Raw genomic sequence first — 72,089 nt, 5'->3', positions numbered from 1 at the left:
GGAGCACTGGGAGGACCAGCTGACCAGCTGATCAGCTCACGCCCTCAAGGCCAGCAACGACTGGTGGACAGGGCTCGCCGGGCAGCCAAGGCCTAAGGATTCCTGGACTAAGGAGGCCTCCCACAACGGAACTCTTACAGCTAAATAAATGTTTATTCATCCTCCCTCCGCAGGAGTGACCGCCTTAGAACAGTGCATGACACCAAAGGCGAGCCAGGAGGCTACTTCGCTTGCGTGGCTGCATAACTAGACTTAAGTAGTTTCCCTCCCTTTCCTTTCCCTGCAAGACATCCCAATCTGCATAAATTTCTTCCTTCCTTCCTTCCTGTTTTTGCGCTTGCTGTTTGCATTGAAGTTAACACAATCAATCAATCAATCAATCAATCAATCAATCAATCAATCAATCAATCAATCAATCAATCAATAAATAAATAAATAAATAAATAAATAAGTAAATAAATAAATAAATAAACCAATCAATGACTCGACACAATCATCACTCAACACAATCAAGTGAAACCCAACAAACCTATGCATAGACAAGGGAGTGCCTGCCTTCCTTTCGTACAGTTGTCCTCGCGTGATCTGTTACAGCCCTTTTTACAACGAAGCTGTGTAAGGCTGCTCCCAAATGGTTCACGGTGACCGCCGAAACGCTCTACGGCAAAGCTAACTTTCTCGCTAATGCTCTGTAGCTCTCGATCTAATATAGATGGCTCGGAAAACGTCGTACTGCAACTGGCTGCTAAAACGACTCTACCATCACGTGAAGTTTTATTAACTTGTTCTAATTAATTCATAGTGGAGTTACGAATTGCCGTAACGGATTTCTGTCTGCTGTCAACACACTTACTTCAATGGGAGGAGTATGGTACAGAAAAATGCTGAAAGCCGTGCTTTATAGGAGCTATTTTTAAAGAAATTAAATGACACTGAACTGCTTGAACGACTACATATACGTGCGAACTCAGCCGGCGTCCTGGATCGGTAATTGTAAGTCACAGTTTTAATATTGCTGTGAAAAAGCCATTTGCGAATACCTGTGATGATCATGTAGAAAGGTGCAACCTTTCTACGAAAAGCAATATCTTGAGAAACAAATGAGCACTCCTAGCAGCCTAATGATCTGGCCACTCTGGTAGAGTATTCCTCGCAATCCCCCTAAGAACCGAGGACTGAAGTCATGGATCTGAATCCGCAGCAGATGTGGAGACAGAGAGTGAGGTGGCGGCTATAGGTTAAAGTAACAGCATACGTCGCTGAGAAACACTTGGTCCGGGCCGCTTGCCCTGCAATCGAAACCTGGCCACGTTTAACGGTAGTAAATGTCATCATCTTGTGTAATGGAGTATAAAGCATGCTGAAGGTTTTGTTGGGGGAAAAAACAGGTTGCCTTCTAAATGGAAGTGCTCGTCCCGCCTCCGTGGCGCAATCGGCTAGCGCGTTCGGCTGTTAACCGAAAGGTTGGAGGTTCGAGCCCTCCCGGGGGCGGTGCGTGCTTTTCTTTTTTTTCCCGCTCTTTTTAATCGGAGCTAATTACTCCACGTACCAACCAAGGAAACGCCTTCTACCGGCCCTCTGACCTTCAAGCAAGCACACGTGCGGTTCTCCGCGATGACGGAAGCATCACCGACCCTGTTTCGGCCTCCGACCGAAGCAATTAGCGGAGGCGACGGCTTCTCCAGTTAAATCGTCTGCCATGCATTGCTACAAACAAAAAATTAGTTTGACCAGGAAATATGGAGAATTTTGTACTTTTCACTGCTCCACTGTCATTTATCATACCGCATAGATTCATGGGGTTGGACATACACCACATACCTTGAGCCATTACGGAAATTACACAAGCGGTCGATAAGAATAATAACACACTCTTGCCATGATCACCCGAGTGCACCGTTGTTTCACAAACTTCAGATTTTACCCATTGACAGTTTGCGTCTGTAGAAAACAGCCATTGCGATGAGTAATGTAATAAGGTATAATCGCCCGGTTAATGCATCCATACTGTGTTCCTCATCCCGCCCCACCAGAAATGCCCTAGCCTGTAAATACAACCTACCCCCGACCAATAATGTATATGGAGAACGTCGACTACAGTTCATCGGTGCTAAAATATGGAATAATTTGCCCCATGAAATAAAATCGGCTTTCAATTTTCCCCATCAAAGTAAAAAACATTTTTTCTCTCTTCTTAATGAACCTCCGTAACCGGTAAAAGCTCTAGAATATAGGATCTGCACTTGGTAATCCTTTATATCGTGGTTAACAGGTCTTGGGAAATACTATTTACCAGTTGTTATTCTTCTGTACATTTCAAACTGCTTGTGTATCACAGTTGCATATTCACTGTTGTATTCTTACATGTGTATAAGTATGCAAGTGTATTAATCTGAGATCACACGTGATCGCACATATCCATAAATATATGCGTATACTATAGTGGGCAATCTAATATGCCAGTGTAATGCCCTAATTTTTTTTGTACACAGTGTTCTTTACCACATTTATTTTGTGCTTATATTTTGTTTGAATGACCTGCACTCTTAATTTACCACTTTTCTTTTGTGCTTTGATTTTGTTTTAGCGCCTTGTACTCCTAGATTGGACCCTATACTTGCCTCTGGTTGCGGGTCCAAGCAGTTTTTTGGCTGTCATGTATGAACTCTAAATAAAGTGCGAAATGAAAAAAAAAAAATATAGGTAAGCGGCAGAAGCGCAAAGACTCACGGGTATGTCGTCTGCTCCCGCCACTAACTGTTCGAGAGCTCTCCTGGCCTCCCATCCACCTTTCACGTGCATGTGTGTGTGTGTTGCTTGTTTGTTTCCACAGAAACAAAACGCTCAAGCATCGCGCCTACAACGAATAACAACGGTGGATGCAACAAGGGGCTTCTCTGCTCCTTCTATATAAAGGACAGTTTGTTAAGAAGAATTAGACGGGAAATTTGATGGCGTGCCAACAGAGATGAGAGGGCAAGGCTACATTTCATGGCAGTAATTTCAGGTTAGATTTCATGGGCGCATTAGGGGGAGTAGGTTAGATTTCATGGGAGCGCGATGGAGCCTCATAAAAATCACAACGTAAGTAACCTGACATGCGGTTTGCGTTGCTGATTACATATTCCGTGTGAAGGTTCCAGGTTAAGTTAGTGGTAATGTGAAAGCCAAGGTATTTATAAGCTGCAACTGATTCCAATTCGACACTGCTAAGGTAAAAGGGTGGTGGGACAGCCTTAGTACGGGAAATACGCATAACATTACATTGCTAAGTGTTGAGTTCCATTAATCATGCGTTGGACAAGTTAGCAACAGCATTAAGGTCAGACTGTAATACGGTAGTGTCATTATCACTATTTTTTTCACAAAAAACGACACAGTCGTCTGCAAATAAGAGAAAATTTGATTTTAAAAAGGAGCCTAGTCGATGATATAAATAAGTAGCAATAGCTACCCGAGAACCGATCCCTGTGCAACACCCGAGGCAACGTGACTAAAAACAGAACAACATAGCAACAACAAACTTAGAACAATTAGTAAGAAAGAATTCTATTTATTTTAACACTGTATTGTCCAAATTTATTTTTTTTTTAGTTTATGAAACAATACTCTGTGGGAAACCTTGTCAAATGGTATTGAAAAATCTTAGAAGATGCAAACGGCATGAGATGACCGATCTAAGATTTGGTGCCATTTGTGAGTAAAACATATTAGTTTTATTTCGCACGAGTATGACTTACGGAACCCATGTTGAGCTGCGGAAAAGAACGAGTTAGATTCAAGAAAGTTAATCAAGTTACAGTAGATGATGTGTTCTAATATTTTGCAACAGTTCCTGGCGAGCGAAATGGGGCGATAATTAAAAGGAGAGATTTTACTGCCTTATTTAACGAATGGAATCACCTTCCCTATTTTTCACGGCTTAGGAAGCGTACCCATGTCCAAAGATTGTTAGAATATTTTTGTTAATATAACTAAACAATACGCATAGTGTTTTTCAGAAATTTGGGATTAATACCATCAAAACCAAGAGATGATCAGTTGTTCTACCCGTCGATATGCTTAGCGACCCAGATAAATATATTCGTACTGGAGCCGCAGACGCATAATTCAACCCTTCTGTTTGGGCACTTCATTTCAAGAACAAGAGGAGAAATTGCTGATAAACATTTCATTGAGAAATGCCGCACAGAAATTGCTGGGGACGGGTTTGTCAGAATAATCATGCAAGGCAATAGTGTCATGAGAGGAGGGTTAATGGTCCGCCAAAATTTTTTTACGTTTCAAGCAAGCATCGACGGAAGGACGTTGGATAAAAAATGTTGCCTGGCCGTTTTGTTAGCTGCAAGATATGCTCCAGTTGCAGTGGTGCACGCATTCCAACGTAAGCTGTAAGGTGAACGTTTAGCGGCGCGATAGAGACGTCTCTTCTTGTTCTATACCCGTTTGATATGAACGCTATACCATGGCGCGTGAGAATGCGGGGTAATGACTCGCTATAGAATGTATTTTTCGATTAGTTCATGCACTTTGTTGTTGAATGTGTCCTAGTTTGATTGTAATGAATTATTGTCGAAGTTACTCAAGAAGACGTCTGTAAATGTGTCGGGTTCAGTATTTATTGCGTCAAACTTCGCTCTGTTGTAAAATACAGTTTTGCACTTTTTGGAGCGTTCGGGCACGGTATTTTTTATATGAGAGTTAAGCAGTAGCTGGTCACTAATTCCAGGAAAGCAAGTTACAGCAGAGAGAACATCAAGGGTAGTTTTTGAACTAGGTCTAGTGTGTTCGATGCAGTAGGGGATAGCCTGGTGGGCTAGGAAACAATCTGGGTGCGCATGTGTAAACTCACCCAGATTGTTTCCGAGCCAAGCAGGCTCTCCCCTAAGGACACCTAGTTTCTGCACTAACGAAAACAAATGTTACGGCCCCCAGGACGCCTGTAGTTTCTCCGCTGATCCATGGTGTGGTGCGCGCCGGCGGACACACCTTAGGCGTCACTACTTCTCACATTTAAATAGCTTTTGCATTGATATCGGGAGTTCGATGTGTAATAAATGTCACCAAGGAAATATAAAAAGAGGTGCGACCGAGTGGCTATGATCCCGGCTTCTCAGCCACCTCCGTTCGGCCCTATAACGAACGCGGCCTATATTTTTCAAATCTCCTAAAGGGCTCCACGGACGGAAGCTAGGAAATTTTACGAAGGATTCGAAAATTAAAAGCCGTAGGGGTTTTGAGAGGGGACCAGTTAAATGCTTAGGCTGGGGAGTAAAGACCATGGCAAGCACGAATGTATGGAAGGTTCATTAATTTTGGTGTTCGCGTTCTACTACCCTCCCTCTTTTTCCGCTTTTACAAGAAAACTGGGCCGGTTGGATTGCGCCCCCGGCGGCCAGTCTGCGAGGTTGCATGGTATGCCCGCGGAAAGCCGTGTATACAAGTGCTAGCCCCATCGCGAACACCAATAAAGCGCCCACCTTCTCTTGGCTCGGAGAGGCGTCGCCGCCCCGACGCAGGCACGGATGCTGCTTGTTCGACACGGTAATGGGCTTCTTTGTCGCTCGATCCCTGCCACAAAGGCTGAACGATACACAATAGCTTAGAGCCTGGGGGAGGGAACGCCGTGATGTTGGGCTCTCCTAATCGTGCGTGTACTGTCGTTAAACCAAAGCACGAGTAAAACTGGCTTTCTTTTGCCATTTTGCTTCGTATTATTATTATTGTCACGTGAACGGATGGTGAGGTTGTCTTGACCACCTCCGAGAGATGGACGCAGGTACGCCGTTGACTTGTTTAACACAACACACATTTAATGCACACGAAAGAAACCCTCAAATCAACCACTTAATAAATCAATTGCACGCAACCAATAAACACTCAAACTCCTAACCAAAAATCCCCAAATACAATTCAAATCAAAATTCAAAAGACTCTACAATAAAGTTCTACAAAATTAGTTCATATACACTCCTTACATCGAGTCCTGGTTAATGTCTTCCCTACCACAACTCCTTAGTTGTGTCCTACAACTATGTCCCGAATGGACTGGCCTACCCCACTGTCGTCGGTGCTGACGTGTCGCACCCGTTGCGTGGCAGCGGCCCGGTGGTAGCCGTCCTCGTCTTGCTTCGGTGCCGGCGTTCGATGCGCTCGGTCGTTCCTTGGACGGCGGGGGCTCCGCGCGTCCTTAAGTTTCCTCGGTGGCTACCCCTTAGTAGACTGCTGCAGCTGGAGGTCCCAGGTAGTATCGGCACGAACGTAGCCTTACGGGGTCGTCAAAGCGAAAGTCGTGAACGTTGGACGCAGGAGGCCGACCACCGCCGCTGGGGCCACGAAGACACAGGTTCATGGTGCGCCTAGGATGCCGCAGCCGATGCGAAGCAAGCTTGGTAGGCATAGTCGTGAGCCTGGCCACGTCCCCCTAGTTCGTCCTTGAAGCTCACGTGCTCCTGCCGCGTCCTGGTTTCTTGCCTCTCCTCTTCTCTTTGGGCGCCCGGCTTTTAAACCCTCTGGGCTTGATCGCGACGCACCCTCATTGACTCCTTGCCTTTTCATGTCCATATATGGTCGTCACGCCACTGGTCTCCTGCGAGGCGTCCTCTGATTGGCCGTGCAGTGCACTGCCATATTTGACCATGGTGCATCGGGGTTTAGGCGCTGGCGTTCGCACATTGGTGCGCTCCTGGCACGCGCGTTCAAGTTGCCGTTTCTTTGTTCTTTTTTTGTTGTTGTTGTTTTCTTTCGGGGGTTTGATGCAACCCCTCTCAGGGGGCGCCCTTGACACATGACAATTATTATTATTATTATTATTATTATTATTTTTTTCGCCGCGTGATGGCGCCCAGTAAGGACAAGTGCCTCCTCTGCTGCCTCGCTTTCTTCGGCAGGCAGGAGTTTTTTCGATGTTCTGCGTGTAAACGCCGTGCGCACGGAAAGTGCATTGTTCTTCCGGACGAGGAACTGCAGCGTTTGACCTCCGGTGAGCAGCCGTTCGTCTGCAATCTGTGTGTGGCCGCGGCGTCACCCGCTAGGCCTAGCGACCCCGGTGACCAAACCAGTGAAGACGGTGAGCCAGCGAACATCCCGGCCAAACGAGTGGCGTCCCCTGTCGGAGCATGCTTCAACCCTTCGGCGGACCTACGCGCAGAGGTAGCTGCTTTGAAGAATCTCCTGTCCGAAGCCTGCGACAGCCTCTCTTTTCTTGGGGATGTTGTCACCGAGCTGCGGGAGGAGAACCGGCTTCTGCGGCGGGATAATGTGGCAGGGCTTGCCCATCAGGCTGCAATCGTCGCGTCCCTGCGTGAGGAGGTTCGCTGCCTGCGAGGGGAGCTCGCCCGTCCGCCGCCTTCCCCGAAGCCTGCTAGCCGTTCCACGCTACCGGTGACGTCACCCCACTCCGGTCTCCCCATGAGGTCGTCGTTCGCCGCAGCTGCCGCCGGTGCAGCGGGCGAAGGCGGCCCCCTCCTGTCCTCGACGAAAGCTTCGGCATTCTTAGAACGCTCCAGCGGTCAACCAGGTGCGGTGCTGAGTGATTTGAGTTCCCCATCGGACTGCCCCTTGCCTCCGCCTCTACAGTCCGACACTGCGAGTAATGGCCCGCCGGTGAACTTAGTGAAGAAAAGAAGCCCTCCTCGCGTTGGTGCATCGGAAGCTTCTGAGTTGGTTGTGGTGCGCCGACCGCCGAGCTCCAGGGCCATGTTTGTTTCGAAGTTGTCGGCTAACACGACATCTAGGCAACTGTTGGCCCACTTGTCGAATGTGCAAGTAACGCCATTGTCGTGCAAACGCCTTAAAACCAAGCATGACTCCTATTCCTCTTTTTGTGTAACTGTTGACGCAGAGTGTTTCAGGCGCCTGTGCGACCCGTCTATGTGGCCAAAGGGCTGCCTCTTCAAGCCGTTCCAAGGCAAGCTCCACCCTGGCATGGTGCACAGCTGTGAAACTTCTGAGAATGGCCAGTAAGAACGACACTCTCGACATCTATTATCAAAATGCTCGGGGTCTACGTACTAAGTCCTCCGAATTTCTTAGAAATGTTGTGTGCTCCAAATTTTCTACTATTGTTATTACTGAAACTTGGCTTTGCGATGATATCTCATCTTCCGACTATTTTCCTCCGACCTATGAAATTTTTAGAAGTGACAGAAAGTTAACTGGGCCTAAGCAAAAGGGTGGCGGTGTTCTCATTGCCATCGATCGCTCAGTGCAATGCGTGCGGCGTGCAGACCTCGAGACTGAGGAATCAGTCTGGCTTGAGGTAGGCCTCAAGAGGGGCGAGAAGCTGCTCATCGGTGCATTCTATATAACCCCGGATATCTTACCTGCTGAATATAATCTCAAGCTCACATCTATTGAAAATGTTTCCAATTCACACTCCAACCATAAGCTAATTATACTTGGGGACTTCAACACCCCAGGTATTCACTGGAACAGTCTTTCATTTCAGCATAAAAACCATTATGCAGCGCAGAAATGCACCATGTTATTAGATTTTCAATCATTCACCTCCTTGCAGCAGTTCTGCCACATAGAAAACTTCTGTGGTAATGTCCTAGATGTGTGCTTCTCGAACTTGAAAAACGTACAAGTGTGTGCCTCCGAAATATCTCTTGTACGCCCCGACAAGTTTCACCCCCCTCTTATTGTCTCTATCTCTGTCGCTGCCCAGCATTGCTATGGTGGTGTTGACGATTGTGCAGTCCCGCGATATGCTTTCAAGCGTGGAGATTATGTTGGGCTCTATCACTTTTATTCATCTGCTGAATGGTCTAGTGTTTTCGATGTCAATGATGTTGACGAACAGGTTCGACGTTTTACCGAAATTGTCAGGAGTGGCATGGAAAAGTACATCCCTTTTTATAAGCCTGTTCATTCCAAATTTCCCCACTGGTTCTCTAAAGAACTTCGAAGTTCGCTTAAACTTAAGGACAGTGCCCACAAAAAGGCCAAGCGGTCTGGGCTTGACAAGTGGAAAACAGATTTTAGTCGGTATCGCTCACTTTGTAAAAGCCTCTACCGGCGTGACCACCAGCTCTATATAGAGTCGTTAGAGGCTTCTGCGTCTCAGAAACCGGCTGACTTCTGGAGGTATGTACGCGGCCGTTCTAAGGCGTCTAAAGAACACATTAGTCTGATTAATTCCGATGGGGAACAGGTTGAGGATGTCGCCACGAGCTTTGCTCAGTACTTTCATTCTGTCTTTCAACTGCCAGATGGTCCCGACGAACGCCTATCGTTTAATAATATGTCTAATTTTAGTACACTTATGTTCGATGAAAAACTTGTCAATGGTAGCCTTAAACGGATGAAACCGTCATTTTCCTGTGGTGCAGACGGAATTCCAGCAGCCCTCATGAAGGCTTACGGCAACATTTTTGTGCCTGTCTTAACTTCCATTTATAATAACTGTTTGCTTTTCGGCAAATTTCCTCGTGCATGGAAGATTGCTCGAATTTTTCCAATATTTAAGTCTGGTGATAAGTCAGCCGTTACCAACTATCGCCCAATCTCACTCCTTTGTGTCGCCTCAAAACTCTTTGAGTCAGCTCTGCACAACGTTCTTGCTGCCTGCGTCAAGAACGTTCTGATACCAAATCAGCACGGCTTTTTCTCGGGTCGATCGACGGTTACAAATCTTGCAAGCTTCATGACTCAGGCTTCGGCTGCAGTTTGTGAAAACGGCCAGTTGGATGTAATTTATTTTGACCTCAGTAAGGCGTTTGATGTAGTGAACCATAAATTATTAATTAACAAGCTTACTATGTCCGGTGTTGATGCAAGTCTTGTTGCCTTGTTGTCCAACTATCTCCTTGACCGGTCCTTTTACGTAGATGTAAACTTCAAAAGGTCTAGTGTTTACACTGCAACGAGTGGTGTACCTCAGGGTTCTGTGCTGGGTCCACTATTGTTTTCTATCTTTATCAATGATGTGTCAACAGTGTTAACAAAATCTTCATTTCTTCTCTATGCTGATGATGTCAAACTATTTAGGCACATTAGCAGTTTTCAGGACTGCTGTGCCTTGCAGAGGGATGTGTCGGAATTATCGGTCTGGTGCAGCAAAAACTGTCTAATTTTAAATCCAGCTAAAACAAAGGTTGTCACGTACAGCCGGAAAACCCATCGTCTACTGTTTTCCTACAGTATAGCTGGAGCTCCTTTGCAAAGGGTTGAGGAGATTAGGGACCTCGGGGTTCTTTTCGACAGTACCCTCTCTTTTTCTTCTCATATTAGGCTCATCACCCGGCGAGCGCTCCGAAGTCTTGGAAATGTGTGTCGGATTACAAAGGAATTCTCTTCTCCAGATCCATTTCTAATGCTATACAATGCAATATGTATCCCCCAGTTAGAATATGCTTCTGTTGCCTGGAACGGCATCTCCAAATCTAGTAGTGAATTAATAGAACGTGTGCAGAAGAAGTTTTTATCCATATTTAAGCACCGTCATCACAATCACAGTCCGGGTCCTGATTCTGACTTACCCATAGTTCCTTCCATTCCTTCGTTGACCTGCAGACGTATGCGTGCAGACCTTACATTTCTTCACAAAATTGTTCATGGTGACCTTTCTTGCGCAGACCTGCTTAACTGTTTAGAGTTTAGTGTTCCACAGAGGCCCACCAGGTCGCATCGCCCTTTCTTGACCGCTGCGCGCAACTCCAATCATTCTCCTGTGCGCAGAATACAGAATTGCTACAACCGCTTCTCTGAACGCCTTGACATCTTTCAAGGCTCCTTTACAATTTACCGTACTGCTTTGTTGAACACAGTATGTTAAACATCTATGATATCTCTGTCGTTCGTTTTTCTTTTTTTTATTGCTGAAATTTCGTTTCTCTGTAGTTCTGTTTAACCAATATAGTTGCCTGTTTTTGAAACTGTTTACTTATCATGCTTGTCTTATCATTTGTCTCTATACTTTGTCATTGTTTTTGTCGTCTTACTGTTAAACTTTGTTCTCTGCTTGTTGTGTATTCATTACAATAAGCTGAGCCACAAAGGCATCTTCTTTTTCTTTTTTACCTGTACCCAGGCTCCGCCTGTGCTTTATTTCTGTAATTTTCGCTACTTCAATTTGTGTGTGTGTTGTCGCTTGTTTGTTTCTTTCAATATGTTTCTTGTATTTTGTTTTCATGTAACTATCCGTGCGCCAGCACCCAGGCCTCTGGCTGTTCCTGGGCACGTAAATAAACATGATTGATTGATTGATTGATTGATTGATTATTTGATATCTCTGTCGTTCGTTTTTCTTTTTTTTATTGCTGAAATTTGGTTTCTCTGTGGTTCTGTTTAACCAATATAGTTGCCTGTTTTTGAAACTGTTTACTTATCATGGTTGTCTTATCATTTGTCTCTATACTTTGTCATTGTTCTTGTCGTCTTACTGTTAAACTTTGTTCTCTGCTTGTTGTGTATTCATTACAATAAGCTGAGCCACAAAGGCATCTTCTTTTTCTTTTTTACCTGTACCCAGGCTCCGCCTGTGCTTTATTTCTGTAATTTTCGCTACTTCAATTTGTGTGTGTGTTGTCGCTTGTTTGTTTCTTTCAATATGTTTCTTGTATTTTGTTTTCATGTAACTATCCGTGCGCCAGCACCCAGGCCTCTGGCTGTTCCTGGGCACGTAAATAAACATGATTGATTGATTGATTGATTATTGTTATTATTATTATTATTATTATTATTATTATTATTATTATTATTATTATTATTATTATTATTATTATTATTATTATTATTATTATTATTATTATTATTATTATTATTATTATTATTATTATTATTATTATTGCCGAACAAACTTTTCCGAAGATTTCGAACTTTCAGAACAGATGCTTTAAGTAAACGATGCTCGTCCATCTGCAGAATACAATGTGCATATAATGAATATTCCGATCGCCTTGATATATTCCAGAGCTCTTTGTCTTTGTTCTCTAATGAATTGAAAACTGTTGTAGCTTAAGTGCCTTTATGTCATTTATGTGCCGTATTTCTGTTCCGTATTTATTTTATGCAAATCATCATCTTGCTTGTTTGTTTTTCACTTTTCCTGATTTTGTGTTGCTTGAATTTCTGTCGGTTTAAGTGTCAGTGCTTGTAACGCTGAACTTCGTTTTTCCATTTTGAAACTTCCTAACATTTTGTTACAAAACCTTTGTTTTATGTGTATAACCTATCTCCGTCATGTGCATTGAGTATTTGCTTGTGTATTTTCAATTTTTCACGTGCCTTCAACGTTTTGCTGGCCGGCTGTCATGGCTTCTAACACTAGGCTTCCTTTTTTTTTTGCTGTTTTGCTGTTTTGCTTTCTGGGATCTCTGTAACTATTTTTACCTTATTGTTTCTTTCATATATATGGTGTTCTGTGTTGTGTTGTCTTGATTTTAGTTTGTTTTTATGAATGCTTGTATATGGTGTACCAGTACCAAGACCCTAGGGTTGTTCCTGGGCACCAAAAATAAAGGTTGATTGATTGATTGATTGATTATTATTATTATTATTATTATTATTATTATTATTATTATTATTATTATTATTATTATTATTATTATTATTATTATTATTATTATTATTATTATTATTATTATTACTATCAAAACACTAGAGGTCTACGAACTAAGTCCTCTGAATTTATTAGAAATATTGTATGCTCTAAATTTTCTGCTGTTGTCATTACTGAAACCTGGCTTTCCGATGATATCTCGTCTTCCGACTATTTCCCTTCTAACTATCAAATCTTTAGAAGCGACAGAAAATTAACTGGACCTAAACAAAAAGGTGGCGGGGTTCTCGTTGCCGTTGATCATTCAGTGCATTGCATGCGGCGTGCTGACCTCGAGACCCTAGACGAATCAGTCTGGCTTGAGGTAGGCCTCACGAAGGGCGAGAAGCTACTCATCGGTGCATTCTATATATCCCCGGATGTATTACCTTCTGTATTTAATCGAACACTCACAACCATAGAAAATGTCTCAAATGCACACTCCAACCATAAGCTCATTATACTTGGAGACTTCAACACCCCAGGTATTCGCTGGAACAGTCTTTCCTTTGAGCACAAAAACCATTATGCAGCGCAGAAATGCAGCATGCTATTAGATTTTCAATCGTTCACCTCCATGCAGCAGTTTTGCCGCATAGAAAACTTTTGTGGTAATGTTCTAGATGTGTGCTTCTCAAACTTAAAAAACGTGCAAGTGTGTGCCTCCGAAACATCCCTTGTGCACCCCGACAAGTTTCACCCCCCTCTTATTGTCTCTGTCTCGGTCACGACCCAGCATCGCTCTGGCGGTGTTGACAATTGTGCAGTCCCGCGATATGCTTTCAAGCGTGGAGATTATGCTGGGCTGTATCACTTTTATTCATCTGCTGAATGGTCTAGTGTTTTGGATGTCAATGATGTTGACGAACAGGTTCGACGTTTCACTGAAATCGTCAGAAGGGGCATGGAAAAGTATATCCCTTGTTATAAGCCTGTTCCTTCCAAATTTCCCCACTGGTTTTCTAAATTACTTCGAAGTTCGCTTAAACTTAAGGATAGCGCCCACAAAAAGGCCAAGCGTTCTGGGCTTGACAAGTGGAAAGCGGAGTTTAGTCGGTATCGCTCATTTTGTAAAATCCTCTACAAGCGTGACCACCAGCTCTATATAGAATCGTTAGAGGCTGCTGCGTCTCAGAAACCGGCTGAATTCTGGAGGTATGTACGCGGCCGTTCTAAGGCGTCTAAAGAACACGTTAGCCTGCTTAATTCCGATGGTGAAGAGGTTGAGGATGTTGCCACCAGTTTTGCTCAGTACTTTCATTCTGTCTTTCAACTGCCAGATGGCAACGACGAACGCCTATCGTTTAATAACTCTAATTTTAACACACTTAGGTTCGATGAAAAAATTGTCAATGATAGCCTTCAACGGATGAAACCATCATTTTCCTGTGGTGCAGATGGAATTCCAGCAGCCCTCATGAAGGCTTACGGCAACATTTTTGTGCCTGTCTTAACTTCCATTTATAATAACTGCTTACTTTTAGGTAAATTTCCTTGTGCATGGAAGATGGCTAGAATTTTTCCAATATTTAAATCTGGTGATAAGTCAGCCGTTTCTAACTATCGCCCGATCTCACTCCTTTGTGTCGCCTCAAAACTCTTTGAGTCAGCTCTGCACAAAGTTCTTGCTGCCTGCGTCAAGAACGTTGTGATATCAAATCAGCACGGCTTTTTCTCTGGTCGATCGACGGTCACAAATCTTGCAAGCTTTATGACACAGGCTTCGGCTGCAGTTTGTGAAAACGGCCAGTTGGACGTTATTTATTTTGACCTCAGTAAGGCGTTTGATGTGGTGAACCATCAGTTATTAATTAACAAGCTTGCTAAGTCCGGTGTAGACGCAAGCCTTGTTGCCTTGTTGTCCAACTATCTCCTTGACCGGTCCTTTTATGTAGATGTTAACTACAAAAAGTCTAGTGTTTACCCTGCAACAAGTGGTGTACCCCAGGGTTCCGTGCTGGGTCCATTATTGTTTTCTGTCTTTATCAATGATGTTTCGACAGTGTTAACAAACTCTTCTTTTCTTCTCTATGCTGATGATGTCAAACTATTTAGGCACATTAGCGGTGTTCAGGACTACTGTGCCTTGCAGAGGGATGTGTCGGAATTATCGGTCTGGTGCAGGAAAAACTGCCTAATTTTAAACCCCACTAAAACAAAGGTTGTCACCTACAGCCGGAAAACCCACCGTCTGCTGTTTTCCTACAGTATTGAGGGAGCTCCTCTGCAAAGGGTTGATGAGATTAGGGACCTAGGGGTGCTTTTCGACAGTACCCTCTCTTTTTCTCCTCATATTAGGCTCATCACCCGGCGAGCACTCCGAAGCCTTGGAAATGTGTGTCGGATTACAAAGGAATTCTCTTCTCCAGATCCATTTCTAATGCTATACAATGCAATATGTATACCACAGTTAGAATATGCTTCTGTTGCCTGGAACGGCATCTCCAAATCTAGTAGTGAATTAATAGAACGTGTGCAGAAGAAGTTTTTATCCATATTTAAGCACCGTCATCACAATCAGAGTTTTCATCCCGATTCTGACTTACCCATAGTCCCTTCCATCCTTTCCTTGAACTGCAGACGTATGCGTGCAGACCTTACATTTCTTCACAAAATTGTTCATGGCGACCTTTCTTGCGCAGACCTGCTTAACTGTTTAGATTTTAGTGTACCACAAAAGCCCACCAGGTCGCATCGCCCGTTCTTGACCGCTGCGCGCAACTCCAATCATTCTCCTGTGCGCAGAATACAGAATTGTTACAACCGCTTCTTTGAACGCCTTGACATCTTTCAGAAATCCTTTACAATTTACCGTACAGCGCTGTTGAATACAGTATGTTAAACACCTATGATATGTCTGTCGCTCTTTTTTTTCTGGAATTTGGTTTCTCTGCGGTTGTGTCTATCCAACTGATAGTTGCCTATTTTTGAAACTGTTTACTGTCATTTGTTCATATTATCATTTGTCTCTACACTCCGTTGTTTTTGTTGTATTACTGTCAAACTTTGTTGCTCTGGCTGTCGTGTGGCCTTTACGACAGGCAGAGCAACATAGTCATCTATTTTTTTTTATTTTTTACCTGTACCCAGGCTCCGCCTGTGCTTTATTTCTGTCATTTTCACTACTTCAATTTGTGTGTCTTGTCGCTTGTTTGTTTCTTGCTATATGTTTCTTGTATTTTGTTTTCATGAAACTACCCGTGCGCCAGCACTCAGGCCTCTGGCTGTTCCTGGGCACGTAAATAAACATGATTGATTGATTGATCGATTGATTATTATTATTATTATTATTAATGCTGTTTTGCTTTCTGGGATCTCTGTAACTATTTTTACCTTATTGTTTCTTTCATATATATGGTTTTCTGTGTTGTGTTGTCTTGATTTTAGTTTGTTTTTATGAATGCTTGTATATGGTGTACCAGTACCAAGACCCTAGGGTTGTTCCTGGGCACCAAAAATAAAGGTTGATTGATTGATTGATTGATTATTGATCTCTATTATCTATTCACTCTAAGTTCCCAGCGGACCCGCTCAGACCTTCTTTTCTTGTACAAACTGCTTCATGGTATTATTTCATGCCCGGAACTGCTTGAATCAATCAGTTTTCGTATTCCACAAAAAGCTACAACGCTCGCCCACTCTTTGAAACAGCTGAAGCTCTCAGCGCACATTCTCTTCAAATACTTCAGCGTCTGCATAATTTTCAGTCCGAGAAGCGCGATATTTTTCAGCGTCCCCTTCGGGAGTTTTTGGCCTGGTTGTTAGCTGTGACAGACTAGGTTCATTTTGGCAGCGCTCTTTTTCTTCACTTTTCGTCCTCACGTGTACATTGATTTCATGGAGCTTGTTCTTGGTTATTCGTATATTGTGTTGGTCTGCGACTGTCAGTGTCAGAAACTTTCTTTTCTGTCTTTTTATCATTTTAATTTGCCGTATTCATTGAATGCGTACATTTGAAATTGAGAAGTTACGTTACCCCGATCTTGTAAAGGCTTTCTTCTTTACACTTACCTTTCCTTGTCGCTACGCATTTGTAAGATGAATTTTTGCCATGGATCAGACATTGCAGTTTCTGTTGATTGTGTAATGTTGGTTAAATTACACTATTTTATTTTTATCTCCTCTTCAGTTGTTGTTTCTTACTATTTTTTTGCTCACTGACTGTTTATTTGCCAGCTGTAGATGTATTTCATTGCTGCCTTGTACCCTTCCTGCGCGCCAGCTGGAAGGATTCGGCGCTTCCTGGGCACTATAATAAACATTGATTGATTGATTATTATATTATTGCTATTGTTCTTATTATTTTTATTGTTGTTATTATTTGTACTATTATTTATTAGTAGTACTGGTAGTCATTCCTCTTCCACATAAATTTTCCTACTGATATGCTTATTGCAGGATGTCGTTTTTCAATGTACCAGAACTTAAAGTCTCTGTTAATCGTGTAATGTAGGTTGGATGCTATTTTTTCTTTTTATCTTTGCAGTATTTTTAGCTACTTATAGTTTTTCCCTCCCCCACCTTTTTTACTGGCTGTTTGCGTGCCAGCCGCTGATGCATTTCAGTGGTGGCTTTTTTCTCCTCTCGTGCGCATGCACGAAGGCTTCGGCTGTTCCTGGGAATTTTAATAAAGGTTGATTGATTGATTGATTGATTGATTGATTGATTGATTGATTGATTGATTGATTGATTGATTGATTGATTGATTGATTACAAAGAAGCGTCACATGACTAGGATACAGCTCATTGTCTTCAGCAGCAGACCGAGCGTAAAACAACTATTTTCAGCGCATGAAAAAAATTCATGAATAAAAGTTCGTTATAGGGCATATAACTCCTATCCCTATAGGCCTTATATAGCCCCTGGAAAAGTGCCTTCCCAGAGGTGAAGCCGACCTTGAAAGGATCGGCGTGAGTGGGGCCTTTGTAAGCGGGCTTTCCCACATTGTGAGTTGCGCAATGAAGCATGGCCGTCTGCAGATGGTGTATGGTTACAGCCCGCTTTTTACACCGTCGCCGCCTCTTTCCCGAGTCGTGTATACTCCCATCTCCCCCCTGACATTGCTTGGCGCGCTCTTCGGCGGGGACCTGTGCGGCGCACCAGGGCCTGCGCTGGGCTTATACAATTTCTGCTTTCCCTTAGCAGGAACTGAAAAGCGCGATTTTTAACACGAAAGTATTTTATTCCTGGATACACGAAGATTTCGCTGACGTCCTATCCGTCACGGTCCACGGAACTGACGCCAGTACAACAAAGTAAGCGGCCTGTAAAGGGTGCACCCCTGCACACAGAGTCTTCTTGAGAGGAAGCAACCTTTAGTACTAAGAGTGCGCTTTACTTCGGGTTGTTCGTGTTCGGGCTTTATATTTTAACACGAAAGTGTGTTCTGCCGTGATACACCAAGATTTCACTGACGTCATATCTGTCACGGAAATGACGCCAGTACACCCTTGCCGATGCGACCCGCCAACAGGACGTCGCTCACCAAGCACTCCCACAAGACGGCCGCCGACCCGCAAATCATGCTCAGCTGCATATTTCGCTGCACGTTTCACTTTCGTGTTTTACCAATTCCTATGACAGGAATCAACCACAGTTTTTTCAACAGTTTTTATTCACTTGCACAACAAAAGTAAATGTTTTAAGGCTGACGCTGCTTTGTAACCGTTTTCTTGCTCCTTTAACAGAATATGGTAGAAGTGGCGGCACATCCATTTGCATATGCTAAAGTTGGGCCTCAGTCATATTCTCTCCCTTAATTCAGATTTTTGTCCATATCATGGGTGCTCTATCTTTCTGGGCTCTTCTAACCGTAACGAATATGCGAAAACAAGCACATAGAAAATATTACGAACGCACTCCCAACGCACAACCCCAGTATAAGCATCCCCGGCGCGTTTCCGAAGCGTCCATTTCATGGACAGGGGCGCCATTAGACAGCCCGACCGGCGGAATACATCCGCGTCCTTTCCGGTCCCGTCTCGGTGCGCAGAGGTGGTGGGCGCACATCGCACCTTGTCGGACACGGCTCGACAAGGACGATCGCGGTGGCATTCAAGTGGTGCCAGGGTCCAGATGGGGGTCCCACAAAAGGGGGCCCGGCGCTGACATGCGATCCAGAGACTCAAAGGAAGTCAATAAATTTCAATGAAACGCCTGGAGGGCTCGCCATCGCGCCGATATGCTCTCGAGAGGAGAAGAAACCCAAAGCGGCGCGCGAGGAGACCCCCCTGCTCCATTGAGCCGCGCACCGTGCTCTGCACAAATCAGGCCCGTAAGCGGCCCTTTCTCCTCTTTTATTTCTTCCTCTCCCATCGCGCTCCCTCCTCCGTGCCTCCTTCTCGCCTCCTTCCCCCCGGTGTGGCTGTGTTTGCGCAGTCTCGTTCCATTGAGCCGGCTCGCATGGCTGCGTCGCTTTCCGGGGCTCCTCCTCTCCCGCGCCGAGAGGGCGAGGGATTAAGACCGGGGCGCGGTCGTTTGTCAAGCTAAAAGGCAGAAATGTCATCGAGTATTTCGGCCCATCGGAATATAATGTTGACTCGTTTCAATGGAAGGTGGAGCCTCTGATGGCCGCGCGCTCGCCGCCTCGTCGGCGTTGCCCCATTTAGCGCTCACGGACGCGCCTTTGTTATTTGACTTTGGGCTTTGCCAGAGTGGCCGCTTTGTTAAGTGCGTGTCATTGTACGCCGTGGTGCGCTGCCAATCAACCCGGCACCCGCTTCTTTGGTTCGGTCCCACTAATCGCACCGTCCGGGCCTCGCCGGGCATCGTCTTGCAGTTCCTTTCGCACAGCTGCGTGCCAGTGCCTGTTTTGATGCCTACAGTTACGAAAAATGCAGAAGGAAATAAACGAGCGCGCAAGACACGCTTCCAATAAAGTTCTCGAGACTGTGGCAGAGTTAGACCTGACTTGTGAAATTGGACCCAAATTAGGAGCCATCGATGTATGCATTTGCATGCGTCGATGTATGCAATTATGCACTCGCGATTTTATTGCTGCGTGACTTGAGCCCTCACCTTCAATTATCTACGCACATCTCACCCATTTAGCGTGCCCTGCCGGAAGCGTTGGCTCCGACGAGTCAGTGTCTTCCCAAATAAAGCGTACTCCCTCTCTGTGATATCACAAACAAAACAAATTCCTTTTCACGCAATACAAAAAGCGACAGATGAAAAAAGCAAGCTTAAGAACACCCGTTTTGTTGTGTCGGCGGTGTATTTAAGGAAGCGACGGCACGCCGCGGGTAACACCGCGCTTTTCTCCAAGACGCGGCCGGAGGAGCCCCAGCGCAGCGTGTCCAGATGTCCACGGCGCTGCGCAGCGATCGTGGGCTCGGCCGGTGTGTACAAATTTTGCGGTATTAACTCGAGCAGCCTTTTAAGGGAGAGGCGGCCATATGGACCCAAGCGTGACGCGACAAAGCGGACGGCTACGCCCCGAGCCCTGGGTGAGCCCGGCGGCCCTTTGACGTCCCGGGTCCGCTTGACTCGGCCTTTTCAGCCGGCCGCGTTGACAGGCGTGCGCGGAGGAGCAGTCGTCAACAGCCGATCACCGGCTCCCCTCCGGAGTCAGCCGGGCCGACAATGCGTCCTGCGAAACCACCGGCATCTCTTAATAGGCCTTAAATATAATGGCCCCGGGCGGCGGTCAGCGCGGGCAACAGCGATTAAATCTTTTCAGCCGCTCACAGCGAGGGAAAAGAGCGCGGAGGACAACAATGAGCGCAGCCGGCGACCCCCTTTGAAAGCGACGCGCGGGGAGGCTGGGATGGCGCGTTTTGTTCCGGTAGCGTTTCATGCAGCGACAAAGCGCGCCGGGGAGAGGACTGCCGCAGCGCCGAAGAGGAGGAGGTCGCCGTTTGTAAATGCCGGGAGGAAGCCGGCGAAGATTTATCAGCGGCAAAAGTGCGTGCTCGCCGGTCGCTCTCCTTTGTGGCGCAGGATGTTGATAGGGCAGCGATGAAAAGCCGATCGGCCCGTCGGGACACGCACACGCACTGGAGCTCGAGAGATATTTCGATTATGTGGTCAACCTCCTTTGTGCCCGCCCTGGCACTCAATTTGTTATGCAAGAACCCGTTGGTGGCCGCCACCGGTCGCGCCCCTGCGCCGCCGATCATCGTGCGCGCTTCTCACGAGCGGACGCGACTAACAAAGGCGATCATTCGGTCGCTCCTCGTATTACCCGAATGCTCGAAAAAATGAGGCCCCCAGTGATAACCGATCCCTCGCCGCCCGCCTTCGAGCCGTGTTGCACAGTTCCGGTACGACACGTGTATGCTTTTGCTTGCCGTTGTAGGTACGTGACTGCTGTATGTGTGTGCATGCGTTTGCGCGCAGGGAAGGAGGGGGGAGGTGAGATTCTGACGCAGCAAATTGCATACCCAGCATGGATGCTGCACCTGGTACTACGCACGGAAAGCCGAAAGAGTAACTGCAACAGGAACAGCGGAATCAGAAACAGCTTAATCGAGTCTGTCGCGAGGTTTAACGTTTACATTAGCGTTAGCAACAACAACAAAAAAATCGAACCCTTTTGTCTAACGACAAAAATGGTTCAAACACGAAGCTTTTTCTGCCTCAAACCGAGCCAAATCAAAGTCTAATCTCGTGAGGGATTCGCTCGAGGTCGTCTGCCCATGACGGCAGCCTGTGATTCACTGTCTGGTGGTCGCGATGCAACGACTATGTGCACCTGCGTATAACGCCGAAACGCATTGCGCCAAAGCCAACTTTCCACATGCTCTATTGAAGATGATGACGGTAATGGACTTAAAGTGTTTGGAACGGGCCCACTCCGGCCAGACAAGCCATAAAGTGTTGATGGTGCACCTGTCCTCCTTGATGTGCCTTTGTAGAATAAACCCATAGTGTAAGTTTGATTGATTCATTCCGGCGCTACACAAGCAATGAGGCGCGCTGTAGTGGACGGCTCAGGATTAATTTTGAACACGTGGGGATCTTTAACGTGAGCCGAAACCTCGAATACACGGGAGTTTCCGCTTTTCGCCTCTATCAGAAAAGCGGTTGCCGCGTCCGGGTAGCCCACGTCCCTGGGCTCAGCAGCACAACGCATTATCCACTGAGCCACCACGGCGGGTCCATTGTGTGTGCTTGCTTTCCTGCAGTGAGTTTGGGGCGTAACGATTTAGATTTTGGACTTTGACTTTGGACTTTGAAGACATTGGCTTTTTATCAGGGAAAGCTTCGCATTTCAACCATCTTTCACTTCACTCACGATCATCCCCATCGTCCGATTGATATGGTCGAGAAGTTCTGCAAGTTTCTCGTCAGGCAGGTTGCGGATCATTCCGTATGTAATTTTATCGGGTCCCGGGGCCGTGTTGCTGGGCCGCTCCCCCTGAAAACCTACGGGCAGCCCTGTGGTCCCTCTTGGCTGCCCACATTGAAACTCTTTGTGCACCTCCGCCAAGCCCACCACCGTCGGAGGACCGTGGAACACCCCCTTCCTCCGTGGACTGATAACTCCGCGGCTCGGACTTGAGCTGCCTAATAAAGTTTCATCTGTCTCTCTCTCCATCGTCCGAGAAAGTTGGCTTCCCGGTCGTGCGTTTTGGTGTGGACGGTCACCGCCAGAGAGACAAGAAAAGCTTCGCGTAGATTTAAATAACGGGAACTCGCCGGGACCAGACGGGTTAGGTACTGCGTTCTATAAATTGTTCAAGCAGGATGGGGCGCTTATTTTATATGAAGTTTTCCGTTAGCCGAACTGCAATAGTGTCGGTTAGCCGAACTGCTGGTTAGCCGAACTGCAATGGTGCTGGTTAGAAGTTAGCCTAACTGCAATAGTGCTGGAAGTTCAGAACTGCAAATAACGTAGTTGGCTTGAGGCATACTTTAGACAGCAGCAGTCAGCTACGGAGTTCACTGCTTTGAACTTTCGTTTTTGTGTGGCCGCTGTTTTTTCTTTTTTTACAGCGAACCTTTGTATGGATGGCTATAGGGATTCGATAACTTTTGTTCAGCGAGGCCAAAAAAATGCCTCGCAGAAAAATTAAAATTTATTGCTAATGCTCAGCGGAAAACGGCTGTCTTCCCAACAAACATTATATGACGATATTCCGTTAAGAGGACTCAATCTTGACGCCGAGTTTTATTTGCCCGTATAGTTATTTCACCATGCAATTGTATACTTTGCAGACATTCCGCACACTGCCAATAAATGGGCATTTACGGGAAGTGTACGGCTGTAACTCTCGTTTTGTCAGAACTTTCCCGACAAAAATTATATGACAAATGGCCACTGAGAGGACTCCCCAGTTACTGCAAGTTTCATTTACTTTTCATAATCAATCAACTCACAATAAATGAGTTCGTATCTTCAGTCAAAATTTTGTCACCTACGTGTGTGCTTCGGGGGTTCACCGTGAGTGAACGCGGATGATATTCTTATGATTTTCTTTTTGGGGTTTCTAGTATCAGAATACTGCATTTGTTTTTAAGTACTTTCTCTCGCATATTTCATGTTTTGCACTTCATTCTTTGCAGTTAGCATACTATTTGGGACTACTGTTATTTTGGGCGTTTTACGCGCCGAAGCTGCTCTTGGGCCATGCGGCAAGCCGTAAGAGAGGAGTACGGAAGAATTCAGACAACGTGGGGTTTGACGTGAGTCTGAATCGTCACACACGGGCGATCTATGTTTTTTAACTTTAAAGATAAATAAAACGCCGCGGCCAGAATTGCGATCGATTCCTTGTGCTCTGCAGCACAACCTTAGCCGTTAGGCCAGTGCGGCGGGTGGCCCGTCTGCTTGGGCGTAAAATGTTTTAGAGGACCGAAAAGTCCAGTGGAGATGGCCGCTACCAGGCACTCATAAGCCATTATCAGCAGCACTGTAGATTAAACAAATGACTATATACAGTCGAACCTCTTTATTTCCAAGTCGCATAATTCAAACCAGTGGATAATTTGAACTGGTACACTGGTCTGGGCAAAGTGACGTGTATCTGAATGTAGAAAAACTGTCCTCAATTCAACCTTAAACACACGCCACGGTTAATTCGAAGAGTGGCCTGCCGCACAGAATACTTCTCGTGCAATCCCAAGACGAACAAGAAAGTTTGGTGCATTACTACAGCCGCTACGTCGTCTCAAACTGAGAAGCCCGTAAGCACATATGTGTCTTTTTGCAGTCGGTCCTGTATACCTGCGCACCACGTTCCGTAGCCCGCAAGTGCGCGCATGCTTCTCACAGGTTCCCATCTCAAAGTGTTCACTGCGTACGCCGTATTTGCGCAACCCGTAATTATTGTAAGTGCGCTCCTAAGAAAGTGCAGTAGTGCCTACTTTGCGGAGTATGCGTTTGTTATGTCGGTATGGTGCGCTGTACCGCCAATCAAACAGGCCCCAGCTTGTTCGAACGCCGGTTCATTTGAACAGATTTTCTGTCACTTCGGAATTCGAATTAACGGAGTTCGATTTAGCAGATCCATGACAGGTATCGCTTGTTAGTCCACAAGGGTATTTTGGTGTTCCACTCAACTTGATTATTCCCTACTTGATTCCCTAACTACGATAACACGCATGTCGCCGAGAGAGAGAGAGAGAGAGAGAGAGAGAGAGAGAGAGAGAGAGAGAGAAAGAGAAGGCTCTTTAATAGAGGAAAGCAGAGAGTCCTGCTGGTATACATACTCTAAGTGGATGGAAAGCACGTAATAAAAGGACCCCGAAGGAAGTAGGACAGCAGAGAGGGGGAGAAAAGAGATAAAATTAGAGCCCTTCCACCCTGGCAAGAGGGAAGCTCAGCCTGGTGGTCCTGGTTGTCTCAGCGTGGAAGCTCAGTCCTGGGTGTGACAGGACTAGTGCAGCGATTGTAGCCGTCTAGCCTTGGACGAGGCAAACGCGACATAGACTATTACCCGCTCACGTCCTTCTTCCCTCTCTTTCTCTTTCTCTCTTCCTATCCTTTGAACCCTCTCCTTTCCTTCCCTGGACTGGGTTGTATGAGGGTGAACTCCCCGATGAGTTCAACAATAACGTTCTTTTCTTTTCCCTGCTTTTTTAATAAATCCCCCCCCCCCCCCTCGCTGTGGTTAAATGTGCCATATTGTGGTTTAACTATATTGGCGATTTGCTACATTGAATTATAAGGACAGTGGCCCGATCTCTAGCTCACAGACAAAGGAAACACACGATTATTGGGTAGAGACAATGAAGCTTTATTGTAGCGCTAGGCCAATCACAGCGCAAGATCTAGTGCGCGGCATAGGTGAGCGCCGAGGAGCGTGCGGCATTACGCAATGGCCGGAGGGAGATAGACGCCGCGCGTGGCTAACACTACACACGACTCGGTGAAGAAGCGGCGGTGGTGGAGAGGAGTATAAAGTGGGGCCGTAACCATGTCCTCCCTCCGTAGAGGGCTATGCTTCACTGCGCAACACACGATGTGAAAAATCCAGCTTCCAAATATAAAGCTTATGCTGATCTCCTTAAATTCGGCTTCACCTCTAAACATAAATGCATTGCTGAGAAGACGCCTTTTCAGGGGCAATATAAGACGTCAAAATCTGGAAGCCCTAAGACATTGTTTTTATTTTTGATGAAGTTTTCCATACGCTGAACATACGCCGCTGGGTAAAACGACCACATCACTGCGAGAACCTGGGGGATTAGACATATACAGCTTCGCTGTAACGAAGGTGGCAGCATGTCGCCGATTGGAACGCTACGTAAGATTTAATTACTAAGAGTTTAGGTGACATACTTACCAGTTATGGCAGCCCTTCAATTTTGGCTTTCGTCGGTCTACGCGTAAAATACGGTCCGAGCCACAGTTGCAATCGATGAATGCCAGCACCTTTTGGACCTTTTACACAGTTCACCTGATCTACCTGTCGCCATTAGCACGCAACACTGGTCATACAGGTAGGAACCGAAACTTGCGGGAGCATGATGGATCACGTGAGTGGCGGCGGCTCGACGGGGCCTTTGCACGTTTTCGTTCGACGGAGTGCTTCCGCGAATGTTGCGTTCCATTTGCGACAGCCAACATCAGCTCCGAGTGGGTAGACGAGATAAAATTGAGGATTTCCCCTTGCCTTGCCCATTTTGCTAACGACGCACTTCACAGCACAGCATGCAGCTTACGGCAGGAACCGGAACTGCCACTTGCTCGAACGCCACGATGAAAACGGCTCTAGTCCCATCTGTTTTAGGCGAGCTTAATTGCACGCTGTAAACGGTCTATGGATCTACTTGACGCTTGTAAAAAAAAAAGGGGGAGGGGGGACTTTATTTCTACTCGCCACCTGAAGGACCACCGTCTTGGACACATCGAAATCGTAGCTGTTGTCTGCTATGAAATGGCGATCACGGTTGATTTAGAGGTTACGTTTGTTTTGCTGTGTTTTGTTTTTATCTATGACTCCGCATGCGCTCGCTCTTGTTATGTACATTCTTTCTTTGCATTTTAAAGGCGAAAGCCTTAGGTATGTCTCTCACAAAACGCGTGAGGTACAAAAAATCGTTGTGGGGTACACAGATTTCTGCGGAAAATTGGAGCACGAGGCGCGCGCCGGAGATCGCGAGCCAGAAAAGGCAAGCAACAGTGCCGGTGAAGAGTTGGAGGAGAGCTCTGAGAAAGGGCAATGCAGAGCGCGCCAAAATGGAGAAACAGCCGCGCCGGAGGAGCGTAGACCGGTGGATGCCGCACGTGCAATATACGAGCCACTTTGAGAGGTGAAAATACCACTATGTATACACACGGGAACATTATTATTCCGGACTTACATGGAAGAAAGAGGGCTTTTTGTGCCATGGGGGACAGATTGTTTTAGTGCAAATCCCCGGAGACGATAGACCATGTTTTTTGCATTGTTGAGAGGGCGTATATTTTTGGGATGTTCTACCGAGGACACTTTGCAAAAACTTCCCTCTACACCCTCATGGCATAAGGTATCTCTCCGTAGACAAAGAGGATGGAATGCCGTATGACTTAGCCGTTGCGCTGGGCCTCCACAGCATATGGCGCTCACGCACAGCAAGGCTGTACGGCGACGTAGATGCCCGTTCTGCAAAACAGTATTTCAGAGAAAGTGTAGCTCGTTTTGTGGAAGTTATTAAATCTCAAGAGGCATCGCCTGTGTGGCAGCCAAAAATACAGCAGCTTACGTCACTGAAGGAATTTTAAAGGGCATCACTAGCTCTCAGTAGGGCAGCCTCAGCACGTTGTTGTTTGATCATTTACACTGTTGATCTGTGACGTGTTGTGTATTGTCGAATCCAGGGAATAAAGAAAAAAATATGAAATGGTCCCTTGTCGATATGATACAAGAATTTGCAAAAGTCAAACATGGGTATAAGAATTATTGTTGCTTTGGAAGATGTCGTTTTTTATTGTTCTTATTGCTTCGGCAAAGACATTGTAAATAACACAGCTATGTAAATATACAGAAGCGACACAGCCCCGAGTGGCAAGCGCGAAAGTGACAGTACAGCGACACACGCAGTCACGCAAGCAAATTTTTGATCAACCAGGCGAAAACCATTTGCGTATAGGCTTTCAACTGGCGTGGCACACACAGGGAACGCGCCAAAAGCCCTTGAGTACCCAAGCGCCATGCTTCCCTGCCGAGGTAACCCCTCTAGTCACCTAAGAGGGTCTTCGTCGTGGACTTGCGCCGCACCGTCCGTGTGGTGTCAGAGACGCGTAATTTTAAAGGGACCGACAACCGACTTGTGTGGAGTCCATGTCCTCTAGCTCAAGTGAAATCCAGTGTTGTGTATACTTGGGTAACCGCAAATGATTTCTAAATAAACAGCCGGAAATAATTTTAACGTTGCACTAAAATTTCTGAAGTCTGAAAGGTGGTGACACGTAGTGTCTAAACGGGACACTACCTTACGTGGTCAAACAATTTCTCCTATTTCAACACGTAATTCAAAAACCACATGAAGAAATAGGAGAGGTTCCACATTATTGTGCAGCCCCTCATGTAATGTCCCGATGGGACCTTTGAGGAATCAATACATCAATTGTTTTAGCCGGGGACAATTTTTTAAACGCCTCTTTTAAGCTCACGTGCAGTTAAAAGTATGTTCCAGTGCGGCTACCTCTCATGGTTGCCAGCATTCTTTTTGCAGGGCACGTAGGGCTCGCACATCTGAAAATTTCGATTTCAAAAGTTCTAGGGCGCTATCAGCACAATCGTTTAGCGTTAAGGTGTTTTAAGTGATTCCCTGTGATTTGGAATAAAGAAAACGTACTCCACAAAAATTGGTTGTCTGTCCCTTTAAGAGTTATAACGTGGACATCCGCATGATTTTTGTTGTTCTTGCTGTTGTTCAGGAATAGTACATGCTATAGGCAGAAAATAGCGGAGGGAAAGGAGGTCAGGGGACAAAATGTCCGTAAGAATATCAGCGCATAAGCGAAGAAACATTATGGAAGCGGCCGCATGTTTTTCATCGCTTTTTTTTTCACTCTTATGCCCCCGTAGTTCTTCTACAGACGTCACAAAGGGTATTTTATCTGCTCAAAGTCTGCCCTCTAGCCCACACAGCCTTTCCACTCCGCTACGCTCGTGCAACCACCTGCGGGTGCCCAAACACGACTAACGGGCATTCTGTCGACGCCACGTGAGCCCCTTTGGGGAAGCACGCGCTCTGGTAACATGGGCCAAATGCTGACCTTCGTTAGCTGTGTACATGCCAAAATCTCTTTTCGTTTTCCTCTTTCTGTTCACTTCTTAGACCAGAGTAGAGCCTCTCGCGCGTCCAGACAGGTGACGTGATATTGTTTACCTGTCTATATATGACAGGTTGCATACGCGAGTACAACCTGAATTCACGAATCGTACCGAAGGCCTGCTTGTTTGAATTTCTGTTCTTAAGTGGAGGGCAGCCTCTTTCCTGAAGGGGAGGAGCGTGGGAACGCCGTTTTCTGTATCTGTATTTCTAGCTCCTCCTTTTTTTTTCCCTCCCCGGACGATGTGCTCTCAATCAAAAAAGACACGTACGACGTTCTACTTTATTTGCCGACGCTAAGGTTAACTTTTAGCATACAAGTTTAACTTACAGCATCTATTTACACGTACATATGAGCGCGCTTCGGTTCAACCAAACAAATAACACCATAGGGTTGACAAAAGTACAGAACACCGCATGATTTGTAAGACTTCCCGAAGACCACTCTCGATGCCCTGTGGGAGGACGGTTGCGGTCCAGGCACCGGTTTGAGGGCTGCCGTTGAATTCCTCTCGAACTACACACTCCTCTCGTGCGGATAATAACAGCAACCCATCACATTCAAATTACCCAAGAGAAGTTCCCTCAGTCATTTGTTCATGTATCTGTTCGAGAGCTAATTGTTGATTTTTGGCACAAAGTACAGCCCAGACCCAAGGGAAATGCTTCCATTGTTGTGAGTAATAAACAAATACAATATACTGTTCTCACTCTTTTTATGATAACGTGAAAACAGAATGTAAATTGCACTTATAGGCCAACATACGTTATTGAGTTTATTGCGACAGCCTCGGAAAAATAACGCTAGACCACAATCAGAACAGGAGAGACAATCTGACATCGGAGCTGAATTTTCCCCACACCCGAATGTGCCGCCATCTGGATTTCGTGAAAGTTAAATTGAGCCCTTCCCAGCATACGATATTCTGCAGCATCTTTATTTGACTTTCCCGTGGTTCTATCACTGATTCGAGAATTTTAATTCAGTAAAACTCTATTAGCATACAAGAAGGTAACACAAGCATTCACGTTTTGACAAAGGACCGTTGTATTACAGAGCTCATTCTTTATATCAACTCTCTGAAAATTAACGCTGCAAACGTTGGTAGGGTCAAATTAGCATTAAGAAGTAGTTTTATCGTTACAACTATCATTCGGAATAATTCAAGAGTGGGATTGTTATGACAATAAATATGTGCTAGTCAAATATCTTTGAAAGTTTCTGTCTTGGATGTATAAGGCAATTTATTGCGAAAATAATCTACAAGATCAATTTACACTTTAACGCGCACAGAAGCTGTAGAACGGACATACTGGGATTTGCAAGACTAGCAAGGAGTCAAAAAAATCCTGCTCGTAGCATTTTTAGTGACCGTTACTTATTACCAATTGTGAAATTGTGAGCATCGAAGCGCTTGAACGTTCCTTTGATTTGTTTTGTTTGCTTTGATTGCAATACCACAAATTGTTTTAGTCGGGCAGGTTAGAATGCCGAAATGTGACATCAATCGACAGTTCGAACAAGAGGACAAAGTATGCCTACACAAAGCAGATATACAACACGTATCACATCAATGTCATCAAGACAACGCTGCGCGTCTGGCACACTGCAGCTGGTAGCGTTCCTATGCAAACTGAGTTGACGGTACCAGCCACGTGCACGATACGTATTTCATGTGAAAGACGTAATCAAACAACTGCATGTTCACACAGCCGAGCCACCAGCGTTCCCTCCTCTTCCTCCGTTGAGCACACATGCATGCGCATCTTCGACATCTTTCGCGTGCCGAAAGTCGGCGGCGCATTCGTGTCTTGCGACGCAGAAGGAACTGATTTGTGCGACGTGTCGCGCCGTGCATGGGGCACCGAGCACCCTGTAACGCGCGTGCTTTCACTATGAGTGTGTACACATGACCGAAGGAGGTGGTGACGGGGGTCGTGGCGCGAGTGCTCATGCGCGCGCGCCTCCCCGCGCTGACGGCGTCCTGGACGCTCCCTACGGTGACGTCCGACTAGGAGTCCTCGCTGGCTGCGGCTGGACGACAGCGATGGCGCGTGGTCCGCGGCTGTCTCACAACCTCCGGGGAGGCGCATGGAAGACGGGTCCCAAAGAACTGGCGAGCGAACGCGGCGGCGAGTTCTCTTTTCGCTGCGCCTGCCCTGAGCGTGACAACGCGCGCGCGCGGGCGGGCGAGGTCGCGCACACAGTCCTCTATACACAGTCGTTTCTTCTTCTCCTCTCCGGGTGGGGGGTGGTTATGTACAGCGGGGCTGATGTTAATCCGGGCCGGAGGAGAGTATTGCACTGCAGAGCGGGTCCTCCCGCGCACGGGGTGTCGCCTAGATGGAGGCTAAGCTGTCGGGCCGCCGGTCGTCGCGGTGGTGGTGCCGCAGCAGCGGGTCTTCCTGGCGCATCTTCTTGGCGTCGCTGTGTTCCAGCTCGTCCTGGTCGGACACGTCGTCGTGGCGCAGCTGCTCGGCCTCGTTGTCGTGCTTCTTCTTGGCCGTGGCCATCTCGGCTGCGTGCTTCTTCCGCCACTTCGTTCTCCGATTTTGGAACCACACCTGCGCACCGAACACACCACGCACCGGGTTAGAGACAACGACTCGAGAGCGCGAAATTCGCGCCGCGAGCGCACGGTCTTGCCTTCTTATAAAGGGCCATTTGTTCAAAACGGTGCAAGAACATTCCTGGACAACTTCCGTCGGCCAGGTTCGGAGTGACTAAGCTGACTGACCGGCCGTCGCGACTGAAGGGGCAAATGCTGTGAATGGCTTGCCTGAAAAAAATGCGATCTGCGCTGTGACAACGCATTGCGAGAATGCCTTTTGTGCATTTCCCCGTATACCGCAAGGCAGACCGCATTACTGAGCCATATTGCAGGCTTTGCCTTCTCGCCATTCACCGATTTCGCTCCTTTCGATTTTCTTTTCTTGCTTCTGCACTGTTCACTAGGCACCTTACTTGACAGTTCCCCACCGTGGACTCCGCTTTTGGGTTGGCAGTCGTCATTGCGGCTTATAATTCTAAAAGGGGACCTTCAGCGTGGTTTATAAACCCTTTGTCCGTTTCATTTGTTTTTCGAGGCATTGAGAAATTAACTATTGCCACCACAGAATTTCCCCTCGCTATTTCACCCATCTGCTTCATTAAAGTTTCCTCACTGCCTTCTTCCCGATTTGCTCGCCGCAGCAGACGCCTGTTCTAGTCTCTGCTTTTCTTTTGTAGCGATTTTCTTTAGAGCGGCCCTAGAATGCTGTCATCGTTTCAACTGAACAAAAAAAATCAGCCCATAGCACCGATAATAGGTTACGTCACAAAAGCGCACAAAGAATGCTTGGACTTCCACGAACGCAGGAAAGAAAGAAAAACCTTTTGACAAAGTTGCCAAATTATTAGAAACGTCTGTAGCAGTAATGTTTCGCGCGGGTATTTCGTAGCCGGTAATTTAAGATTATGGACCAAGTTGTAAAGAGTTCAGATATCCGAGTAAGCGCTTGCAGAGGCCTCTTAAGTAGTCCTGCCCTTCTCATATACCCAATATTTAACCTGCTGGGAGGGTTAGCACAGCTATCACTGTGACTTCGCTGCAAGTAATTCGGTACTGTAGCAGCCATTTGTTTTTCTCTGATACCATACTGCTGATGCGGTATGAATCACTTGAACTACACTTGCGGTTCAAGTGATCAATATCATCGTGCATGTTGAGGCGAAAAGGTCATTAGATGAGTTGGCAGTGAAGTTAAATGTCGAATAAAACGTAAGCGTGTGTTATGTGAAACCCCAATTATGCGCAGCATCGGGAAACGCCCATAGGTGAAATTCAGCCGGCGGTGCGTTTAAAACTCATGTACGCATTAAAAAAAAAGACGAAATCAAGCATCCTAAAACCAAACACACATACGCAACCGGCCCTCTCAAACAATGTTACATTTCTTAAAAATACATTTCTTAAAAGGTGAGAACGACTTTAGTGTACACTTCCGTCATCGTTTTTCAGTTATTACGAAGTGATGCGTAGAATCGTGGCACAGCGGAACGAGATGATGGTCGGAAAGTGTATGTGGACACAATCAGCGATCTCTTTCAAAAAGGCTAGGTGCAGGCAGGGTAAAAATACCAAGCAGGGTAAGGTATCCCACTAACTCAGTTCATTGCTTTCTTTCCGAGTTGAACTTGCGGCAAGACACTGTGATATTAGCTTCTTTTGTCACCGCGAAGACCTTCATATTGCTGAGGTTCACGTTGCCCTTTTGCGGGGTGTATCGGAGTCACGTGTCTCTATTGCAGCACAATACACTATTTTCATTCCTGAATAACGGACCCATTGACGCAATAAACACCTGGCCTCGACCCCTTTTTTGTCGCATGAATCCCGTAATTAAACCAAATTTCAAGAAGTCTAAATGTAGATGGGCTAGTGCATAATATACGGAGGCATGGTTGGAAGCTTACAGCATAAAGGCATTGTCTGACTCACTGTTTGTTTCGATGTACCGGTAAGTGAGCCTCCTTTTTCTTCTTGTAAACCACCGTCCTCATTTATGGGCTGTAGATGGAGCCCTTCACTTTATAACGCGTTTCACCTCACTTCGCAAACATGAAGCCTGATGCCTTCAGTTTGGCACCGGATTTTTTTTGTGTTTGTGTGTGTGTGTGTGTGTGTGTGTGTGTGTGTGTGTGTGTGTGTGTGTGTGTGTGTGTGTGTGTGTGTGTGTGTGTGTGTGTGTGTGTGTGTGTGTGTGTGTGTGTGTGTGTGTGTGTGTGTGTGTGTGTGTGTCTAAGGAATGCATTGTAAATTAGTTTCTTATTGAGCCGCCCTAAAGAGCTTTAAAAATGGTTCTGTCGTAGCTCGTAATTGTGTGAAATTTATCCACAATTCCCCTATAGTTGTTTTTAAACTTCTAAGATGACTGCGTATATGCCGTTAACATTTAAACCAGCTACCCAAAGTGGGCTGATTGGGCCGTAAGCTTGCACAAAACTTGGCCGACCCGCATTGCTCATAGTGTCATGTTTTCCGGAGGAATAACATGTTTCAACCACGCCAGTAGCGGATTGTAACTAATGGCACGCGTCAGGGACGGCCAGCATGTCTACAATAGCTCCGACAAGCGATTAGCGGCCCGCAGTCATTACCTGCACTGCCGAGCATAGAGCCCGCGGCAAGCGAGCACAGCTTGCCAATGTTTACGAGCCCATGCATTCAGGGCAGAAGGAGGAATCGGCAACAAGTGCGCCCCCCAGGAGGATCACACGCGGCCTCCTTGTTTCCCGGGATGACCTGGCCTCCGAGTCTCGGGCAGGCTCCCCCCCGAGTGCGCGCGCTAATGAAAGCCACGAGCGCATCTGTTGATCGCCGTCCCCCGCCTCTCCCCTGATTGGGCCTGCTGAGCGCGCAAATGAGGCCTACCGCTGCTTCCCGCATGAGCGCACCCGACGTCTCGGCACGCGACCGTTCGCGCCGCGCGGGCGAGGGGACATCAATGTGGCTGTCGTTGCCGAATGAAAGGCACTTTGCTTGTCCCGTGATTGGCGGTCGTTAGAAGACCGGTGGGGGGCCCATTTCACGCCTATTCAGGGAACAAAACGACGGGCCTAAGAAAGCCCTTATTGCCTTCTGATTGCCCACTGGTGGTTACCAGATGAACCAGCCTTTGCGAGAGGACCCCCCTCCGGCCTGACTGTGTCTCCCATTTTCCTTTGTAACTTCTATGGCCTGCACTGCCCCGCTTACCCCGTCGCTTTTCTACCGGTATACTTTTCTCTTCTTCTTTTTTTGAAGGGTGCAGAAAAAAAAAAGAAAGCCCTGAGAAGACGGCTTTGGTCACAGGCAAGATCGCAAAGGAAAAAAAAAAAAAAAAAAACCCTCGTGATCCTTTGCAGCTACATGCCTTGGGCTAAGTTCAGCTGCAGTGATACACGTGCGGGGACACAGTGAATCTATTAAGCCCTCTTTAGCGATCATGAGTAGGAAAAAATATTGTTTTAAGTAAAAGTTGTAAGTCGTCTCACATGTGATTGAACAACCAGAACCCTTGATAAAAGTGTGGTATGAATGTCAGTTAACTCTAAAAGGCCTCACCGAAAGCCAAAACAGAGTGAGGTCAGGCTCTGCTTTGACTTCCGGAAGCCACTCTTTCCCACCAGAACGGAGCAAAAACCTGGTCAAAGTATTAACGCTCCAATCGCCGAAAGCAAACGTAGTGTGTGAGCAAAGTTTCACCATATCTTTTTTTGGAACCCCGCTGAGTACAGTCTGCTTTCCTTCAATATTTTTTTTTTTTGCGCATTGCCTAAAAGAGCACGGGGTGAACTGCCTTTTTGGAGCGTTGTAGCAAAGCCCACCTACGGTGATTTTTTAGAGTGTAGCTGTCGGTGAGGGGGAGTGAGAAGGGGATTCCGCGCTGCGACGAGGCAGTCGGAGAGAGGAGAAGGCTACTCCTCTACCTCTCCTCCTTCCTACCCCTTGGTACCTGACATCCTGACACGTACAAACCCAAAGCCGCAAGGTTTACCTCTGCATATGCTATCGCATGTAAAAAAAAATAAAGAGAACAAACGAAGCACAGACGTGCGGAGAAAGAAGGGGAGGTTCTCACTTTTACTTGACTTTCGGACATGCCAAGGGCGTAGGCAAGTTTTGCTCTCTCGGGTCCTGCGAGATACTTGGTCTGCTCGAAGGTCTTCTCTAAAACGTAGATCTGGTGTCCGGAGAAGGTGGGCCGGGTGTGCTTCTTCTTGCCGTCCTTGTCCAGGCAGCTCTGGGCCACTGCGCCGACAGACAAGAAGAGGGCCGCGCTCAGAGGCGTCCAGCCAGCAGCCGCCGCTGTGCATGAAACGGTACGGGGAAGCGGCGCCGCGCGCCCAGGGTCAGGCCTCGGCCGTCCGGAAGAGCATGCAACAACAGGCGCGCTCTCTCTCACGACCGAGCTTTCAGCGCGAACCCCGTTGCAGAGGTTGCCCTTGAAGGGATAGCGATTTCGTTCGTTAATACATGCGTAGGGAATTCCATGTCTGGCGTTGCTTATAACAAAGATAACTTACAAATACCGTGCGTTCTACGGAATGACTCCGACGTTCAATAAAAGAGAATAAAAAAAAACCTGGCAACCTCGCGGCCGTAGTGTTGGGGGTAAGAGCTGAAGGAAGGGGGGGGGGGGGGCTTTGCTTTTCATTACAAGGGAACATCCAACGAAATTAAATAAAACGAGCGGCGCGGACAGGGGAGGGAGTGCTTGGGTGATAATATAAGATTTCTTGGCAGAGAATATTGTCATCAAGGCATAGTGCACCTCATTTCGCTCTTCGCTGAGCACATCATGCAATAATTTTTACGCTTAGGAGACCCCCAAAAATACCCATCACTTCAAAAGATGATTAGCAGCAGAGCACCATCGAAAGAACCAAACAGCTTCCGCCAAGTTATGTGTCCACATCACGACCGGCTTTCTAGATAGCTATAAAGCCGGTCGTGGTTCACATATCCCTTCAGCTGCCTTTACCACCCCCAATGGTCACTCGGGCCCACGAACCAATAAGCAAATACCATCAGCCACGGCACCGACTATGCATAGCGTATATAGGAACAAAGTTAATAAGGATCAGCCCTCATAAATAAGCACTTTGTTCCTTTCGCTTAACAATAGCCAACGAATCGATCAGTGAAGACAATGACAGTTGGCCTCAGTTGAAATTATAAGGTTCCCCCTTTTTTTCTCAACACAAAGGGCCGCGGACCGACCAACTTGCTTTTGAAAATATTTTTGTCTAAATCATACCCGCACATGTAGAACTGGAAGCTGGCATAATCTTATTCTAAGCATCTTCACTTTTAGAAGAAGGGGCGACAGTACGAAGCAAGCATGTCGTTTGCAGAAATGTTTTCCCGCTAGGGTCTCCCATCCAAATAAATATGATGGCTTTATGACGTGCACGACAGGCCGGCCGTGCAATTCACGTAACGCTTTGCAAGCGCGACATCGCAACGCTTCTCATGCTTTACTAACGTGATGCGCGAGCGCGGAAGAACACACGCGTCAAACAAGCGGGAGAAAACTGTCCCCACATCACTAATTTTCGGAGTTAGTATACGCAAAGATTCTCGCACAGGCAGCAAAGGTACTATGCTTGACAAAATATCTCTTATATTGCAAGCGCGCGAAAAATGTGACCACGTCACGATTTCTCGGCGTTATACGGTTTAGAGTGTTGCGAATATGGTACTTTTGAGATGAGGCGTGGTATCGTTTTGTAAGATTTAAAGAAAAATTAATTCGGATGTTTGCCCGCTGGAGTTGAGCGGTCCCGTAACCGAGTGAGCGCGGAACAAAAGGAGCACGGGTTAGGATGAAAGAGAGCTAACTCGGAGCACAGCGATGAATGAATGCGGGTGATAACGAAGAGAGCGCGAGGAGGAAGCGGTGGAAGGTGCAGCGGAGGCATCAGGAGGAAACTGGAAGAGGAGGGTTCGGCGAAAGAGGATTGAGGAAACAAGATCGCATGAGACGTGCTCCAAAGTGACGATCTGTTGAGAGATGGCGCCAGGTTTATCTGTGGCGACTGCGGCGAAACGCACCCACACGCGACCAAGACGCTCCCTTCCGCGATCTCCCGATTAGCGATGCAGTCGTGCCACACTACGCTCAGTTTGCAATGTGCTGAACAACACATTGTCCGTGCCAGTCACACTACTCACGGCGTTCTCGTAATCACGATACAAAATAGCATCGGCCAGATTTCTTTAAAATGAGTGACGTAACCGGAGGAAGTGATTCGTCTACCGCTGCTGGTAAACGAGTAGCCCAAGCAGAGGCTCAGCGCTGGATGCCAGAATGCAGAGGCTCGCACCACCGAGAGAGCTCTTTCAATCAAATGATTTGCCTTTATACATCGCCAAATCAAAACACATATACTCCTGCATTCAAATTTTGTGAGGCAGTACCGTAATCCTCGGTGATTTTTTTTTTTTGACGTAGTTGTAGTGATCCTGTCATTAGCGACGTAGCTGCCCCGTGCGAATTAGAAATAAATAATATGCGACACAAATAATACATTTATTTTTACTCTAGATATATAGACACCTTTTTAGCATGTCTGTGATACGGCTATGACTCGAAGAAGTTCCCGTCAGTGGGCTTCGCCACAACGCTCCTAAACGACCAATCAACGAGATTAAGAGAGCGAATTTGACGAGCGACGACGCGCAGCATACGACCTGAATAAAAAAAACAGTTTTTCCAGGGACATTTCGCAAAATGTCATGGCCGCATGCGCTATGTTCGTCCGCAGACGCAGTTTTTTGCACAAATACTGGGCCCTGTCATTCACCGAACTTGCACACTTGGTCGCATTCTTGGTCGGTCTGAAGCGCTGTGGCGAAGGCCACTAAAGGATATTTCTCGGAGCGTAGGCTTCCGAAGTACAGCATTTACATGTGCATCCCACCGTAACGTATACTGCAAAAATACATTACTAGAACCTTTGACGTATCAATGACCCAAATATACCTAGAAATAAACATTAAGCCTGAGCTTACCGGATGACAGATGCCGCTGGTATAAAAACGGCGTTAGTGTTTTTTATAGTTACCGTTCACGTGTTAGCCCATAAGGATAGGCCAGGATAACTTTCTTATCTATATCAATAAAATTTTGGTAGAAGCTTGATAGCCGCAACTTGCTGGAGCCATCGGCACAGATTATGAATTTAACAATACATGGAATCAAAACGATACCATTAATATATATAAATTGAAAAGTATTGGCCCGAGGAAACTGCCTTGAGGAACTCCTGGCATAATTTTTTTCAGTTACTGATGTCACTACTTGTAGACACACTTTATTCTTTACTTATGTAGGATTTTAGGATTTTGAGTGGGAGGACCTTAACACCATACCAGTCATGTTTGCAAATAAATAAATACTAATGACATTTAATCAGATTCCCGTGTGAAAACAAATAAACGCGAAATCAATGGCTTATTTTCGGAGTTGAGCAATAATTGTACTTTCTCATATAAAAGGGCCAGTTCTGAATTTTTTTCTTTTTGTAGTTGCGTGTGGGGCGGGATGGGGGGGGGGGGGGGGAACTGAACTGTGCTCTAGAAATTAGTTAATACTTGTTATAAAAAGAAGTTGCGCACATGCTTCGCTGTTTTCAAAACGATAAGTCATACCACGCCATGATTCAACAATTATTGCCTCAGCGAACCTGCCATGTTTTCCATAAACGTTTATTTTGGAGAGAAAATGCGGTGTTAAATATATATTCCCGGGTTTTCCTCCACTGGAAAGCCATAGCCCAGGCAGTTCTGTTTTTGAAGTCGGAATCATACCCCTACGCCAGGATTCGACCGCTGATTTCACAGTTTACGTGTGTGGATTGATATACCAAATTTACTGAACAAAAAAAAAGTTAAACTACCGGATGTTTCTCTAGGCTACACAAGTAACAGCCAGAACATCACGCACGGGCGCCCCCTTCAGCGAATTCCACGGGACATTACCCAGGGGTGTTTTGTACATGCAGCGAATGCCTGCGAGAATTTCCCATGGGTCATTTGTATGCAGCTGTCGCTGGGTTTCGAACAATAGTGCAACGGCCAACCGCCTTATTTGTAAATTATTTTCTTGCATTTGCAAAGCATTTTGTCTGACGTACACGTAATTTTCGCCTGCCCTTGCATGAAAGGGGCCCTCCGACGGCAGTTCATGCCTGACTAAAGAGCCCGCTTGGTGCCAAACAGCCCACTCGGCTCCATGGAATACGTTTAAGAAGAACGTTTTTACACGTTTCGCGCATCGTTGAGTCCTTCAAGTGTCTACCTAATTTCTTACGCAGCGCGCGTTAAAGAATTTCCGTGTAATACCCCCCCCCCCCCCCCCTCAGCAAACGAGCAACAAATAAAACGATGGTTCGGTGATGAGGCAAACAGTAAGTGGTGTCACTGGCACACATACTATACCGTACACGCCATACTCGTTGCTTTTCCGACCGACCCTCCAATCAGTAACATGCTTTTCCCCCCTCACGGCTCTCGTCGGTATTCTTTGACCTGATGCAAATGAGAGGAGCAGCATCTCGAAAGAGTCCCCGAGGCCGGCTCGTCAATAATTTCCGCCGGGCCCCCGCGACACGGGTTGGAAAGCGCGGGTGAGCGATTATTTGCTGCACGCACTCCGGTGTCGAAGAATTGGCTGCAAACGCGCTCTCCCGCCGCGCCGCCTGCTGTCGCGCAGTCGGGGGGCGCCGCTGCAGCTGCCCGTGCGCACGCTTGGCGCGCCCGATATTGGGTTGCGAATCGTAGGACGCCATAAACCAGCTCGAGTCCTAATGCACACGCGCATCGGGGAAAGAGGCCCCGTTTTTGACAGCTCGCTGGCCCGGCGTCGCTCGCCATAAGTCAATGCGGGGGCCGCGCCGCGCGTCAAATATATGATATTGACATGTCTCGACACCGCGCGGCCCTGTTGCGATAGCGCGGCGCTTTTTGCCGCCACTGCTCTTTTGTGCTTGCTTGGGACGCGTTACACGAATTGCGGCTTCGCTGGTCGGCCTTCGCTCTCCTTTCTTTGCTGCGGCCTGGGCCGCGGTTTGTTTCGTTCCAGGCAGTCGGCTATAGACACGTGTTCTCTCGATAAGTGGATGCGGGAAATGACTGGAATGATTTTCTTGCGGTTAAGGTGTATTGAGCCGTCGGAAGACGGAAAGGCCTCGGATCCGGCGTATATATTTGTTTGTCGGTACGCACGGGGCGCGCGCTAAGCCCACGCTCCGATGGCACATCCATCGGCACGAGGGGTCCGATGATGAAAAGCGGTTCAGCGCAGTTTAATAGCGGCCACGGCGCATTTCAATGGGCCGCTATACTTGACACGCGCGTGTTGCCAGGGGCTCGTCTAGGCAGCCCTGAGACGACGTCGTGGGCACAACAGCTGGTACCGCTCCGTACAGGTGCGCCATCTACCGCGTCGATGCGGCAATTGCGCTGGTAGTGTTCGCCCTGACATAGCCATACCAGAACGTGGCAGGACTATTTAAAAAAAAAATCGGGTAAATAGTGAAACAAGCTGATCTCTTCCTTCCGGGTCCGCCCTTCATCCATTATTTTTATTTATTTGTGGATTACTGCAGGCCACAGGCCCAAGCAGGAGGGGCACAAATGCAACTACAGAATGAATACATGAGTGACGCAGATTGACGGTGTCCCTTATGTCCTTTTCATCTTTATGCATTTGTACCTCGTTAACTTACACCGCTCTTCGTTAAAAAGTGTACTGTACCAACTAGCCTAACACGAAGCATTACTCAAGAATACTATACACGCACCGGGGCATTGTCACGCAATGCTCAAGCATGGGAGGAAGGTACACTGGTCACGGCCTATCATCGGTGGTGCAACGACACTAGCGCCTTCTCCATTCCAATACACTCGCTTGTCGCGCCAGACTACTCGTAGTTTATCCTTATATATTTCCCTCTCTGCCAATGCCCTCACAACTCGTTCCCTCTCATTTCTTCTGAGGAGCACTGGGAAGCCGCGTTAGATAGCTCGGATCCTCATGTTCAGCGAGGACTTGCAGAACGAGCAGCTCAGGTCACCGGCATCCTCCGAGCGCTGCTCACCCCTCGTCGTTAACCCAACTTATGCTTCAATAAAGTTTGTTCTCTCTTTTTCTCGCTCTCAATCATGTGAGATTATCCTCCGATCTACACGGACGCGCACTGTAATGGGGCAAAAATGAAGAAATATCTTGGCCCTTATACGTCAGCGCCACTCAAAAAATACTGGCTGCACTTAGTGGTCCCGGAATCGGAGAACAGGTGGACGTCGCCGCTGTTGACCAGCGGAGCTGACACGCAGGATGACATGTGCTAGCCTGTCATCCCGTAACCTGACATGTCGTAACTTGATTCGCGGTGAAGGTGCTTTTTTCTCCTTTCCGGTCATTGCCCTCCGTAATTAAAAAAATCTCGAGATGGCCAAAATAAACCGTAGCCCTCCAGGGCCTTTTACTATGGCGTACCTCAAACACAGGCGCCGCTTTGTTACCTCACACTTCAATTCGACTTACCCATATTCCTTCTGATCATCCTGTCAGGTTTTTCATAGACGGACAGACAAAAAATATTACAAAGGATGTACCCCAGGAACGCTATCGCAATTATAAACAAATGCTAATTGCTCTGTTCGGGGCTCCGTGCAACGTGCGCTCCGGGAGAGTGACCTCATTAAACCGTGTCATTCCGCTGGAAACAATTATATTTTTTGCTAAGTAAACACAGTCACGCGCTAATATATACGAAACAACACTGGAACTCCTTTAAGGTGTCTGCTGCGGTGTAAAAGATAATCCGAAAAGTAGCCGCATCCGCTCTAAATGGCTCAGCCCTCAAAGAAGGGGTGTGATAAGCGTATACTGAGCTGGGCAAACAGACCAGCGAATCGGCGTCGATATATGTTTTGTAAGATTGTCACGGTATTTTTTCGCAGTGTGCCTTGCACGTGTACCGTTGTCAGCGGCACTGCCCGTCTCAGGCGTTCGGAAGACGGAGGGTCGGATCCTACGGGTTTTCAAGAGTGATATGAGCGGCGCCATCTTGCCGAGTTCTTCGGCTATGGAAGGTCCCACCACTTGAGTAGTCGTTAGACCAGGTTCCGTCTCTGATGGGGGTGCTGCGCTGCACGAAGTTGTGGCCTAAGACACTTATATAATTTCTTCCTTTGTTCAGTTTAAGCTCAGTCTGTAAATATTCTGTGTATGTATTTCACGTCAGTATACAGTTCAAAAAACCAACTCCAACGATTGTCGTCGGCATCATTGGTGCCTGGTCAACAAGCACCCCCGCAGATCACAGAAGGACTTCTACTCCCAACATCCAGTAGAAATTCACGGGTAAAGGACCATCTCTATGACATTACTTGCTTTATATTTCATCCGTGTTTATTTTTTGCTTCGGTGCATTCTAAGTAGGCAAACCATGAGCAGGCAATGAATACATGATGCAGTAAAACCACGTAGGCGAGGCCATGTGTCTAAACTATAGGAATAATTACAACTCATATAGTGGTTAAAGGAAATAGTCTAATCCGACGCTCCTGTCATAGCTTATGCCGCACGACGAAATTCCTTCCGCGCGGTCATCTCTTTGTCTTTCTGCTATACATATACGACTTTCAGAAAATCCGGGTAGCACTATGAATGCCCTTACGGCTTTATAGCTTCTGCACCTATATATAGGCATTTCGCTCAATGATATACAGCGAGTGAAGTATTCTGGGTTAAATATTTGCTCAAACTGACCAGCAACTGTTGTTCAACCAGTGTAGTTCGAGGCGTACACATAATGGCCAAATCAAGGTAAACACATTGTGCCCTCGAGCAGAGAACTCAACGGAATAACAGCGGCGCAAGAGCGGCGCAAGAGCGTGCTGACAGTGCACAAACTTTCTGTCGAGCTTCTCCGCCTCCTCCACCTACATTGCGGAAGCCACAATTCACGCGGAAGAGAGTTTAGAGTTAACGCCGTGATTCCAGCACAGAACGACAATCTTGAGGAAACCCTCAGTTTTTAAATGCTGCGCCGCTGAAGTCGAGCTCAGCACGGCACGGGATGCGAATTTGGACGCGTTGCAGATGAGCTACCCAAGTGACAGCGTAGCTGCCCCATGACGGAATGGGAAGCAGGCGCAGCAGAATTTTAGCGACGACATAAGAAAATTCGCGGGACAGGGATGCATTTGACGAACGCACGGCAGGGGCGGGTGAGTGTCAGAGGCCTTCGTACTGCAGCGCAAGTCCTAAGGATCGTGATGATGACGACGACGACGATGATAAGGAGGAAGAAGAAAGGATAAAACAGGAACTCCACCTCTGGTTCCCAATTTATATGACAACGCTACGAATGGGGGGGGGGGGGGAGAGGGAGGGGGGGAAGTAACGAGAGGTAACCAGCCCAAATAGAAGAAACCCTTCCAAATGTCTGCAGTGTGAGTAGATTTTACGTACAATAATAGGTCTCTCTTTCTTGCCCTAGAAGGAACGAAAAAAAAAAAACACAGCGCAGAAGCCTCATCAACGCCCCCTGGATGAAGCCTGCTCGCTATAGTAAAAAGATGGTATTAAGGTCCCAGGATTCCCGCCTTAATTTAGTGCTATCCAAAGAATGGCGTCTAAAAAATGACGGCGGAACCACGTAAATCAGTTAATCGCCTTCTGGACCACATTACTAATAGAAAAAGGAAATCACAGACGCCAACCTCTTCCGTATTATGGAAGCTTTCGCGACATCCCGCATGTTGCGCACTTTGCCGTAGCAACAAAATAACTAAGCAAACTTGAGGCTTCCCTGTGTGCGCTACAGGATATTGGAAGGCACCCTAACTACGCTTCCACATAAACAGTGCTGCAAACAGATGCGCACACCACAGTGGAATAACTAATTAAACTACACCTAAAATACTAGGGACACCACAAACGTGCAACCACGAAACAATCGTCAAAAAAAAAAACCGATGCCCAAGCAAAAGTTTCACACCCAGATTTGATAAACCATGATTTATCTACTTTATAGATGCTTGCTGCAGAGAGTAAAAAGAAAGAGAGAAAGAAAGAAAGAAAGGCTCTACGGTCCAAATACTTGTGTCCACCGGCGCCGCAACGTAGATACTGGTTAGATACTACGACATACGACACATCAACCGTTGGACGTTATTAAAATGTAATTTGAAGAGGAGAAGGCAAACCTAACAGAAAGTCTTGGTGATTATAACCGGTTCAGCCCGACCTTAGACAGGACATGCGGAATGATGGAAAGAACGCTTGTAAAGAAAAGCGCATTCGCCAAGGCTTTGCAGGGAAGAGGTGCTTCGGGTGCTCCGTGGCGGCGCCGAACGAGACCCGAGTGCGATAATTTCGGTCTTCGGTCGTCCAACTTAGTGAACGCGTTCAAAAATATTTTTCTCCTTGATGAGCCTTCAGCCGTGATACAGATACTGTAGCGGTAGCAGCGGTCCTGAGTAATCTCCTCAGCATTGAAGCTGTCGCAACCTTTACTGCAAGCTACCTGAAACTGGAACGAGCAATCTTTTGTCATAGCCCTCCACAGCAGTTTTTTGTGTAGATGGAAGCTCTTATTGACAAATGGATTAAAAGGCCGCTCTATTTGCCATTGCTACTGCTGTGTCAGGATGGCCGATGAAACCGGTAATAAAGAAAAAAAAAAAGTGTCAGGATGGCCGAGCGGTCCAAGGCTGCGTTCCGGTCGCAGTCAGGTCTTCCGGGCGTGGGTTCGAATCCTACTTCAGACAGATCCTTTTTTTTTTTTTTTTCACTTCCAGCTTCAATTTTTTTTTATTAGGGCCAAAAAGCGTCCAATTATACGTAAAATGCTCGTTGTTTCAAATTTTCGGGGTTTCAGGCGTGCCGCAGGGGAGGGCTCCGGGTTAATTTTGACCACCTCGATACCTTTAACGTGCGTCAAACCTTGACAAACGGGCGTTTTTGCTTTTCGCCTTCATCTGAGAAGCGGCCGCAGTGGCCGGGATCGAACCCGAGTCTTTGGGCTCAGCAGCGCAACGCCTTCTGAGCCACCGCTGCGGGTGAGCCGCGTTGTTGTGCGGGAGAGAAAATGGGCGCCGCTGTAGAATAAAAGCCCTTACATATATCTCGGAATTTGTTGTTCCCACGTGCGTTTGTGGACCAGTTTCAATAAAGGGAATGTGAGTGAGTGAGTGAGTGAGTGAGTGATTGAGTGAGTGAGTGAGTGAGTGAGTGAGTGAGTGAGTGAGTGAGTGAGTGAGTGAGTGAGTGAGTGAGTGAGTGAGTGAGTGAGTGAGTGAGTGAGTGAGTGAGTGAGTGAGTGAGTGAGTGAGTGAGTGAGTGAGCGAGCCACAAGGTGTGCAAGGTGGGCCGGCAAGTGCTCCGCCAGGGCAGCACCTATTCAAAACTGTGTTAGGGTGTGTTTTTTCCGTTCCCATGTTGTGTGGACCTTTCTCATTACCCCACGGAGTAGCAAACCAAGCTTGCTGCTAGGCTCTGCGTCTTTAAAGTTTTCTCGCTCTCTCATCCATGCCGTGAACAAAAAATCGAAAGAAGCGGAAAACCGGAAAGCCAAACAAACTTTCCCTGTGCAGAACAGAGAAGCTTCGAGAAACGAAGCAGTCGCTGGCGCATCATCGTAAAGGCCGACACGGAAAGGCTGCTTGGGCGAACAAAGCCCGCATGCCCCGTGACGCTAGGACAGGCGCGGGGAAAAGAAACAATTTACTGCATAAGGGAGGCTCGTTCGAGTCCGCGGCCGAGGCTCGAGTAGAGGTGCCGGTGGGCGGTTATAGACCGCCTGGTCAACCGCGGCCATCATTCAGGAGGCCGGTGGCGTGCCGGACCGCAGCGTTGGTCGGGAGGGTGGCGCCGTTAAGCAGGACGACAAATGGCGGCCCGTGGATAGATGGCCGGCCATCTTCGCCCTCCTCTGCCGTGTAGCGCCAGTGATTAATCGCTGGGAGACGGAGCCCGCCAGGTCCGAGTAAATTTTGAGAAGGGCCCGTATTGTTCGGCAGGGCTGCGCGGCGGGGAGAAGGGTTAGTGAAGCAGCCTTTCTCGGTGGACGAATTAATTCAGCGCAGCGTCTCGTGCACGTTGCACGGCTTCTGCCAGCCTGCTCTGTTCAGGGAACTCTGGTGGGCAGGCCCATTTTCTAAAAGGGTGTGCCAACGCCTGCTTCATTTACCTCATGCACCCAAATTAGTTCGAATTGAAATTTTACGGGCCAAAGCTACACCTGCCGAAGCTATCAGGCGTGCTGTATGCATGCGGATTTCTTTGGAATATACGAGGGCTTTTAACGTGCGCCGAAAGATTGTGCACAAGAGTACCTTAATTGCATGATTCTAATGCGGACCTCTTTTTGTCAAAATAGGCGTTCAAAGATACCCGCGTTTCACAGTCGGACTGACGTCTCAAAAATCTAAAAAAAGATGACTGCACGGATGGAGATAACTTGTCAAGTGTGCGAACTTGCCACGGGGAAGGTTATGTCCAAGAGGTTCGTGAAGGAATGCACAAACATAATTAGTGCCCAGTCTGTCAGTGATCTGTTTCTCCAGCGGTATTAGTAGATAAGCGTGAGCCAACACGGCGAAGTATTTTTTAAAGGGGGCTTGTGGTTCTAAGTTTCGAACCAATTTCAAACCATTTGTGGAACTTGTGCTTAGCGACATAACACTCCGCTATTGCGCTAATTAATACACGTGGTTCATGAGCGTAAAATTTGATATTATACATCGTGCCAGAATTTAGAGTCTCTCCCCTCAACTTTCAAGAAGTGGTTCACTGATAACAAAATCCCGGGCTATCTCCGCTAACGGGAAAACTTGGGAGAGGCGAAGCATGCAGTGTATAAGTGTATTCTTGATGCCTTGGCGTTTTTGCCAACGGAGATGAAACCATTTGGGGTAGAGGTATACAGCTTTGCTGTAAAAGTCTCGCGTCTTTGAAGCACGAAGCGTTCAAGCGCGAGGCGTAAACGAGTGTCCCCGTGTTTTTTTAGTACGTGTTACGAAGCGTTCCATCGCGAGGTGTAAACGAATGTCCCGGTGTTTTTTTTTTTTTAGTACGCATTATGTTCTAGCGCGAGGTGTAAACGAGTGCCATGGTGTTTTAGTTCCGTGACTACATGAGACAATTGGTTACGACGACGACGACGACGACATGAGACGCCGACAGCCCGAGTCCCTAAGGGGCTTCGCCCCTAAAACAGAAACCACCAATTCCAAGCCCAAATGAACCAACTCAATGACCAACGGCCAGCCACAATGCCATCAATATCAGCGAGTCGCCTACCACCGTGGAGCGTCCGTCGAGCGTTTCTTGTTCGCCATTTTTCTTTTCGCAGTCGCTCAGGTGCTGTGCTCACAAGAAATCTGCGCTAGTTAAGCCAGTGCGGAGCCATAAAAAAATGACGGTATTATTACGACGCGTCGTTGAAACGCGAAATCATCTTGGCGGAAATGGAAGTGAACCGGGCAGCATCCCGTGCATGCGGCGTCCCGCAGTCGTGTATTCACGATCGGCGAAAACAAGGAGAGCACATTTTTAAATTCAAAGCTTCACGGAAGGGCTTTAGCGGCTCACCCCATGGTCGATTTCCTGCACTTCAAGATTCGCTTGCGGATTATATTAAGCCGCGTGTTGATCCATGCTCAATTAAATGTTTTGTGCAATTCTGAGGCGTCGGTTCATGGCAATATTTCGAGCGCGCGATGGAATCGGCACCAAGCTATTTCTTGTGGTTTCCGGGTGTTGAATTCTACTGCGCGTTCAATCGTATGCGAGTTACAATCATGCAAATACGGTAGTTTCTTTTTCTTTCTTTTTTGATCTGTCAAATAAACTGTCGCAGAGTCCGTAAATCCAGCCAGCTCGCAACCTTGTGCCCGACCGCACGACGCCTCAGCCGCTGAGCCACGGTAGCAGTTTGTCGACTACGGTCATTTTGGTCCAGTGGACACAATATTATCTGTCAAGGCCCGTTTTTTGACAATTATTCGAGCACGCCCTTGATTGATCGCCCGTCGATGCTTCGCACAGCGCTGCGAATAAAAGTGTATTTGCGATTGATACCTTGACATGCCGATGATTCTCACGAGCTCCGAATGGACAGCCCCATATATAGCCGGGGCCGTTAGCCCCCTTCTGAGCGAAGGCGAAGCCGTCATCGATTAGAGCGGGCGATCAATACCGTTTGCGCCGGCAGTCGACGCACCTCCTTAATGAGCTGCCGTTTCGAAATGGCAGGCTTGTGCGTGGACGCTGGGGCCCGGGCCGCCGGGCGTTGCTACAAAAACGATACATAGCCGGCTCAATACACACGATGGCGCGTTCTTCTCGGCGGTCTAGGCTATTGAGACTGGGATAACTGCGCCCCAATTCACGTCTCAGCTTTTTTGCAATACACAGAGGAGGACAGGTTTGCGGGCCAGAATGTGCTGCAGCTGCTTCTTGCGACGAAAAAGTAAGAAAGAGGCTACCGTGCGTAGCGAAATTCCCATACCGCGAATATGAGTAGCCCGTACGTTAACTGTACATACAGCCTGCGGCCTGCAAATTTTCACGACACAGTTACTAGGGCAGTTAGTAGGCTTTCGCAAGAAAATCAGTCACCCGAAAGGGGTTTGGAAACGCTAGGATGTTCTGTTTCTTGAATACTGTTCTAGAAAAAAAAATCATTCTTTCCTAAAAGACCGTCGCGGGATTGAGATTTATAAGCAGAGAATTCGGAGCTACAGTTATTGCTCTCAGGTCATTGAAGTTTAAACAATATCTCCTGTTGGGGCTATTTGCTTGAGACGCGTTTGCGGTTCGTATAAACCCGCCAGAAAAGCAGAGCCAGGAGAACATGCTGTACACTCTGCAAGTGCAAGAGACTAAGAGCGTAAGGGAAAAGACGTTTCTCCCGGAAACTCTACACGGGCGCAATGCGCGTAATACATACGCGAACACTGCCCCACAGCGCGGCGATAGGGCGCCGTGTTTTCCCGCTGCGTCTTTCTCACTTCTCGCTCGTCTCTGAGAAAAACATTTGAAGCAAGAGACGGCGCGGCCGAGACGCCGAAAGAGATCGTCCGAGGAGCAGCATCGCATTACATAGACAGCGAACGCTGCTGGACAGACCCATGTGGCTCTGCTTATCGGTGCGCTTCTTTCCCGGGCCTACAAATACCACGCAAGCATCGCACTGACACCTCTTTTTCTTCTCCCTTCATGCGCTCGCTTGTCATGGTCTCTTGTTCCTCCCTGCCGGCAGACTGCCTCCGATGTTGCCAGAAGTTCGCCCTTTTTTGTTTCAGCACGATTAATCCATAGGCGGCGGTTGCCCCTGGCAACGCAAGGCAGGACGTCTCCGGCAAAGCTGCGCGGAGGCGGCGGCTCTGTCCGGGAATTCTAATGCGGCCTGTGTACGGCGAACTACGTGCGTTCCGCGGCTATATAAAACAGAAGGCGACGCGTCACCCATCCGCGCGATGCACTGTCCTCCTTCTCCCCGCCAGCTGCGGAAGCGCGGGAAACTTTCTGAGCCGTTGCGCGGATCCCTCATCTCACAGCCAACGTCCACTAAGCTTGGGAAGATATAGGTCCGGTAGCCTCGTGTTAAATGGGTCATTTTTTTACTTCCGGACTGCAAGGAGAGAATAAATTTCCTATAATAAACGCAACATTTAAACTCGGAAGTAGAATTTTTCTGGTGAACGTCCAATTTGCTCAACACAGAACAAGTGGTACACGCTTTGATCTGAGATGAGACAGTTAGCTCGAAATGCCGCGCTAATGTCTGTTGGGCAGTGACGAAGTTACCTAACGGACATGGCTGTTATCGCTTGCTATAAGTCTCCACCAGCGGCAAATTGTCGCTTTCGCGTGGCTTACAAGTACCGGATGTGCCCGTAACGGATCCCTGCGAATGGCTTGCGACACAGAAAACGCCGCGCGGCAATAATGATGTGGGCAGCGGTCATGGCGGCGGCAGAGGCGGCCCAGCAAAGCGGGCCATGGTCGCAAGGCGGCGCGGCGCGCTGGAATCGGGCTCGGCAGTCGGGACGGATTCAACGGGGCCGAAACCCTTAAAGGGCTATTTCTCATCGGCCTATTACAGCCGTAATGGCCCGTATACGGGAAGGCTGGCCACCGGGACCATAACCGTGGCGCGGATGGCACGCTCGCGTTGCTGACGTAACACCAAAGCGGCGTTTATGGGCGCTCGATTCGAGTCACCAACGGCGGATACAGAGTGCCGGTCATTACGACGGTGCTGAGGCGATCGTGACGAGTTTATACGAGCCCTTTAGATGTGTCTGCGCTCTTTAAGAACGACTGGCTGTCGGCAGGCTGCATGAAAGAAAAGGAAGAGAAGGCATGTTTGAGAGGGGTGGAACAACAGTTTATTGGTGATTTTTTTTTTTTTTCGCATTAAGGCACGCGCTCCTTCAGAGCGAAGCAGGCTTTGTCGCAAATCTAGGCATTTATGTTGTCCGAGCACAAAGGGGAAGACTATTTAATTATGGGTACAATAACGTACATGACCTTTGACATCATATAGCGCTGCTGTCAATAAAATATGCGCTTTTCATTCGTAGTTTTATGCCCTTGCAGAACCGGTGGCCGTAGTGGCACTAATGCGACGAATGGGAGGAGGAGGGGTGTTTTTTCCCACCGCCTGAGCCTCATCACCCATAAAAATCGTATCACTAGCGTTTTTTTTTTTTTTTCATTCAGCTCTCTTTCAAATATAATCGTCCCATTCATACGGCGAATGAAAAAGTTGACGTGTGCGAAAACAACATAGCGCTGACAACAACGCCGTAAAATGTGGAATAGCGAAACGAAGAAATCTGACCCTTGTCATTGTGAAGGACTGCGGATTAATTACGAGTATTTTGTCACACGTTCGGTATTCTTATGCGGATTCAGACCATCTATGACGGATGCAGGCCGAAATCTTGTTTGTACCACTCCTTACAAGAGGGGCCAGCACGTCAGGGATGGCGATACTATACCTTAGGGTAGGGACATCAATGTGTTCATCGCCTTCGGCCACTGTACACGCTCTTGAAGATTTTTTTTTTTTTTTTCTGAATTAATCCGACTTTTTTTTTTTTTTCCCTGCCTCCGTCGGTGGATATACAGCGGACGGGAATGAAAATCATGCACCCCTCCGCTAACGACGACAATGGTTGAACGCGAAACTTTCTCGTGATAGATCCTTTGGTTGGCCAGTACAACACTGCGACTATGTGGCACTCCGGAGGTACGCACCCCTTTTCTAGAGTACAGGAACTCTCGAGTGGGCACTTCGTAGGTCTAACATTTGGGTTTGGGGCGTACGGCGCGAGTCGGTACCTGCTGCTTAGCGTTCGCTCCGACCATGTCGAAATGGAGCAATCGGATAGACGCCGGCTTCGTAACGCGAGGTACCTAGGTTCAATTCCGGCCACGAGAAGCGTTTTTTATTCTTTTACTTCACCCACGATCATTCATCATCATCGTCAGAGAAAGTTGGCTTTCCTGCAGGGCGTATTGGCGTACAACGGCATCGCTTTGCTTAAAGCTTCGCTTTAAAACGGGCAGCCTACATGTAACCGGTAAAGTGTATACCTTTCAGTCACCCCCGTAGTTTGCGCTCTTGCAGAATGCTTCAACCACCATTGGAAGCAGATTCGTACGACGGACGCCTTGTATACCTGAATTCTTATTGCCAAAATGCTCAATTTTATCGTAAAAAAAAAAAAAAAAAACCTATTGGAAGTCCTTACGCGCCAAAGTTATGGGTACGCAATACAGGAGTGCTATGGATTAATTTAAACCACCTGGGGGATCTTAACGTCGGCCAAAATTTTCAAACACCGGCGTTTTCGCTTTTCGCCTGCACCACAAAAGCGGCCGGGGTCGAATCCGTGTTCTCGGGCTTAGCACCGCCAATCCTTAGCCTCTGAGCCACTTCGAGGGGTAAGTTTTTGTACTGCGCGCAGACCTCGAAATTCGCTGCCTGCGACTCTTTCGTGCACGGAGTTTTTGTTTATTGTTTCTTGTCCTTACAAGAATCTGGCAACAGGATCCTCCGGATTCCACTGACCCACGCAGTGGGCAGCGAGCGCGCACCTGCAGTGCAGCAGAAGGCTGTGTGAGGGCACACACTCTTCCGGGTGTGGGTGGACCTGGTTGGCAGGAGTTTGGGGGCAATTTTAGAACTTCTAACGGCTGTCTCCTCCGGCCGCCGAAAAGTTTCGGCGAGAGTCGCGCCGGCGGCCATCCCCTCAATGCACGCGCCAAGCTGACGCGGTGCAGCTTCGGGCCGAGCTTCTCGGGGACTAATTTGTCCCTCGTCATGGGTCTTTCATTAAACTTAAGGGCTGCCCGGCCAGGGCGTCCAAATCGCTTCGTTCATTAAGTCGGCCTCTGCAGCAGCAGAGCTCCCTCCGCCGCCGCCAGGGCCAAATTTCCATACTGCGGGGCTGCAGATGAGATGAGAGGCCAGCTTGGCCCAATCAGCAGCCGCCCAACGGCCGTCACGTGACAAGGGGGTGAGAAGGGCAGTGCTTTCGGCGAGCCGCGAACGACTTCATTTAAGCGGCTCGGCGGCCTCACCTTCGCCGCGGCGCGAACAACAGCGCCATGCGATGGGGGAGCTCGTTATAGCGCGCCGCTTGTAAGGGTTATCGGCGGCGTTCCGCCGCGCCGCCGATAGGCGGCCACTTCTTTGTTCTGCGGACATTCGGCTAAGTGTCAAGCGGTTAGCCTTTGACGCCGCCAGATGGCGCCGGAACGAGCCTCATTTGTCCCGGCTTAATTTATTAGGAACACTCGCGCTCCCCCCGACGGCATTCAATGCGCCCTCGGGTGCCGCTGCTGCGCGCTGTGTCGCTTGCGGAGTCGCCTGACTTAAGAGGCCGTAACAAATGCGTCCACGAAGACCGCCGGTCGCGCCTTTCGGGGGGCGGAGATGCAAGCTTTTATTTGCTATGAACGTTAAGCACGACCTGCGCGCAGTTTGTGTTTTTGGAGCCCGCGCCAAACATTATCCACGGGGGCCGATTGCTGTTGACACCACTCGAACGTAGACTCTAATAAGCTTGGCCCGATTGGCCTTTTTTTTTGGGGGGGGGGGGGGGGGGGGGAATCTGGGAGTCACCGCACACAGTTTACTGTGGCCATATTTTTATTTTAAGCCTAGTGAACTGAGCCTACAAAAAATTGTGACTTGCGCTTTTCGTGCATTTCTTCTGCGTTGTATCATGAGCAATTCTGGAGGACCTTTGATGAATTTGCATCGGGGTAGTTCTTTATACCATGCGACGAAATTCTGTGCACACTGTCGCATTGTTTCATTTTTCGCCGTCGTCAGATCAACAGCCGTCTCGGCCAGAAACCCACCCGGCTGTCCCGAAGCGGAACCCTTCAGCTAGTATTTCATCAGTGACCGCCGTGATGCTAAAGCTTCACGCGTTGAGCACGTGCGATACCGCATAAAATGTGCCGTAACAAACGATCTCAACTGTATCTTCAATTTCGCGATTCTTCCTAGCGCCAATTAAAGCTCTTTAGGCTCAACACCAACGGGTCCTACAAGACCCGTTTGTGTTGACTAGCGTCCCGAATCACAAGTCCCCGAACAGACAAGCGCGACGGAAGAGTCGCGCAATACACTGGCCGCAGGCTGGAGAGTGCCCCGCGTGACCCTTTTTTCGTCCCGAACTGTTAGTTCGCTACATAAAGTGGACGGATACCTAGCGCGTAGGCTTGTGCGCAACCCGCACAACGTTCCTGAATTTGTCGTTCCTGTCATGCAAAAACCGAACTGCACTGTGAGTAGCAGCGTCCTATTGCAGGAGGCAAAGCTCCTAACGCGGAAGCAAATACTCCGTGACACTGGTTTTCGATTGTATAGCGAAGCGAAGTTTGAGTTGCTTTATGGTTTTCTTGTTAGCCCAACCATTTATTACACCAGATATGGACGATAGATTTATGGCCTCGTCGATACGAACCGCCCCTAAGGCTCGGCTGCACTGCGAGCACGCAGCCGCTGCGATTATCACAGCATAGATAAGAACAGTGGCTTGTTTGTAAGCTGTAAATACTGTTTGGCGCTGATAAGGCTACGCCCCAACACAGCGATCTCAAGACTGAGCTTGAAGTGTATAAACCGAGCGTGGATCTAACTGTACGCGTTGCAGGCTCTACAGAAGTGCAAAAGCGAGTAGAAAAGAGAGGGGCGAGGAAGAAATTATCTAAAGTTAGTGTGAATTTTGTAGGTTCCTGCATTATATTGTTCGTGTGGCTTTGACTGCACTACACTTCATCTTCAAGCCTCCCTTACCGAAGCTTCCAGCAATTACACATTTGATCCAACTGATCCCTAAGAGAACGAAAAAAAAAAAAAACTTACATATTCTTATACATTCTTACTCTGCAACGCGGTTCCTTAACGGCAATGCCGTTTACGCTTAGTTAGTCGACTTTCTTGAAAGGTATTGGTATTTATTAACATTTGCTGCAGTGTTTTCTAACCTTGAGCCCACCAGTACACATTTTGGGCTTGCAAAAGTGATAAGGGACCCCAACACGAATATTGTTGATCCGTATCATAATGACAAACAATGTGCCCTTGCAGCTTGTGTCGCTTATGTACCTACTCAATGCCTGCCTTTTTTGTGCGATTGTTGTGCTGATGTCTGTTGTCAAACAGTTCCCTCTTGCACCTAAATGTGAGTCACCTATTAGATAACCTTTAATATAAACTCCTTTTCTATGTCTGGCTTTCCCGCACAACTGTCGTGTTATGCAAAAGCCGGCATTAAAAGTTAAACGTACACACATGTCACTCGTATTCATCGACCACTTTAGGAGAAATCCCCAAGATGGAGTAAGTTTCTGGGGGGGGGGGGGGATTTGACATACACCCTATGGGAAGCCGTCCGGGTTCAAAAAGAGTGCAATAAATTTTTCTTGGAAACGTCGTAGCTGCAGAAAAATTTGTCCTGTCACATGTCACGCAGCAAAGCCCTATTTTTGCGTTGCCGGCATGGTTCCCCCTCCCCCCAAAAAGGAGATAGATAGATAGATAGATAGATAGATAGATAGATAGATAGATAGATAGATAGATAGATAGATAGATAGATAGATAGATAGATAGAGAGAGAGAGAGAGAGAGAGAGAGAGAGAGAGAGAGAGAGAGAGAGAGAGAGAGAGAGAGAGAGAGAGAGAGAGAGAGTTTTGGGGAGGGCGTCATGCACCCGGACCCCCTCTTGTGGACCACTGATTTGCAGCATTTTTCTACGTTTAAGGGCAGCTTTTTAGCACTTCCCGTCTATAGCAGAACTTTTGAAATGGTAAAATTAGTGCTCGGCCCTGAATCGGTTCCCCAAGACGTGGTTCTGCAAAGTACAAGTTTGTCACCTCTTCTCACCAAGGTTCAACAAATTAAAGGTCAAACGAACGCCGTGTAAAAAAGAAGAAGTAAAAACAAGCACACCAAAACGCCTTGAGGAACATCGGCTCAAAATTCAACTTTCAATCGGGCCTTAGCCAAACGACAAACTGAGAATTGTTCTAAGTGGTTTTCTTTACTCTCGAGCAGGGGCAGTCCGCAAGCGCAGCGCTCTCAAATTACCATTAGCTTTTTGATCATGCCCACAAATGCGTAGACGACGTAGTACAATTGCCGAGTACAAAAATAAAAAGATATCACACTCACGCTAAAGCGGCTATACAGGGTACCTTAGAGGTCGCTGTACATGAGGCCAAATTTTGTAGAGCTCCTCAGAGAAAAATTTCGCTACCAAACGAAAATGACGTGGGAAGACCGAAGATGTAGGCAGCCTGTGTGAAGTCATGAACAAATAAAATTGCGACGAAAAAATGTGAACCAGAACGCAAAAAAAAGCATTACTGCTCCTCGAGGTGAAATAATGGCACATGTGGCATATTTTTCTATTTCTCGACTTTATTAAGGAACTGAGCCATAAGACAGGGAAAAAAAAAAAACATCATTTAATTTGTCCGGGATTGCACATTCATAGACGGTTGAAACAGGGGTGTAGTCGTTCTCCATTGTTGTTCCTACTTAACGTTACGGAATAGAAGGTCACTTGAAGGCGCTTAACTTTATTACAAGTTACCATGTATACCGTTTGAACGGGAAGCTGGTTGAAGAAGCGATTCGAGGCAGCCTTGGGGAGTAACTAGTTACTCGTAACGCGTTACCGGTAACTAGGTATTTTTTTCAGTAACTTGTAACTGTAATTTGTCACTTTTAAGTTCGAGAAACTTGTAACTGTATACATTGTTACGTTTTACGTAGTAACTGTTAAAGAAAATGCCATTACAGTTCCTTCTCTATATAAAAAAAAATTATCCAACAGCAACACTTGTAAAGGCAGACGTACAGACCGCGCTTTCCCCTCTTATTCCGACTTTCTTCTCTGCCATATCCTATCCACTTTTCCCCTTTCCACAGTTCCCTTTCTGCGACCTCCATCGCAGTTTAGTATAGGAGTTCGCTGGGAGTGTAGGGTAAATTCTAAAAACTTTTCCTTCGTCTTGAGTCGAGCGGAAATAATAAAAAAGAAGCTGGCAATCAGATCTCCACCGAGGAGGAAGCTGGCTATACTTTTGCAAATAAAGACCACCGCAGAGGGGCCCAACCGAGTACGGGGCACCCATTATGACATCAAGGGCGCATTAACAAGAAAGGTTATGCAGCAAAATGAGGCGTATACACAACTATTGTTGGACTTGAGTGTGCCCCTTGGTTCCCTAAGTTTAGGGTTTTACCACATGCAATTTTAACTACCCGCATGCTTTTGTACGCGTCTTACTTCCTTACGTTTCAATTATTTAGTTTTGTACAATATACAGTAACCAAAAAGAAACGACGGTACTTTTTCACAGTAACTGTAGCTGCAACAAGTTACTTTTGAAAACTGTAACTGTAACTGTAACAGAGTTACTTTTTTGGCTTAGGCAACTGTATTTGTAACACTGTTCATTCTTACTGGTAACTTGCCCATGACTGATTCTACGGCTAATGTGTGCAAACGATGATGATGCTTAGTGGCTTCCCCTTTGTAACGGGGTGGCGTTGCACAGCGGCCTTAGTCGCAACGCCACTGTACAATCACCTCGCCAAGAAATACAAAAGAAAGAATATCAAAATAAAAAGAAAATACTTTTACGAAATTTTTGTGCTAGTCTGACTTCTTTGTTCGCATGTCTTCCCAGACTGTTCTCTGCTTTTTTTCGACCAACATTCTAACTTTCTTTTACTAACCTCTACTGCTGTCCAATTCCCTTTCCCGCTAACCTTAAAGCCAAGGGCCTCCGGAAGCTGGATGGCTCCCTCACTGAGGACTGGACGGATACTTTTGCACTCCATTACAGTATGCCGCATGGTTTTTGGCTCCTTTCCGCAGCCTGCGCATAGCTCTTCCTGTACAGGCTCGCGGATAAGCGTTTTTGTCCGCAAGCAACCCGCCCGGGCTTCAAAAAGCAATGCACTCCCTTTGGTATTATCGAAGAATTTTTCCGTTGTGATCTCCTGCTTCCCAATCCTGTAGATATCTCAGGACTTCTTCGCATCCATCCTCTTTTTCCAGGTCGTTGTCTCTGATTCTTTCACTTCATTTTTTATTGCCTTGGTCGTTTCCCCTGCACTTCCAGGTTTCATATACTTTGTCCTGAGCATTCTCGTTCTTTTCCTCCACTGTGTGTCCACGCTTTTCATGCAAAGATACCGTAACACTTTGGCCGCCCATCTCTGGTCATCAATAATTCTAAGTCGTTCTTCAAAACATATTTTGCTCTGTGCTTCTCTCACTTCGAAGGATGCCCATCCCGTGTCTCCCTGCAGTGCCTTATTTGTTGTTTTACTGTGTGCTCCTAATGCCAATCGCCCTACCGCCCACTGATTTATTTCTAGCCCTGATTGAATCTCTGATTTGACACACACTACCGCGTTTGAAAAGGTGAGTGCTGGTACCATTACTCCCTTCCAGATTCCTCTCACTACTTCATATCTGTTATATCCCCACAGTGCTCTGTGCTTCATGATAGAGGCGTTTCCTTTGACTTTTATTCTTAAATGCTCCTCATGAGTTTTTAGACACGCCTGACCTACCTTTATCCATATGCCCAGATGCTTGTATTCCGTTACCCACGGTACCCGCCGCGGTGGCTCAGTGGCTAAGGCGTTCCGCTGCTGAGCACAAGGTCGCGGGTTCGATCCCCGGCCGCGGAGGCAGCTTTTCTGATGGAGGCGAAAAGCAAAAACGCCTGTGTGTACGAGATTTCGGCGCCCGATAAAGATCCCCAGGTGGTCAAAATTAATCCGGAGCCCTCCACTACGGCGCGCCTCAACGCCTGCGTTGCGTCGGCGCGTTAAACCCCACAATAAAAAAAATCAAATCGTTACCCACGGTATTGCTGCTTGTTGAACGAATACCGATTCGTTACGGGCGTTGTCATTAAAAACCAGAACTCCCACTTTTCTGTGCTAAATGCTTACCCCAGTTCAGTGGCTTCTTCCCCGCAGATATCTGTGAGCTGTTGCGAAATGAGACTCGCCACCGATTCACGGGGGCTTTCGTATATTTATTTCAGAAACAAGTTGCGTCCGGCCACTATTTTAATACTGTGAAATCAAGGTTTATGCTTTTTTAACAGTGATGTGTGGGTCTAGATTCAACAGCAAGCGACTACATCAGTATGGCGGTACACATACCTGCAAATGAACTGCAATGAAAGAACTGCCTTCTAAACACCTTAGGACAAAATGAAAGCGAAACGCGGCCTTAGCGAAGCATGTAAAACTTTGGTGGCAACACGAAGACTAATTAGGGGTTCGGAACGAAGCAATGCTATCTCTCTCCATCCCTTAGAACGCCACAGTACTCTGCTTAAGTTAAAATCCATCATCTTGCCGTGCCTGGAAGCAAAGCAGGAGGCTTTATAGGCCGTATATCATTATACCGTTAAGCGTAAAACTACAAACAGGGTGACAGAGACATTGTGAATTAATAGAAGTGCAGAATGAAACACATTTTGAGGACAGTATTATAGGAACATGGAGAATAAGAGCTACAAATATAAAAACGGAGCGTTGGTGGCAATCGAGAAAGAAAGCTGTAAAGATGCAATCAAGTGCATGCGGACCAAATAGGACTCTCCGGAACCAAGAAAAAGGCACGGTAAGGAGCGGAAACAACCATGCAGGTCGGTAAAAGAGGCAGCAATGAAGCGAGTGCAGGGCTGCAAAGACGCCAAAGGAAAAACGAGAAAAGAGATTTGAAAAGGAAGGAAAGAAAAAGCGCAGTGTCTTTATGAGTCCTGCGTACAAGGAAGGGCCCACGTAGGCGAACGCTCGCTCCAGAAAGGCACCTGCGAGTGGTGCGACGCGTGTCCAAGGGCAAATTGGGATTAAATTGCAATGGAATGCTATGCGAGGTATCCACGCAGCCCTAAATGATTTGAACGACCAGCGTCACTGGCGGGAAGAAGGGGGAGGGGAGGCGGATGCCTCAAAAGGGAAACAGCCAAAGCGTAAAAAGAGAAAAGAAAAAAAAAAAGAACAAGAAACGAAGAAAAACAAAAACTTAAGAACCAATTCAAGATTAACCGTAAAAACAAAGGTTCCATGCATGGGCGTATTTTGTTCCTTTCGTTTTTCAAATGCAGAATGGATTAAAAATGGCTGATCGTCGCGGTAAGAGCAGACATCGAAGTCCCGGAATGTTGCCGTATAGTTTGCGAGTGAAACACAAATTGTGGGTGTTGTCGCGAGAGTTAGTATACGTCTCCGGGGGAGGGGGGGATCCCCTACATTCCCTCCCTCCGCGTTTGCCAGTGGCCAGCATACTTAAGCTTGGAATCAAAGGATACTGAAAGTGTAAACTGCTCAGCAGCAGATATAGTCAACAGGTACAGCGTTAGGGAAAAAAACAGACTGCAAGCGATGACGGGGCCATGACAACCATGTGTCTTTAATTTGAGTACCTAGAGCTTCAGAGCAAAATCCATACCTACTAGTGTAAAAAAAAAGGATACCAGCAGTTATTCAACTTAGACAGGCAACACGATATTTTTTATTATACCAGTACAAATGGTATGCCCTTTGAAATCATCATCATCTTCATCACCACGTTGAAAATATACCCCTGCGTCTCTTTCTCTGTATATGTTACTGAAATCGTTATCAACCGACCACTTTCATTTGCGAAGAATTGCAATGTCAATGAATTAGCTTTTGTTCAGACTGAAGTTCACTGAAATTGGGGCTTCTTGGATTCGCAGCGTTGTATAACCAAGATAGGTGGCACTATGTGCTGGTTGTTCAGGCCTGCGAAGAACTTTCAGGGTGTTCTTTGCTGAGGTTACGGCTTTTAGCTCTTACCGCATACTGTTGCTTAATAGCCACCCATAGAGCGTTTCACCCGTCTTAGCTAATAAAATACGAGAAGAGGTGAATGAAATGAACTATCCTAAGTTGTCAATGCTGAGCCAAATCATGGGAAATGAATCAGTCCTATACAATTAGTTTGGGCTATAGTGATGCTTTTGGCAAGCACTCTCAAGTGCGCCTCTGTCATTAAAAAGAAGAATATGCAAGTAATTCCTACATCCCGTGATGGACTTACGTGGAAGAAACATGTGGCCTTGCTAACTTACCAAACAACTTCAAAGAAAACTAAAGTCAGACCGACAGGACATGGAAAGCGTTTAGGAATACGGAAACGAGCGCCTTGGATCAGGGAACAGAATCTGGTGGACGACACTGTAGCCCAATTTAAAGGGACAGACAACCGATTTTTGTCAAGTATATATTCTCTATCCCAAATGAAAGGGCATCACTTAAAGCACCTTGACGAGAAACGGTTTTGCTGATGACGCCCTAGAACTTTTTAAATCGAATTTTTTGATCTACGAGCCGTATGTGTCCCTCCCAAAACTTATGCTGGCAACCATGACATAGAGTAGCTAGGCAACATACTTTTGTCTGTATGCGAAACAAAAAACAATATTTAAAAACTTGTTCCCAGCTAAAAAAGTTTGAATCGCAGGCTTTCCTGTTCATTTATGTGTTTTTTTAAGCAACAGTCTATTTTGCATGAATGCGCCATCTGTTGGGATAGACGACAGGTAGAATCTGGCTTCACGTTGTGGACGCGGGAAGTTCGATTCTCTCCGGGCGCGACGTTTTTTTTTTTTTTTTTTTTTTAAAAAAGCTGCTGTTGGCGTATTTGGAAACTGAAATCAAATATTTTGGCAGAACAAACGCCTTTGCCTCAGGCAGAATCGTCAAAGCTCCTTCACTGGTCTGTTTACTGAACGCTGCGGTTGATTCTGGGCATGGAGGCTCAGTTAGCCACACTGAGAGCAACCCAGCGGCGGCGGGCGGCGTGTCTAAAAAAATTTCAAAATAATGCTAAAAAATACATATACAATTTAAGTTTGTACAAATACGTGTGTTAAAAGGTTTCCAATACGTAAATAGACATTTAGGCAGTTACAGTAGCTGCTAGGTTTGCAGGTCACGTGACAGGGACACATATTGTAGTGCCAAGTTTTGACACTACGAACCGCCACCCTTCCGTTTTCAGGAAGTTTGCTGCCGAATTAAAATTATTTCCGCCAGTTTGTTTAGAAATTGCTTGTGGTTACCGGGCTATATAAAACGCTGGCTTTCATGTGAGCTAGAGGACATATACGCGACAAAAATCGGTTGTCTGTCACTTTAAGAGACTGAAGTGGAGTTGGGCCGGCAATACGTAATTCGGAGAAGTGAGGACAGGTCCGGAAGTAACTGCAGAATGGATCTACGCATGAACAGGACGAAAGCGACGGAAGAGAGAAAACTCTGGAACGATGAAATAAGAAATTGCGAGGCAAAAATTCATTCGAATGACGCAACATAGGAGTGCCTGCAGCCGGGTGTTATAGGTAGGTTGATAAGGATTATTATGATGATGGCAATTATGATTATGAGGATCTTGTTTTTACTGCGAAGCTGTATATGCCGTGTTTCCACATATAGCGAGCTTGTATAAATTGGCGTAGAACGGAAATTTGACGCACCCAAGAGCTACTGCTTTGTGTTTCCTTTTTTTGAAAGGCTCCTGGTGTGTTGTTCCCATTGGTGTTTTTCCCGTGTAGCTTGAAGGGCTTTTGAAGCGACAATTTGGCCGGCGCTTTTCCCATATAAGCACATGCACATCACCGGTTGCCCGTGTATGCGTGCACGACGAGGGCAAGAGAAAAGGGGGTGGGGGGCGAGGCGTGCAGGCAGCCAGTCTTCATGCGCTAGCCAATCACGTGCCGTTGTGCTGGTAGGAGATTTCAACGTGGACGTCTCACGGCGCGATGTGACCTGACTGCTGTCCTCCGTAGTCGAGCGGTTAGGGTTGGTGTCCTACGCATACAGAAAAATGCCTACGGCGCTGGAGGGAAGCGGACAGCCCAATGTTTGTCCGCTGGAATAAAACTTTAGTACATTCAAGTTTCATTCAGTTAATTAGCTAATAAGTATGCTCAATCGCATATTACAAAAATGTTTTGTTTCGTGCATTCCTTGAACTGTGCCCAGCTCCGCTGGTCATCCTTCTGCACAGCGTGAAATGGCACGGAAGTTTCTCCGCCTTCACGCACACCAGATGGTGTAACGAAACTTGTTGACCTAATTAATTCCTTTTCGCAGGTAGACACAAAAGACATACACAGGCGCCTGTATATGTCTTTTTGTGTCTACGTTCGTCTTCGTCGGTTTAGTGCCCTAGTCTTGTTTTTACTGCAGTGTGTGCACTCAACAGATCCGATTTAAGACCGGGGTATTCTACCATAACTTGTTCTTCCGTTCTTTTTTTCGTGATCTGCAAGTGAGCAAAGCAGCTGAACAAGCCGTGTCTCATTCTTTTTAGTGCTGCGGAACCTTAGGAGGGAAAACTGAACAACGATGGAAGCTTCATTTGCGAAGGAGGCTGTAAATTATAACAACGAAATAAAAAAGCCAATCAGACAAGCAGACAGCAACATGTAGCACGCGGTAGTGGGTGTTAGAAGCAGTAAACACTAAGCTTTAAAAGTTTACCGTCCATTCCACTGTGTGGAAGCTGTTGTTCAGCGAAACCTGGTGTTATAGGGAACTTTAATGCTGTTTTTCCCGGCAAGTGTGCGTCGAATGTTCATGTCTGCCGTCAGGTCGTTATCGAACCACAGCCTATCGCACACGTTGCAGCTCCAGCCGAAATGACGATTGAGAAAGTCTCTTCGGAACCTGGCGTATACGCGCCCTCGAACTCCTCCAAGTTGGCACGTCTCGTCGGTTCGCGCTCGTCGCTTACGTGCCGTCTCGCGGGATCGCTCGTCTGACGCTGCATTACCATTGTTACGCCGTAGATGATTACACTCGCGTCGCCGTTATCGGGCTTCGTTCGAATATCATTTTTTATATGTAGGCTTCACTGTGCCACACATGACGTGGAAAAGCCAACTTACAAAATTCAAGCCCACATCGATCTCTTTCAAGTCGGCTTCACATCTAACCACAAATGCATTGGTGGGAGACGTTTCCAGGGGCAATATAAGCCTTCTTATATCAAAATATGAACGCCTCGGACTTTATGCGTGCAACTGTGATCTTTGTAAGCTGGCTTTCCATATTGTGTTTTTCCGAGTGTAAGCCATAAAATCCTGCATCCTAGTCGTAGACAGCTTCTCTGTAAAAAGGGAATTTATGCTCTTCGGTCTCTCTGTAAGATAAGATGAGATGGTATGCAGGTGGATGGTGGATGGAGCGAAATTGAATTTCTATCCGCGAATGTGCTCATAGGCGCACTTCGCATTTGTGAACCGCGTCGATAAGCAGGTTCGATAAGCGCAGTCGACCCGTACGAAAAAAACCCCAAGGACACCTAAGCACGCCTTATGGGTCGTGAATTCGAAAGCACGATTGTCCAGTTAACTCCTAAGACGCCTTGCTCTCGCCTCGCGTTGGCGAAGGGCTTTGCAATCTTGCTGCGTGAGGTGCATTGCTTTGCGAACTCTCGAAAGGATGTCTAGATGAAGGACTACTCGTCGCGCTGCTCCTTGTTCCTGCAGCCGTGTAATGGGAGAGTTGGTGACGACGGTGAATTTACCTGCTCATCTGCTCGCTCGTTCAGCTGCGTTCTCCCGCTCCCGTACTTTATCTGAGGTGTAATGCAGGCGTGGACGACCAGCTGTCACTACGGCTTGCGTTGTGGAACGCCTCGTTATATAACTCTTCCGAAAGGGCCAACTTTCGCTGTTTAAGCTCGCACTATATATGAACGCCTCGGGATATGGACCGCTTCCGAAAGAGCTGTTTCTGTTAGGGGCGCCAGACGCTGGCTTTTTTCTCAATGGGCCATTTAAGGCTTTCGCCTTAAAATGAATTTGTTACAACACAGAGTGGGAAAAGAATACGTCGAAGCATACTATTTTTAAACGCGACCTAACATAAACAAATTTCACCAACCAACATGCACATGCCTGGAATTTCTGCTGCTGCGGTCGGTATGCTGCTTCTCCCCTTTTTTCCGATATCAAAAAACAGCTTGCACAACATGCGCTGTTGGCAACGGCTTGCCTTATCGATGGTTTCGAGAGTACCATCAGGTACCCGTAATATGGCCCGACTGCAGGCAGGCGCTGCGGCCGCGTGGGGATAGTAGCGATAAAGTCGATCTTTACTCAACGCCTTCGGAACGCGTGAATACACGAGGGAAAAGGGGAGGTGTGGCGTGTCGCAATCTCCTCATCACCTTCGCGTAGAGGGAGTGGGTCTTGGGTGTTTCACTCCTGCTTTACTAGGGCACACTGAACGCAGTTGTATGAGCGCGTAATTTCAACCCCCCCCCCCCCCCCGAATACAATGGCGCGGCGCCACTGTATACATCGCAGTTGCTAGGTTAGGTATGCGCGCCGCGCGTTAATGAGGACGCCGCGGCTGTATTAACGCATTGTGTGAGATTATCACGTGATTTGCTTGGACTTTCTTGTATGGAAACTGAATTGAATTGAATTGTGGCGTGACGTCACGGGAAAAGTGGAAGTTACAACGGTTTAGGCACGGCGTGCGACTATCATTTTACGGCTATAATTTTATACGGTTATAATTTTATTTAAAAAAGTGTTCTCCGTATGAAAAATTAATTAGTTCTAATTGACAAGATTTTCTTGCGCACCCCGCTTTCATCCACGCGAAATGAGGGGATTTATTTCAAAAACTCTATTTTCGCCTGTATACAGGCGCCTTTATAAAAGAACAATAGCGTGAAAGGAGCGTACGGTAGTGGATAGCGCATGCAGACACACACCAGTAATCCCGACTCAGCGTGAATACACGAGGGAGAAGGCCTCCTACTTTTGTACGGTCATGGTTATTCTGGACACGCGTCACCACGAGTCACTTAACGAACACGTTGTGCAGCGTGCGGCGAAGACGGGTCTGCGGGCTGCGGACTCCAAGGGCAAAAAAAAAAAAAAAAAACCACCTACCAAGCTTCACAAGAACATGGCGAGCAAGTGATGTTTTCTGTTAAACGGCCCGCTGAACGGAAGGCATGTTTTTGGAGCGGGGCGTGCGGCAGGAGATAAATTAAATTTTCTATCGGAGTCAAGAGTAAAACTTAGGGCCCATAAGTGCCAACGTCGCTACCTCATTTTAGTTATAACTGCAAAAGGTGGGTGTTTGAGTTCAACAGTGATTAAAGCGGATTTATGCATTCTACGTTGGCTCCGCAATCGCGTTACGACGTAAAGCTTGCCACAAAACTTCAGAAGTTGTTATTCACCGCGCAGCTCAGTCCCCTGCTGCCCACGGCTCCGTCTTTCTTTATCGCCTAAATAAAAGTTACTACGCTATTAATACTATACTTTTCCTTCTCCAGTTTATATAACTGTTGTCTCCTTCATTTTTATCGTTGTTGAGCAATTCCGACCAATCCCCAGTGCCCTTCAGAGACGCTTGATGATGGCTTCCGTCTAACAGCGCTATTTGAAGGCCAAAGGCCTTCAGGCATTTGAAGGCCTTTGAAGGCCTTAGACAGTGAGAGAGAGAGAGAGAGAGAGAGAGAGAGAGAGAGAGAGAGAGAGAGAGGGGGGGGGGGATCTATAGATGAGGGAAAGGGAATTAAAGTTGCATGTGTGCAAACGCTGAACGTTTGTATGTTTCCATCATTTCCAACTGTCATTCCTCTTGAAGGATTTCTACATATAGCAGTAAACATGTATAAACTGTAAAAGGATAGAACAATATACATTCCAAGGATATTGCACGGATTGAAGATTATACAATAGATTCGTGATAATTAAAACTTTCGGTTGATTCAAACAAATTTCAAAAATTTTGTTGGCCCGCTATGTTTTCAATGCATTTTAAAGCCGCTTAGTTCCAACTGCTTCATTACGTAAATTCGGTTAATTCGTACTTCTTGCTTGTCCTTGCCGGAAAATGACTACTGCATTTGTCACTTCTATCTGCGCATTTTCATCTTTAAATCACCCACAAAAGCAGATTACCTGCATACAACCGTCAAAGCAATGAACTGGCTGCCCTTGCTGAAATCAAAAACTGTGTTTTGAACTCTCATACAAAGACAAAGCAGTCATCCATTCGTTTTTGTTTTTTCTTTCAAAGTGTGAATAGCTCTTCAGTGTTGAATTATTAAATATATGTGAATGTTTCACTACAACACAAGTTGGTATGGACCGGGTCATATTTTTGTGAACTTCTGATAATTCGAAAAAATCCTGGGGTCTGTTTGAGTTTGAATCATCGCGAGTCTACTGCATATAATGAAAAAAAAAACCACTGAAAACTCAAATAGGAATAAATATTCGCCGCAGAAAAAAAAAACAATTTCGAGATACCGATCACAAAAGAAGAAGAAGACACTGTGGTTGATTCCTTTGTCATAGGAATCGGTAAAACACGAAAGTGAAGTGTGGAGCGAAATCTGCAGATGAGCATGATTTGCGGGTCGGTGGCTGTCTTGTGGGTGTGCTTGGCGAGTGACGTCCTGCTGGCGGGTCGCTTCAGCAAAGGTGTACTGGCGTCATTTCAAAATAACAAATTCATGAGTTGCCTTAGCTACGAAGGCTATAACAGAAATCGCGTATGTATACGCGATTACATTTCAGAAGATTTTATTTCAGAAGATTTCATTTTCACCTATACGTGAAAATGAAATCTTCTAGCGTACTGATGTGCACTTGTTCTGCGAAAATTAGCCCGCTTCTGGTTTTAAAAAAGTGTACCTGTTTTACAAAGGATTATTTCGTTGCATTTTGTTTTGTTATATTCATCATTTATTTAATTTTGTAATTTTTGTGCCAATTAAATAGCTGGCAGTGTACAGTGAAAAGAAAGGCAATTTTCATGGTAGGCGTAGGAATTTGCTGCCGCAAGTAAAAAAAGAGCACACATTCAGTAGCCCGACAAAAAACCTCGACAGAAAAAAAAAAAAGCAAGAATCAGGATAAAACAAGGCAACACTTGTTATTTTTTAGCGAAGTGAGCCGCCTACATGTTTTTGAGTAAACAACTATTGCTATGGAGGCGCCGTCCTTATATGGCGTGTTTTTTCTAATGCTTGATGTTTGACAAAAATCACGGTTCCTTCCGAATGCATACAACAGTAGTTATAAAAATAGAGCTTTAATCAAACTTCTGAATTGTTCTGCCATAAAAACGCCGTGATGGCTTCTTGTCACTTTTTTACTTTATGAAATTGCCCATAATAAGCGACCATAAACTCGCCGAAAAATCTGAATAACATTGTTCTGGTTCATAGATGGCTTCAGGTACTTAAAACGTACAATACTATTTATTTGGTCACTCGAATTTCAAAACTTATATATCTTCATGAAGATTATGTTCAAGGCGAATAGGATTCTAGGTGAAGAAGATGTATTTGTTGGAGCTCGGAAATGGCATTAGAGCTTGGTTTCTTGTATTTCTGCGGTGTACACGAATTCCTTTTACAAGGTCATGCACTCAGGATTTGGTATTTATTGTCATGAATTCTGAAAGCCTTTCGTCGATAATCATCTGTAGCCCTCCTCCTTTCACACATTTCACCTGTGTTTTGAAAATTCTCGGAAACAACATTCGCGCAGCATTATGAAGTGAACGAAATGCATGCAAATTAGTAACTTTAGAAATACTTAGCGTTGTCTGGAAGTAATGCTGATTTAGGTTTATTCAAATTTTGTAGAGAAGACATCCGCACTCTGTTAAAACAATGCCAACGTTCAACACCTTATCCTGCAGAAATGGCAGCCCTTATGTAAAAATACGCGGTTCAATTAGGCCAGCAACCCCAATAAAATACTGGTTTTTTGGTGACCGAGTACCGAGATTCGCGAAGTGCGGAATCTGGCGAGGACCAATAACAGTAAGCGAAAACGACGCACAGCAGGGTGCACGCATGTACAGTGCAAACACGGATTTTAATACATTCACGTTGAATAGCGCCGTATGCACGCTTCGTATGCCGTGTAAACCTCTTTAGCCCATGCATGCGCTGTACAACGTATACGTGCATGCACTAGCACTATGCGCTTAGCGTGTGCGACTCTAACTTCTCACACAATGTATGATATCGAATTTTACGCTCATGAAACACGTGCTTTAGTTAGCGCTATAGCGGAGTGTTATGTCGCTAAGCGCATGCTCCACAAATGGTTTGGAATTGGTTCGATACTTAGAACGACAAGCCCCCTTTAAAAAATACTTCGCCGTGTTGGCCTACGCTTACCTACTGATATCGCTGGAGAAAGAGATCATTGGCAGACGGGGTACTATTTTTTTTTGAGCATTCCATCACGAATCTCTTGGACATAACCTTCCCTGTGGCAAGTTCGCAGACTTGACAACTTCTCTCCATACGTGCAGTCATCTTTATTTTGACTGCAGCTGTTACCCTCTTTTTTTAAAGGGCTAGATAACTTACATGAGCTTGAGCTGATAATCAGATACCGAGGAAGACGGAAAAAAAACACGTTATTATTATTATTTTGCAGAGAGCATTGGTAGGAACACGGAAAAAAAAAACACAGGTGTGTTAATAAATAGCAAACGCACGCACGCAAACGCCTCCCCAATCTGCCCCTTACATTTACCGAGAAGCGGGTGATTGGGAGGGTAATGATGGCGACGTGAAGCGCACGTGATGACGTGTTATTCTATAGTACACTCCTGAGGAGAGCTTTCGCTATACACTGCGCTGCCTCCTCTCGTTTCTTCCACAGATTATCGAAGCTAGGGGTGACTCCCACATGGTTCTTACGAGCTGCTATCTTGAGCCCACATTCTGTACATCAGTTATAAGCAGCGAGTGATTTCCTGGTTAGTGAGGATGACGTCATGATGACTGATGCGGCCGTACATTGTCTGTACTTATGTGGGGTACACTTTCCTCTTTGAGCATGCATTGCATTCTAATGCAAGGCCCGCCCCTCAAGAACGTATGTCAAGCATGGCATAAGGGAGATTAAGAAGAAGCTTTTGCAAATGCTATGATAAAATTTGTGTTCATGAATCTGTTGATATTGATTCCTTCAAAACAACCATCGCGTCTCTGTGGTCAAGATTCGAGGTGAATTCGTACAGACGCTATTACTTTCACCCGTTCCGCCAACACTGGAAAGTCTTTTTTTGGTTTCTTGTCTGTCTGAATTAGCGGCAAGAGAAGATTGCTTTTTAAGTTTTCCGCACTAGTTTTGATGCATTCTTGCATCGATTGTCCCGGTTGGGCTGCTTTCAAGAGCATTAACCGCCACCACGTGTGTGCGAAGCATTTCACAGCGAAGTGTACATCCAACAGGACATAGGTTCTGGCCGCATTGGCGTACCGCACTCCATGGTGCACCCATTGCAGTGCGCACTCTTAAGTTTTCTTTCTATCAGTGCTAGAGTGTTATGCAGAGAATCCTACGCAGACTGTAGTTGGAAGAGGTAAGTCGTTGGAGGGATTTGTTCATCTTTGTTGAGCGGCGGATGTATAGCGCGAAGGGAAAGCGACTACAGTTGTGCACAGAGCTACTGACGGACTGAAGGGGTTCTGTGGGGCTGGGGAGACACGTACACAGAGCGGGGCCAGGGGAGTTATCACGACCGTACGCAGGGGCTGCCAGACACCCACGCCGCCCGTCGTGCTGCGGCGGGCGTCGGTGTCTCGCGTGCCGTAACAAGAATGATCTCTCGACTCAGGAGGCACTTTGGACGCCGCTCCGCAAGCCGTCGACTTATATTTTATCCTGGCAGGTAAGACGGTGTGGGACTCGCTCTAACCGAGAGCACCCGCGCTCTCGGAGCGTGAGCGGATTTCTCACGCTCGTTAGGCGAAGTGCCACGAGCATAGATAGACGCGAATCGGGCGAGAAACGCGGGCTGCTCACCCGATGCCGACGCGAGCCTGTCCCTCCAGAGCGCCGGGTTCTGGACCACCCCGGGCCAGTAGAGGTGGGGTCTTCCGGGCAGCTCGGCCAGGCCCATCTTGTGCAGCGCGCCGTTGGCCGGGTTGAAGTAGACGCCCGCGGCGCCGAGGCCGAAGCGTGGCAGCCCGATGGCGCCCAGGCCCGCGGCACCGGGCGGCCGGCCCAGGATGTCGTTGATGCCGTGCGGCGTGCCCGAGGCGCTCGAGTAGGCGCAGGAGAGAGCGCCCTGCGCCTTGAGCGCGGGCGCGCCGGCCGGATACGACGCCTGGCTGGCGCGGATGTCGGTCATCGAGTGGAGCGCGGCGAGCGGCGGGCTGCCCAGCAGGAAGGCGTTGGACCGGGACGACTCCATGTTCAGCATGGACAGCATGGACGAGGCGCTGTTCGCAGGCTGGTTCGAGCCGGCGCCCAACTCCAGCATGGCACGCGCGCTCAGCAACGCGGGGGCTCGCGCCGCGCTACCATGGGCGTGCGTCGCGTCGCGTGCTCGGCCGCCGAGTGCCCCGGCGCGCCACCGCGGGGGCAGGCGTCCGCGGCCGGCGGGGGCGGGGCGCACCGCCCCATTGGCGGCGCCCGCGACGCCAATCGCGCGCCGCCGCCGCCGGCTGCCCAATATGCCCGGCGCGCACTTATGGAGTAGGCGACACGCGGCGGCGGCGGCCTACGCGCGCCACTCTCTCCGCGTCGGCCCTCTCGACGAGAGCTCGCCGAGGCGCTTAATGAGATCCCCGAATTTCCCCACCACGCTGGCGGCGGCAGTTGTTACTCGCCAACAACAGAGCAGGAAGGCCCGTTAAAATCGGCCAAATGCGCGAGCCACTAATTATGGTCGGTATGTTGGCCAGACAGCATTATCCAATGTTATTCCATCTTAACCCTTAATATTACGAACGATGCCCGTTTTTTGTGGCTTAGAGCATTATTCGAAGCCCTGTAGCACAATCCAAAGTAGACCACCTGGTAGTAGACTTATAAAAACTCCCCCTCGTCTCTTTTACCTTAAGAAACTAGACTAACCAACTTTTAAAATAGGCACAGCTGCACAATGATATCCACCTGTCCATCATTGGATTTGAGTAGAAAAAGATGGTCCACGCTTATGTCATAACCACCGCCACCACCACCACCATCATCATCACCATCATCATTTTGATTATGATGGTTATAATGAACTATTATTATTATTATTATTATTATTATTATTATTATTATTATTATTATTATTATTATTATTATTATTATTATTAGTTTACCCACGATAAAAAATTACCTTTACCAATGTTTCAGTGTCAGCCACAGACAATGTGCTATCGTGTGTGCTGAAACGTTTTAATAATTTCGTCTTCAAAATCCACTTGAAGGGAACAGTTTTTTGTTTTGTTTTTCTTGCTGCCAAAAAACAACAGTTGGTGGGGCAAGAGAGTGTGATTCTCTCTGCGTCAAATGATTCAGCTTCACTTCTTAGACCTGACGACTTTGATTTCAGTCGGTGCGTATCGGAAATTCGAATGACCCTGCCTCTTGCAGTCTAGCATGTTCCCCTCTACGTATCTAGAACTACCTCCGCGGAACACTGCAAATCTACCAGGAAACAAAAAATCATTTTGCACCCAACCAAAGGCTTGTTTCTCTTGCCAGTGTACACTTTCCACGACACATAGCTTCCTTATAGCATTCATATTTAAAATTGACTTTTTTTTTATTACAACATATGGTGCTGTGCTTACATTCTCCCATAACTCATCAAAATACAGTAGACTCTCCATAAACGGATCTTGAAGGGACCAAAAATATTATTTCCATTTAACAAGAGTTCCGTTAACTGAAGAG

The 72,089-nt window shown here is 47.0% G+C and overlaps 1 protein-coding gene and 1 non-coding gene across 2 annotated transcripts; one reads left to right on the top strand and one right to left on the bottom strand.

The window, feature by feature from the left end:
- Positions 1 to 1,417: 1,417 nt before the first annotated feature.
- On the top strand, positions 1,418 to 1,491 carry Trnan-guu (transfer RNA asparagine (anticodon GUU)). The gene has a single exon. It is a non-coding gene; the product is annotated as a tRNA-Asn (tRNA).
- A 25,392-nt stretch (positions 1,492 to 26,883) lies between these two features.
- Hgtx (HGTX homeodomain transcription factor) lies at positions 26,884 to 70,757 on the bottom strand. Its single transcript, XM_077687336.1, has 3 exons — positions 70,221 to 70,757; positions 34,857 to 35,026; positions 26,884 to 30,818 (listed from the first exon to the last, which is right to left on the bottom strand). The coding sequence occupies exons 1-3, from the start codon at positions 70,678 to 70,680 to the stop codon at positions 30,594 to 30,596; spliced, it is 855 nt and encodes a 284-aa protein (XP_077543462.1). The 5' UTR covers positions 70,681 to 70,757; the 3' UTR covers positions 26,884 to 30,593.
- Positions 70,758 to 72,089: the final 1,332 nt, after the last annotated feature.

This window comes from Haemaphysalis longicornis, unplaced genomic scaffold, assembly GCF_048455015.1.
Source record: "Haemaphysalis longicornis isolate Haplotype H1 unplaced genomic scaffold, Haemaphysalis longicornis Haplotype H1 scaffold_1, whole genome shotgun sequence".
NCBI classification, from domain to species: domain Eukaryota; kingdom Metazoa; phylum Arthropoda; class Arachnida; order Ixodida; family Ixodidae; genus Haemaphysalis; species Haemaphysalis longicornis.
Note: the sequence above shows the minus strand (reverse complement) of the source record. Positions and strands in the feature narration are given on the sequence as shown.

Coding starts and splice junctions, on each gene's coding strand:
- Hgtx (XM_077687336.1), bottom strand. CDS start 70,680: ATGCTGGAGTTGGGCGCCGGCTCGAACCAGCCTGCGAACAGCGCCTCG. Junction 35,027..70,220: donor CAGGCTCGCGTCGGCATCGG/GTGAGCAGCCCG, acceptor CTGTCGGCGCAG/TGGCCCAGAGCTGCCTGGAC. Junction 30,819..34,856: donor TGTCCGAAAGTCAAGTAAAA/GTGAGAACCTCC, acceptor TTCGGTGCGCAG/GTGTGGTTCCAAAATCGGAG.